The sequence below is a fragment of the Protobothrops mucrosquamatus genome, unplaced genomic scaffold, assembly GCF_001527695.2.
Source record: "Protobothrops mucrosquamatus isolate PMUCROS unplaced genomic scaffold, P.Mucros_1.0 scaffold2074, whole genome shotgun sequence".
NCBI lineage: Eukaryota > Metazoa > Chordata > Lepidosauria > Squamata > Viperidae > Protobothrops > Protobothrops mucrosquamatus.
In genome coordinates this window covers 265,425-328,479 of record NW_015388178.1, presented here as the reverse complement: position 1 = coordinate 328,479, position 63,055 = coordinate 265,425, and the positions used below count along the sequence as shown (strand labels likewise).

The following is a 63,055-nucleotide window of genomic DNA, read 5'->3' as shown; positions in this document are numbered from 1 at the left end:
AAGAAATATAAACCCTTTGCTTCAGGGTACCAGACAGCATTTTTAAATTACTGATTAATATTTCCTTTTATCTCTTACTTCTTCATCAGATCAACTCCAGACTTTGCCTTATTGAATAACCATAGATTTTCTTATCTGCTGCCTAGAGATAATTAGCCCCCTAAGGCTTTTTTTCCCCTCTATTTTTGCTGAGATTTTTTTTTCCCCATTAAAACCAGGAGAATAGTTGAGAATCAAATGAATTGATTTTTCTCTACAAAGATTTTTTTTCTCAACAAATGTTATGTCAGGAATCCTAAGAGTCTGGTATATTATATCTAAAAGCGAAGACACAAATCCATCAAACCTCTAGGGGAAAGTTTCAAAGACAAAAACTGGGTTGGGCTGACTTGCTCCAGTGCTGTCAATGGGTGGCTTGATATTATTTAATATCTTGGGGAGCAATCAATGTGAATCAAATGTCCCATCGTATTGAGCTACATTCCCTTCCTTATAATAAAATACTAAGATAAATGTTGTAAATCACGAGGCATATTCAGAATGAAAAATCCATTAATTTAATTATTAATAATATAACACCATTTTTTAAACTTTTGAGTCATATCCATTTCTTCTCAGATATAATATCCAGATGTATCCAAAATCACACCTGGAGCATCTCACAACAGAAGGGCTGGAGTACAGCACCCTTGAACTCTGATAACACAACCACTAGGATAAGCCTCATTTTTGTGAATATATCGGCACTGCTCACTGCTATGTGTGAATCGATGGCCTTTTAATATGAGTTATTGCCCTCAACCATTTGCTGCCATGCTTGATATACCATCTCCACTCACTGGAGATGGGAAAAATCTGTTTATGTAAACACTGACAATAAGCTAGTCCTATAGAGAAGAAGGCTTTGATGAACTATGCATGCTAAACTGTAATGCTCAAGACCACCATTCTCCCTCCTGATCCCTTCGGTTTCTGGCTCCAAACCCTTTACTTGGTAAAGGTGAAGGACATAAATCCATTTATCTGGAGCATATCAGGTAAAACTTTCCTTGAATTCCTCCACAGGAGCATTCAGAGGAATGTAAGCAATGTGACATGGAGGCATTGGTGTGTTTTGTGTGTGTGTGTAAAACAAAATGGTGAGAATAGCAATAACACTTAACATATATACCACTGCACATTGCTTTACAGCCCTCTCTGAGTAGTTTACAGAGTCAGCCTATTGCCCCCAATAATCTGGGTCCTCATTTTACTGACCTCTGAAGGATGGAAGGCTGAATCAACCTTGAGCCAGTCAGGATCGAACTCTTGTCTGTGAGCTGAATTAGCCTGCAATACTGCCTCTTAACCACTGCGCCACCACGGCTCTAACCAGTCATAGAATCCCAGTTTACTCAATCCAGTGCCCCTGCAAAACTGTTCTCTCAAAATTCACATAGTCATCTTTCTCTAGATAAGTGGACAGTTCTGAATGCAAATCATTGGACTGTAACTATTCATTCATCCATCCATCCATCCATTCATCCATCCATCCATTCATTCATTCAAAACTCCATATACCACCCAGAGCTAGTCCGTTTGCAAAGGACAGAAAGAAACCCCCAAGGAAAAACAAACCAAACACTCCTGAAACCAAAACACACACCATAATAGCAGTAAAGTACCATCCACTGTTTCCTGTTTCTAAGAATGCCTACAGAGCCTAGAGGATGGTGCTTTGCATTGCAGAATGCTATTCGTTTTGTTCTTGTCACTGAAATAATCTTTAAAGGAAAAAAAACTTTGGACATCTGACAGGCAAGAAGCACAGTAGCACACCAAGAGAAGGGTCTACTGACCCTTTAGTGCTCAGTGGTACCATGTTGGAGAACCCAGCACTACGATAACTAATGACCAAGAGGACTGGGCTTTGTAATGTTTCCAAATCTACCTAAACATCCAAAGAAAAAAGCTGGATATTTCATTAATTTGCAAGTCAAAGGGGAGGGGGGGGCATCTTGCTAATATGAATCCTGACAAGTGAAACAAAGCTCTCTTTTCACAGAAGGATCAGCTGAGGCATGCTTCTGCTTCCTTTTGAAAGGAGCATCAAAGAGCAAAATGCCTGACAGATTAAAGGCAAGTGCTTGCCTGTTGATGACAAAGAGAGACTGAATGTTAATAAGCGGTTTAAAGAAAGAATGTTCATACACATGTATGCACAGCTATAGATACGCGTACATGCACATCTTCTTTTTGAACTCAGCAGTGCAAATCTTCCCCTCTCTTCCCAGTTTTCACAAGCATTTGTGCAAAAAAGCTGCATCTGCCTCAGAATAACAGAATAACAGAGTTGGAAGGGACTGTGGAGATCTTCTAGTCCAACCCCTTGCTCAAGCAGGAGACTATATACCATTCCAGACAAGTGGTTGACCAATCTCTTCTTTAAAAACTCCAGTGATGGAGCATCCGTAACTTCTGGAGACAAGCTATTCCACCGATTGATTGTTCTTACTGACAGGAAATTTCTGCTTAATTTTTCAGGAGCTGTGTTGAAGCCCCAAAGTCTTTCCCACAAGTATCCTGGCCAGGGTCAATGTTTTACCGGGGTTCAAAAAGAAAGCTGTGCCAGAAGTGCTGAACTTTTGGCAGCTGCTATGAACAAGAGAACTTGAGGTCACTGTAAACCTGTTAGAAAGTGAAAATGTTGAAGACTCCAGGTTTTGCCAGGCAATATTCTTTGTCTAACTAAATAGCAGCCCCAACCTTTTTTTAAAGCAAACCGGTTAGGACAAAGTGTCAAGGGAATTCATTGGGGTAGGTTGAAAAAAATCAGACTGTGAATCCAAATCATGTGATTGAAATCCTGTCCCTTTCTACATCTTTCATAGGCATCTTTTAGATATGGGATTGCCCCATCACTTCTTAAGAGGCAATAATCCATCCCCTCCTCAAGAAGCCAACATCGGTTCCACAAGAGCTGGACAATTTTCATCCCACTTTCATCCCATCACCACTCTTTTGTAAGGAAGGTTGTGAAGAAAGTGGTTGACTTGTAATTCCAAAAGGCCCTGGAAGAATTGGATTATGTGGATCCCTTTCAAACTGTGATATACTTTCTAAGATTTTATTGGTCACACTACAATATCACTTCTTCAGGATTGGGATGGAAGAAGTGCACCCATTCTGACACATCTTGATCTCTCAGCAGCATTTGATACCATTGACTTTGGGATCCCTCTGGACCAGCCAAGATTTGAGAATGGTGTTGCAATTGCTTTCCTCCTTCCTTCTGGTTAGTTTTAGTCAGTATTGATGGTGGGAGAAAGATTTAGCTCTAAATGCCTTCTTTGCAAGATGCCCCAGAATTCAACTCCTTCCCTCACTTAACATCTACATAAAGATTCTGGATATTCATTCAGACATTCATCAGCACACGGTGAAGGATCAGCCATATGTGATGATACCCAATTGTACATCTCTGTTCTTGTCCAGCTGAGTGATGCTGTCAAGGTCATTTGCCAATGTCTGGAGACTATAGGGGACTGGATGGGGAAGAACAATCATCAGCTTAACCCTAGAAGACCAAGTGGCTGTGGAATATGTATCTCTCTGAATCTTGTATCCAGGATTCTCCACAATTGGTTCTGGAGGGGATTGTTCTGGAGGGGATTTGTTTTCAACTTGGATGTCCTCCTGGGATTACTCAAGGATTAGATAGCAGCCATAACCAGGAGGATCTTTGCACTGCTCAATTCTATGCACCATAAATGAACCAATTTTTGAGAGATAAGAGTGGCACATCTGATTGACTCCTACTGCACTGTATGTTCTTTGATAATCTGACAATGGATTAGGTGTCTTTAGAATTTTTTTTTAGCCATAATCATATTTTTATCCCCTTTGGTTGTTATTTGATGGACATCACCAGAGTTGTGATTACCGGTATATAAATTGGGTGGTTATATACATTTTCTAAAAAAAAAAAAATACAAGTTATTCTGGACCCAATTCCTTTCAATAAAAATTCCAGATTGCTTTCATTTTAGTTCATATTTCCTGTTTGTCTTCCCCTGTGCCTTGTTTGTGAGATTGTACACCTTTCTCCAGTTACTGAAATCCCATCCCAATGCCAAATAGAATTTTATCAAATCCACTCCTTGTTTTTTTTTAATCCAAAATCAATGTTTTATAAAAGAATCTGTTGCTATGTAGAGATTTATCATCTGTCCTTTCCACAAATATACAAAGTAGGTAACTTTATAAAGAACTTTTTTTTTTCAAGCCGTTTATCTCTTTGGCTCAAGGCAGCCTGTGACATGCTTATTATCTCTTGTTTTACTTGGTTAGAAGAGGGGGAAAATTACATTATGCCATGATTATAGTGCAAAGACAAGGACCAGACAGATTAAGGAGATTAAAGTTCAGATCTCAGTGTAGCTACCTAATTCACTGAGTCACTGGACTATCCACACTTTCTTACCTCAACCAATCAATCAGGCTGTGGTGAGGAGGAAAGCAGAGAGGACAAACATAATCTCTCCCTCATCTTTAATTTCTTGCAGAGCATGAAAAAAAAGGTAAGTAGCTTTCCTTTCACGGGCATACTTCTCACATACTATCTTTCTCAACAAACAAATAAACAAAATAATTTCCAATAGCCCAATCTTGCTCAGAAAGCTGATGGTAAACAAAATCTAATTTAACATTTAACATCAGATATGTTGTTGTTCTTAAACCCTCCCCCCCCCCGATTTACTATCCAGCACTGGTACAGTGTATACATGTGTGCTTGCCCACTGTACACACATGCTTTCAATATTTAGCAAAGAGGAACGATAAATATATGCATGAGCTTTACCTTGTGGACCTTGTCACATTTTCTTGGTTTAGGAGCCTGCAAATACCATAATTAAAGCTTTGTGATGGAAGCTACAAAAGTTCCAACCTTGGTTACTATACATGTAGAAACAAATTGTCTTTTCTAGGAGAATCCAAGGCAAAACTCATCAGCAATGCAAGGATGAGAACAGTGGCAATCCATGCAGAACTTGGGCCAGCTGCTTGTGAATAGGACACATTATATAGTGTCAAATAAAGATATTATTTTTACAATATGGTTGCAATACAGTGCTGCTGTTGCTATGATCTGTGGTTGCAATGAAGTCAACACATGACAACTATCATTTGTCATTAGCTGCCCCTTGAGACTCTAGAACAGGGGTGTCAAACTGCCTGGTCTCATCATACTGAAACTGCGTTCACCCCATTGCCGGCAATGCAAAAAAAGTTGTGATACGTCGCGACATGTCACGTGACATGACGAGTTTGACACCCATGCTCTAGAAAGAGTACAGAGAAGAGCAACAAAGATGATTAGGGGACTGGAGGCTAAGACATATAAGGAACGGTTGCTGGAATTGCGTATGTCTAGTTTAATGAAAAGAAGGACTTGGGGTGACATGGTAGCAGTGTTTCAATATCTCAGGGGTTGCCACAAAAAAGAGGGAATCAAGCTATTCTCCAAAGCACCCAAAGGCAGGACAAGAAGCAACGGATGGAAACTAATCAAAGAGAGAAGCAACCTAGAAGAAAGGAGAAATTTCCTGAGAGTTAGAACAATTAATCAGTGGAACAACCTGCCTCTAGAAGTTGTGAATGCTCTAACACTGGAAGTTTTTAAGAAGAGACTGGACAGCCATTTGTCTGAAATGGTATAGGGTTTCCTGCCTGAGCAAGGGGTTGGACTAGAAGACCTCAAAGGTCCCTTCCAACTCTAATATTGTTATTGTTTTGTAGATGCATACCCAGGAACTAGAAATAAGGCATCCTTTCTTCTCGGATGGTTTGGTATTTTTCTTTTTTTGACATGTCAACTGCAGGGATCCCAAGGAGCCATTTGCTAGGGCAAATACACACACTTATTGTCGCTATTCTGTTTCATGTGGTTAGGCACATCTGAAAAAAAAATATTACCATATCAGGTGAGGAACAAGCTATGTGTTAATGTTTAGCTTCCTGGCTCTCTCCACATGAGAATAATAGACACAGTAGGTGAACATACTTTTGTTCTCAAAATAGTCCTGTCCAGCATTTCTCTAGATTTATTCTGTAAACCCAGTTTTACAGCATAATTCATCATTAAGAAATGTTAAAGAAAAAAATGCCAAACTCAGGTATTATGATGTCCAAATGTTTTGGACTATGACTTGCACAGATCTGATAAGAAGTGGTGTCCAAAACAACTGGAGGGCATTCCTATTTCCATTCTGGAAATCAGTAAACATCTCAGATATTTACACATTAGCAAGTTTTAGCCTTTGGCTGGGAATGGTTGCTATAGCAAACAGACCATGACAGCAAAGGTGTGTATAAGTGTAAAAGAATGAAAAAAAAAATACTAATTCAGAAAACTACTTCTTAAGTTGATGAAGTTCAACACTGTAGCTTGGCACAGTTTTCCCCTACTCTTGTTTTCACAGCTGCAGTTAACATGCGCCAGACTAATGCTTACATGGGAAAAAACCACAACTGCTCCTTAAATCGTGAAACTTATTAAACCAATAAGATGAGTGTGAAGATATAATAAAAAGAATAGATGGATTTTGCAACTTCGGAGTAACTAAATCTTATGTCCCCAATTATTGGCTTTATCTGTGTACATTTTACTATGAATTGTGACAGCTGGCTATGAGCACAAAAATAAATAAATAAAAATATCACAGTAGCAGAGCAAGGGGAGGACTAACATAAAGGCAAATGCTATCAAATGTTAATGCCAGTAATCAAGCCAGCTTTCTCCTGAACGTAATGTTCTTTGAAGTCATAACCTCTGATATGGTAGGTTGACCACCCAAATATAGCCATTTTGCTCCTTGTCTTAGAGCAATGACTGGGGCAGGGGCAGACTTTTAGCAATCTTTGGCAATAGGCTTCACAAAGTCACTACAAGATGGAAAGCTAAATTCTGTGTATAAGCAAACAAAACAGAAAATTTCAACTTTAGAAAAGCTACTCTTAACATCTATCTTTGTTGCACACAGAAATCCTATCCAATCACTATCCATGTGCATAGCCCCTCTATGGGTCTGAATGAGTGAGTGAATGAAAGTTGGATAAGAATTGAAGGAAAAAATGTTATGAAATCACCATGAAAAGGCATAGTAAAACATCTGGAATAGCCTGTAGTTATTTCATAACTTTTGAAATAACTACAGAAAAGTTCAGTAATTGAGGTGGGAAGATTGCATACAAGCACATACACAAAATAAAATCCTCATGTGGAAGGACCCCAGGTCTTATTTTTCCCAAAAAAAAGTCTTGCCCCATATAGGTGAGTTATATCACCTCAATTGCTCCTCAAGTACTTAAAGATCATTCCAGATTAGAAATGGACAATTAGACCACCTCTCCAGAAGAATGCTACCAGGCTAGTCCTACTACACAGCAATAAAGAATTTTGTTTATTACTCGCCCACACAAGCCATCTAGAAAGTTAGTAATTACAAATCTCCTAGAGCAAAGTTTTCCCAGGGCAGAGGACTAGCTGTTTTTGCACCAGACTTCATTCCTATTGAAGAGTTCATACCATCCCTTAGAAATATTAGAACTGACCAGTAAGTCTCCCTTATACTGTAGTAGATCTTCACATCTTCCCTCACACTAGAAATAAGTCTCTGCAAATTGTCTGTTTTTAATAGGTAGCTGATTTCAGAGTATAACTAAGATAGGATAAATACTATATGTACTCATTTTGAGCATTCACAATATTCTATATATCTATGGAGATTCTCAATCATCCAGGTCATGGTGGTCCCAAAGGTGCTTTTCCAAAAGGCAACTGGACTTTTTTGGTTTATTTTTTTCTCGTTTGAAAACATTTCACTTCTCACCCAAGCAGCTTTTTCAGTAAAGCCTTTTGGAAAAGCACATTTGGGACAATATTCTATATTTTTTTAATACTCGGATTGCATATTTTCCAACTTTCTTAAACAATCCATCTTGAGACAGCCCAGCATGAAGCCATTGCTTGCTCTCTCTCTACTAAATGGAAGCATGCACATTTTTAGATGCATTTCAGTAAACCAAGCTAATCAGGCAAGGGTCCTTGTATTCTAACCCCCCCCCTCTCCCAAATAACCTTGCAATTCAAAACATGTAAAAAAAATTTCAAATAGAAAATGAGTAGAAAAGCATTTTTCAGGTAAATGACATGAGACAAGTTATTTTGACCGACTGCCTTTTTATTGCATGTGTATGGTTGTGAAATACAAAAAAAAAACAAAAAACCCAAACAAAACAGCAACTGATTTTACTATTTAGTTTCCAGATTCTATTTTCAAGTTTGACCATTCAAAAAAAAACCATGAGTTTTATTCTTTGCTTGAAAAAGAGAAGTGTTTCCTATGTCTGAGAAAGTCAATGATCATATTTTCCATACATAAAAAGGACACATCACTTAAAACTTCACTATATAGTTTCTTGGTACTGTAAGAAGCTGACAGCCTGTTTTCACTCACTGAAATTTGTAACCCATCAAGGGTATTTTCAGCAGGAAGAGATAAGAAAGGCACCAAATGTGCAGTGGGCAGCAGCTCACAATTATGCCCTTTCTGAAATATTTACTCCAGTTTAGCATTCCATATTTCCTCACAGTGCACTAGTGTAGCCCACCCTTTTATCTAAACTTTGCTAGAAGCAGAAAATATATTGCAAACCAACAGTTGTAAATGATGAAACAAAGAGCCTAAATTGGATGCAAGTGTTTTCTTATAAACCCAGAACCTCTACAAAACATTGCGGTATAGATTATTCACATCCATATAATCCTCCTGTGCATTACGGAAATAATACATCTATGCTTCTTTATTCTAAACAGAAATCTGCCTGCTTAGGAGAGATCATCGTCTTTTCCAAACACGGTGAACACGTTTAAATACTGGTTCAGAAGTGCCAACATTCTTTGATTAGATCCTAGTGATACAAAACTGAGCAATTTGGGCTACACAAAAGTGATGAAGGCACACAATCCATTCTTACCTCCCTCTTCTACACAGAATAATTTCTGAATATATTTGAACTTCAAAATCTCTTATTAATGTTCTCGGTTGGACCGAGATAAAAGTCATCACCCATGTACATATTCCCCTAGGCCCTGCATGCCAAAAGGTGTGCTCCCTGAATTCCTACTGCAAACCCCAATCTAATACGATTCAAATCCTTGAGATTTGGCAGAAACAGGAATCCTCATTAGCCTTGGCATGCTTTGTCCTGTATGTTGCAGGCTGCACCTGGCATTCTAAGTACTATGTGAGAGAAGATTCAAGGCGGCAGTGGAGAAGCCATTACCAACAACTCAGTGCAGAAGAGGTAAAGAAAAAAGTACTGGTCCCGATACTAGGACTGACGTGGGGGTTTTGTGCAGCGAGCAGCAGAGATATTGCAGTAAGATCAAAAGAAGAGGAAAAGTGTGAATGTCTTAAATATCTACTTCCCAATGTGTTTGCTTCAGAATTTGAAGCATCGGTGTTACACCATTTCTCCCACTGAGCTCTAGTGGAATCATACTCCTATTAAAGAACTCCACCCCTTTGGTCAGATCTGTAATTTTTCAAGCGGGCTTCCCGCGCTATTTGCTTATTCAGGGACCTAGCATTAATGGCTGAAATGGGGAAAATAACTGCCAAAAGCCACACCGTTGTCTTTAAAAAGATTATTTTCTAAAATGTGGCTAGCCAATTTTGCTGGGGACGAGGGGGGGGGGAGTATCTTTGACAACACACATATTGTACCATACGAATTCCTTGGTGCGTTCATAAGACATCAAGATTATATACAGTTGATTCCTTATCTTCCCCTAGGAGTCTTTAGACAAGATAGGAAGTCCCACTTTACAGGTAATCTTTGTGCAAGAAAGCAGGTAAGGTTTTTATTAATCCCGATTGACTTTGGAGAAATTATGGTTCCCAATGACAAGGAGGCAGAGCCTTAGATTCAGTCTTATGGCTTTTAGTTTTCCCCCCTTTAAAAATGCGAGAACTCATGATGTCCAGGAATAAGAAAACGGTCTTTAGTTTTTGTTCAATTTGTTCATGCATAGAATTCTTCTTGCTTATGTGGTTTTTGATAGCCTCCATTCGATTGCTTTGGCTCATCCAATGAATAACTTCCTTCATCTTTTTTCTTCATTCTATATAGCATGAATGCAACTAGGAATCCAGCAAATAGTAAGCCAACGAGTCCACCAGCGATGACTCCTGTGAAAAAGAAAAGGATAACATGTACATTTTCAAGCTAGAACCAAAGTGGAAAGAAATTTTGTCCTAATCTCTGAGGGAGATGATTGTTTCCTAAATCCCAAAGGATATCATCAAGAAAATTGTGTATACTGCATTCAAACAGATAAAGCAATCTAAACAGCCACCTTTTTTTTCATATCCTCAAAACCAGCCTCTGTTTATGGTAAAAGTATTTTCAACTGACTTAAGTCTTTGTACACATCTTTAGGATCCTTAAAATAATGATGGGGTCATTAACATAGTATCTATGAACATTTCCTTCAGCAACCACTAGTTTCTGTGCCTCAACTGACTTCTGGTTCATGATTTGCCATGCTCCAGATATTAGGGAAGGTATAAACATATTGTTATGAGAAAGTTCACATTGGACCCACAATAATCTTTTGAAGTATCAAGAGTGCTAACCACTTAAAAACATTGGAAAAGCCTAATGGAAAATATCATGATTTCAAAATGCTTGACACGTTCTTAGAAGTAATCTCTAAAAGAAATTTTGAGACCTTAGTGCACAATGGAACAAAATTAACGGTATGAAGGAAATAAAGTTCTCTGAGGAAAGGTGCACTATAAATGTACTAAAATAAAGAATTATGGATGGGCAGCAGAAAGAAATGATTATTGGGTCCCTCTTCATTGCAAAAAAAGAGAGGAGAGGAGAGGAGAGGTGAGGAGAAAAAAAAAGAAAAGAGAAAAGAGACACTCATAACATCAGAATTATATTTTAATTGGCTCTACAAATAACTTAGTTCCATAAAGTGTAGGATTTCCTTTTACACACACATTTATCTGACCTACTCAGCTATTTGACTCTAGATTCTGGCTTTAAGATCCATGACCAAGACCAACTAGCTATGAGCATCTTTAGCTCTGTTTAATGCCCTGCAGTAACTATCACATTCTGTCAGAAATAATGTCCATTATAGACATTAATATAAAACAAATAATATTACACAGAAAACAGTGTTGGCAGTTCAGCCATGAATGTAAACCAATGTATTGAACATACATACATTTATACAGAGGGTTGGTGCATTGCAATATACAGAAATACATACATCCCATTCAGATACATACATACATTCATATATGCATACACACATACATACCAGAGCTATGGAACATTTGAGTTTCAGTTCCCAAAAGGTGCTTCAGGACTTGCAGGAGCATGAATATACCCGTGTTTCCCTGAAAATAAGACCGGGTCCTTTTTTTTTTTTTTTTGCCTCCAAAAGAGGCATCAGGTCTTATTTTCAGAGGGAGGTGTGTCTTTTATACTTTTATACTCACTGACAGCACCGCCCAGCAGATCCATTTCTTCTGCAGCTTCATTCTGACCAGCATTTGGCAGTCAGGACTTTTCGGAAGACCTCTGCAGCCGAGTACCATAGCTCGGTCCTCGGCTGCAGAGGTCTTGCAGAACCAAGGTAAGAATTGAATCCATAGCTCGGTTCTCGGCTGCAGTGGATTTCCAGAGAGTCCTGTGAAATGCAGGCTTGGCTGCAGAAGACACCTCAGAAGTGGGCTGGTGAGGAGAGGCCTGGCTGCAAGGTCAGTGGGTGTGGGACGTGTGGGGCAGCTCCCCATCCCACCCTGCCCTAGCTTCATTTTTAAGTGTGTGCCTCGCCCTAAAACTAGGGCTTATTTTGGTGGTAGGGCTTATATTAGGCCCGATCCCAAAAATCAAGCTAGGGCTTATTTTCGGGGTAGGCCTTACTTTCGGGGAAACAGGGTAGTAGATCTACAGCTCTTTAAAACAATGGTGTCTTCTCTCAGAGTTATGTAACAGGTTTGAGGGGGAAGGGACAACTACTCGACCTTGGAAAAACAACTGCTTTAAAGAATTGTAGATAGATGGCGCGTTTGTGTCTCCGTGCACTGCTCCAAATATAGTTTTGGAACTAAATCTGAAGTGCTGCACAATCCTAATACACCCCAAAACAAACACAGGCATACCTCCTAGTACTTCTTTCCTGTCCATTAATCCTTCAGATTTTGCATTCTTTGTTTCTGAATCAATCATTCTATTTTCTGCTTCAAGGTCCTTTACATTTATTTGATTTTCCTCGTGTGTTGAAAATATAAAATCTTCCTGTTTGAAAGAAGGAGGCATAAATTATGGTATGTTTCAAAGCACCCATATTTTAATTACACCCATGTATCTCAAGGAACCCAGCACTGAGTCACACGTTTCAAAGTCGACATCTGAAACAGTTAAACATATCAGGACTAACTGATAACTAAGAAGCAACAAAAGTACTAGTAAAAATATTCCAAAGTGCTTGTATTCCAACATACTTCAGCCAATAATTTATTTAATTCTTACCTGACCACCAGAACCATATTCCTGGAAGATATCATTTTCAGGCAGAGGAGAGCTTTCCATTAGAGCAGTAGAAGACACCATAGTGGGTAGGACACTATTCAAATTTCTCTCATTTTCTGGCACAATGCCAAATGAGCGTGTTTCATCAATATTAGACATGTCATGAATATCAATGAATTTGACTGTGCTAGCAGCACGAGAAGTCGTAATTCTGGCTGTGGAAACATGATGCGCTATTGGGATGCTTGTCGTCAATACAGTAGGTTTTGTTGTGTCTGGCTCCGTAGTTGAGTCTAACTCTTCAAGAGTTACTGGTGGCTCCTTGGATGCGACAGCAGTATCTGGAAACCCAGGTATACTTGCTATAGAGACAGGTGCACTTGAATAATCTTCCACAGGACTATCTGTAACTTGAACCTTTGTCTGGATATCTCTCAAGCTGGTAGAAACCTCAGGCATCAGAGAGGTATTTGTGCTTTCTTGTAATGGAAGATTGGAGACAATCACTTCATCCTCTATCGAAGAACCTAATATCAAGATTAATTTTAATCAGGATTCAAAAGTAAAGTATAATGCTACAGTAAGAGAAACCTTGGCCAAATAGTCTGAAGAATTTCACCCCATGTTTTTAATAATCCCACTTGACGTCATCATAATGTTCCTTACCAATGCTGCAAAAACATTTCTGTTCCCCTGTATTGTAAGACATCACAAGTCTTTGCAATAGAAACAACTATTTGCTAAAATGAGACTTGCCAGATTAAGCAAAGCCTACCTAGCCCACTTTTCTGCATTACAGTGGCCGCCCAGATGCCTCCAAAAGGCTTACAAAAAGAATATGAGGGTGGTAGTCCTTTGTCACTACTCTTTCCTAGCAGTTCCATTTTAAGGAATACCACCTTTGATTTATGGACTCTGCAAGGTAGACCAGACTAAGAAACAAATGCCATGTAGCTCAGCACTACTTTTATTTTAACAGTTATAGTAGCAGAATCTTGCAAGTCTGAATGTTCTCCTCCCCTTCGCTCATTTTAACTTTGTGTGAACTAGGGATGGGCTTGTCTTGGCTCAGGCTGAAGTCCCTCTTATCTGACCATTGCCTTGGAAGAGCTCTTTCTCCTCTTGTTTAATGCAATTCCCTTTGCCCTCTAAAAGGACAGAGGTGTATCGCCTTTTCTGGGCCGTGGGCAGTACTAAACCTCAATCTGATTTCATATAACAATTAAATTATAGTTTATATACTTTTTTTCCCTTCAACCTTCTACTTTATATAACATTTAAAAAGTGCAGCTAGAGAGAGCCTTTGTGGATTTCTAGACAATGCATACTTTATTATGAGTCAGGAGCAAATGTGGCCTTAAGTTTTACAACTCTGATTTATATAAGGTAGCATACAACTATAGAGAAATTCAGCTACTGGGAGACTTATCCCGTATGAATTTATTTAATCCTCTTTCCAAATTTTCTGAAGCGGTAATCATTATTGCTCTACCGACAACAAATAATTCCCTAGGTTAATACTTGAGCAAAATTTTTATTTATAATAGAAGAACAGAGAACTTAAACATACCTATACCAGATGATAAACCAGAAAATGAATCATCATCATCTCCAGATGAATCCTGGTCTTCAGGGGGTAGACTGGTGTCCATTGATTGCTTTAGAATAGAAAATCAATATATCTATATTAGGATATATTTAGCTAACTGAACAGACAACATGACTAAATATTAATTAAAAGCTTATCTTTATGCCAGCTAGGATGCAAGATTTTATATTGCCCCTCTCATGGTCCTTGCATGGACACATAGCACATCTGTATTTTTTCTGGAAAGAGAGCCTATTGTTCTTTACTGTATTGTGGATGCACATAATATAAATGCTTGGAGAAGAAAATAAGTCAAAAAAAATAAGTCAAAAATAAGTCAAAAATAAGTCAAAAAAAATCAATTCTACTCTTGGCTCAAGCCATTCAAACTTTACTTTGCATGCTATAGGCTATAGAGTGAAGGTTCATCCATGGCCACAGTGAAGAATAATTAAAATTATTTTAATTGCAGAAATTCTATAGCACAGACATTTTTTGTATTTGATTTTTGATGATATATCTACAGGTAGTCCTTGACTTACAACCATTTGTTTAGTTACCATTTGAAGTTACAACAGCACTGAAAAAAGTGACTTATGACTGGTTTTCACACTTATAGCCGTTGCAGCATCCCCATGGTCATGTGAACAAATTTTGAGTGCTTGGCAACTGGCATGTATTTACGACAGTTTCAGTGTCCCAGGGTCATGTGATCACCATTTGCAACCTTCCCAGCTGACTTCCAACAAGCAAAGTCAATGGGGGAAGCCAGACTCACTTAACAGTCACACAATTCATTTAAACACTGCAGTGATTCGTTTAACAACTGTGGCCAAAAATATATATAAAAAAAATGGGGGGCAAAACTCACTTAACAACTGCCTTGCTTAGCAACAGAATTTTTGTTAGCAACTGAAATACACAGAAGTCAGGAACTATCTGGAACTATATATATATTTGTGTGTGTGTGTGTGTGTGTGTGTGTGTGTGTGTGCCTGTGTCTGTACACATGTGGGTATTCTGTCATGGTTTTCCTTTCATTCTCTTTAGCCAGAGATGTTTTTAGACATTAGAGAAGCCCAAAAACAATCGATTTTCATGGGTTTGTTTCTGGAGCAGGGTTCTAAGCAATTAGCCCTTCTACATGTTGATAGGTCTTAAATGATGATGAAGATAGGCTCTTTCAACAGGGTCCTGGGATAACCCACAGAAAGCAGTTCCTATACTGCTACCATTAAACAGCACACAAACTTTTCCCAACATTTAATCTATTTCCTAAAACAATTTTGTGGTGAACCTCTTTAACAGCATTAGCCCAGCCGTAGATGAAACATAAAGCCATGGAGCCTTAAAAACCATATAGTCCAGTTCTTCCACACTGGAACAGCGCCATTACAATAAAGTTTTCATAAAATGACCATCCTATGTCTTAAAATCCCTACTGAGGTTGACCACCTTCTAATATAGATCCCAGAAAGAGTGCAGAGAAGAGCAACAAAGATTACAAGGGGTCTGGAGGCTAAACCATATGTTGACCGATTGAGGGAATTAGGCATGTCTGGTCTAACAAAGAAAAGGTTTCCAGTACTTGAGGGGCTGTAGTAGTCTGCTCACTATTTAGTAAAGAGTAAAGTAAAATAAGCAAAAATAAATGCGACAATAACCATAATATTGACCCTGTCAGAGGCATACATTCTTGGCTATGAACGCTAAGACCTGAATGGAAGATTGAAAGCTTAATCTTTGGCACAGAAAGTGGAGGATACTGGTATTAGCCTGGCCTAAATGGTTGACTGGGGAATCATGGGAGTTGAAATCCACACATCTTCAAGTTGCCACGGTTGAAAAACCCTGCCATAAATCATAGCACTGCCGGAAAATTAAGAGGCCAACAAGCTTGGCGGCACTACCTCCTGCCAGTGTTTTTACTCAATAATAGACTTTCCCCACCTGATGTGGTCATTAATCAGGTTTACATCTTTTAAATGAAGCCAGTAGATTAATTTTCAGACAATGTATCACACATGGACATGATTTTTTTTCTTTCATCCGAGAAACAAACCTACAGAATGAAGCTTGGGGGAAAAAAAAGAAGAAAGCAGATTTGAACGAATTATTTGGAGAGCTACCAATTCCAATCCCAGCACAAAATGTACAGGAAACCATTTACTTTTGAATGACCCCATCCTAATTAAAAGTAAGAACCTGAAAACACTATTTGACTTTAATTTTACTATCCACATAATGTGAAATATATTCAGAATCTTTTCTTGTACAAGCTTGTCCTACACAGGTGTGCAGTTAGTTAAAAGTAGCACCCACCTGAAGTATGAAAAACAGCTAGAGGGGAGACCTCTGGTAGAAAAGGTAAGCATACCCATTTTCTCATAAGTAGCCAGGCGTGCTTGTAACTATATTTTGCCAAGCAATTTGAATGTAGATATACTGTATGTCTTAAAAGGCAACACTATAGATTTTAAAAAAGTCCTACACCTCTGCAAACTGACAAGTTATTTTCTAATCTTTGGCTCTTAAAGACTGGGTTTTATTGTGTGCCAAGACATTTTAGTGTCAGTTGTTCATACATATTACCTATTAGATTTCAAAGTGCAAATTCCCATATTTAGCTTCAAACTTTGTTATAAGACATATTGATAGAAGGCCTAATTGTAAGGATGTCTCCATGAAAATGTTAGCTTAGCTGCATCTGTCCTGTTAATTGGATCCCAACTTTAGGGTAAAACTCACAAAACTTCTAGAGAAGCAATTAATAAAAAAAGGTGACTCCCGCACCTTTCTTCTCAGGTTGCATTCAAATGAGGAAAAAACACAGTAAAATTCTATTCTTCCTTTCCAGTTCACAATTACTTATGTGGGAAGGGCAACTTCCCTGGAATATCTGAGACAGAAATATAATAGGCTGCTATTTTGCCAACTATGTTAAACAGAATAGACCAAAAGCCACAGATATCTATCTTCAATTTCTCAGGCAGGAAATCAGATACTCAATAAATATTTGGGCCATTCATTCCACCAAAGACTATGGTAGAGAAGAACCCAAAATGTCTGATCTGCTCCATTTTAGGAAACAAACGACACACATGCACCTCAAGAGGAATGGCACACCTACAGTTGGCAGAGACAACCAGTACTCAGTTCAGGGCTCACCCATCCCTGCACCACGGCGAAGGAGGAATCGGCAAAGAAGGAACCAGCGCCTGAGAGGTGGAGGCAAGACTCAGCTTTAGCCTGTGGGGCAGGGGGAAGGGTGGGAAGGTCTGAGCTTTGCTTCACATTGCAAGATGTCTTAGGCTGGCACAGATTCCACTATTGCAAGAGAAGAATATGTTCTGCTCAATTCAAGTATAGACCTGTCACCTGGCAGCAACTATTGTAGGCAAGAATAACAAGGAGGTCAGTTTTTTTTTCTTCTGAGCTCCAATTAAGATGGCTGGATGTACATCATCAGCTCCTATGTGTTCCCTATAGTTTCGTTTGTCTTAATTGTGAAATCCAAAGAAAGAAAAGGATATTTAAAAGCCTGCAAAGTTTTATTACTTCAGCTCAATGTGGCAGGAAGTTGTGCATTCTAATTGCCTGAATGCAAAATCTTAATGAGCTGCACTAATAATTCATTCAACCACTGTTAATTGTATTTCAAACATTCTTCCCAACTGAATAGTTAAAAAAAAAATCCACCGTTCTTTAATTGGATTATATATACAATCAAGTAGTGGCTTGCCTATAAGTAAAGAGGCATGAACTCTTGCCTGTTAGGGTTCTAACCTGAATGTCTAAACCAGGATAACAGCGTACTGTCTGTGGGACCCAGTGTGCCCACAGACACCTCCCTGGGCAATTGCCAGGCTCCCTACCCCATCTGACTTTCAAAATATTCTTTCAATTAAAACAAAATTCTGTGGGAAACTCCCATGCTGCTAAGTAGATTTCATGTAGCACTGTCATTGTTTCCATGAATTGCTCTGGCTCCAATAGCCATGCTTCAAAAATCAAAATGCCAGGTGACCACACCATGCTTTGTTTGGGAAATTGTCTACCTGCCCATCCCTCTCCAAGACAAATACAGCATTGGGTAGGAAGCCACCTGGTAAGTGAGTATTTTGAGAGTGGCTATATTAACTGTGTTAATTTACAAAACACATAGTCTTAAATCAGCTGGCTGCCCCCTGTCTCCCAGCAGCTGTTTTTTGAGAGCACACATGGCATGTTCTTGTAATTCCATATGTCTCCATGTCAAAGGGTGAAGTGTTACACTCCACTCACCCAACAGGTTGACTTCTTCTTAGTCTAGATAGTCTAATCTTGTCTAGTCTTGTCTAGTCCAGACATACTGTGATCCCCATTAAGAATATGGCTAACATTTTAAATAGTTAATGGACAAGTGTTTGAAAGGAACATGTATGGATGAGGAACAGGCCTAGTCAAGGCAGCACTGCCTAGTATGGTAGAAAACTTCAGAGCTGAATGCAGCATCTCAATCAATGAGCTTTTCAATTCCAGCTGTGTTTCTTTTATATACCTTTATCTACCACACTCCTTGTGGTAACTTTCCTTATTCTGTTCCCAATACCCACATCTTTTGGCATGTGTCTGGTCAGACAGAAAGCTGTCCTTGGAAGAGACAGACAAGGTAGAATTTCCATGTTGAATCAGGTAGGATTTCCCTCTTTCAGACATATCAAAGTGAGGCTGGATCCTTGATGGAAGAATGTCTGCTTGTAAATGGGAGATACTGTGATAAATGTCTTATTAAGGAGACTGATTATATTGATCAGATAACACCAACTATTGTGGTCAAGGCCTTTCCATGATTTTAAACATTTTTAGCTATTTCGTACAGGAAGGCTCAACCTCACCAATTAGCCAGAAGCAATACAAAGTCCCCAATCCACGAGAAAGGAATTCTGCCTTAGGAAAAAAGGAAAGTACATTTTAAAAGAATATTGAATTGTCACAGGTTGTTAAAAACATGGTTTAATGCAAACTGTTAAGATAAAATGAATGATAAACACATAGGTTGCATGAATTATGCTAGTAAGCAGAACTATTGAGTAATACTGATCACCACTGAGCTAACAAGACTGGCTGCATCAATACAGCATAAAACTAGAACATGTGATGTGAAATGTAAGCTTTTTCCTTCATATATATCAGGGGTCTTCAAACTTGGCCCTTTTATGACTTGTGGACTTCAACTCCCAGAATTCCTCAGCCAGGAATTATATAACAAAGCCAATATAACAAAGCCAATAGTTGTTCTGAAACTTATGTAGTCATGACCTACAGAAATGTGTCTAAGAGCTGCTGAGTTCAGAGATGCTAAGCAAGTATTAGGGTATTTCACTTCCAAAAACCAAATAAGTACATGACAAACAGTTGCAATGGTGCCATTGGTCTTTATTTTCCAAACTCTACCAAACTATTCCAAAATATTTTTGTTATTTCAGTAACAAATCTGGACCAGGAGTAAGCTATCTGCTTATCAGAAAGGTTTTAGCAAGGCAAAAGTGTCAAGAAGACAATGCTTTAAGAAGAACAGTTATCCCTCACATCAAAAAGTCAAAGGTGGTATTTCAGAGATGCCACAGAGAACTTACTATAACAAAGTTAACAGTTTCAAGAGTTTGCTTCACAAAGTCTCAGGCTGAATAGCCATATGCATACATCCTTCATATCTGAAGACTTCCCACCTTCTCTTAAACACAAGTTGTAGCCTATTTGATAACACAGCACATGTTGTCTCACCTGAAGTACAAATTGAGCAAAACTGCAAATTCCCTTCTTTTCCTTGGAGCTTACCAAATAAGTGTAAACATGGCTATAAAATTGCAGTAAAGCATTTCAAGAGAGAATACAGTATGAGGAACATCTCCTTCAAAACAGTGTGGAAGAACCTACTTAGCCATATCTGATCGCAGATGAAGTCAGTTTACTTCAAAAACTCCCCCCTGGACAACATTCTGATAGCAAAAGACTTGGACAGTATGGGTAGGCTCTGAAAATGTTTCACTTTCTCTATGCTGTTGCTAACATTTTTTTTTACACCGTACAGTATTTAAAAATCTATTTTTGTACAGTCTGACACAAAATACATAGAACATTCTACCAACTCCTGTTTCATGCCAAGACTACTACTTGGATTACCACTATACTTAACAAAAAAAAAAGTACCGAATCATATGACGAGAAATAATTCACCATTATTTCCTCTCACTTGTCCCCTAACTCCCTATCCAAGTGCCAATAGGATTTCTCTTCTTCCTGATACTTGACAGATTGCAAACTTTAACTCCCATTCTCCATTGTTTAATTCTGTAATCTCCACATTTTGATACCAAGCTACAGAGCATTAGTAATCCACCCCATCAAATTATCCTCCATTATCTATCAGTTGAAGCAGAGGGCTAGCATAAACCCAATAATAATTACATTAAGACATTCAGGCCTCCATTATGTTTCCTTATATAAATGTTCTGCAATCCTCCAATAAGCATGTTTTGTCTATCCTGGAAGGTAGGCCATTATTGTCCCTATATTTAATAAAGCAAAAGGAGAGAATGTGACTACCACTACTGCATACACTTAGGGGATTGGCCCTCAGCTACAAAGAGTCCTGATGAAGTGGATTATCTGGACCCTTTTCAGTCTGGGTTTAGACTGGGACACTGCCCTGAAATGGCATTGGTTTCACTTGTCAATGACCTTTGGAGGGTTTGGTATGGAAGTGGGGACGTCATCCGTCAGCATGGGATCTGATATGTTGATAATAGCCAGTTATACTTCTCCAGTGGACAGGTGATGCTGTGGCATTGCCAGTCAGGTGCCTGGAGACTATAAGGATGAGGAGGAAATGGCTTTGACATAACCCTGGCAAGGTGAAGTGGCTATGGGCTTTTGATCTTCAGGCCCAGAAATTTTATTTGTGACTCTGAACAGGATCATACTTCCCTAGACTGATCTGGTGCACAATCTGGGGCTCACAGCTGCTGCTCAAGGAGGTGTCGGTTGTGGCTGGAGTACAGGGGGCTTGCACCAATTTGAGAGATCCTTGATGTCTCTGAGCTTGATTATTTTCTTGCAAAGGTTTCATTACCCAAACTAGAAAACATCATCAGTGCTAGTAAGGAGGGAGGGTTTGCTCTCAGTTTATATTGTAGTGGCTTCCCTGTCAATGTTGGTGGGAATGTTCTTGGAGGTTCTTTGGTTTGGCTGCTTGCTGTTAACTTGTTTTATAGTTTCTTGATTGGAGTATTGTTTACTTCTTGATTGTTGGTTTATCTGGTGTACCAACTGAGCTCTTTCCTGGAGTACAGGTGTTTCCTTTTAATCCTAGCAACTTTCAGTTGGTTGGCCAAAACTCAGCGGGCAAAAAGCAGGGCACGGAGTCAAAACCGGGATTCTGTAGCCAATAGTTTGGAAAAGAAAGACGGAAGGGATTGTTTGTCATTTCTTCCAGGATCTCCTTTCCAGGCTTGCACCAGAAGCAGCTGCGAGGGCAGAGCTGGGGAAATTATGCATGTGATCTACTGCTTGAGCAGGAGGTTGAACTAGATGACCTCCAAGGTCTCTTCCAACTCTGTTATTCTAGACTTATCTGTAAGACTGCCTTCCCCAAGGGCATTTACCCATCGGCCAGGTTAGATAAGATGGGCATAGTCCTAGTCCCTTCCCTTAAACATTACCAGCTTATGGGAGCCCTTTTCTGGGGCAGCTGCCTCCCCTATGGAACATTCTTCCCCCTGATGTTTGGCAGGTGTTTACCCTCCTAGCCTTCTGAAAAGCACAGAACGGATTTTTTTTCCTCCAAGAGCTGAGGTAGGATGAGGTGGCTGCATATTGGAAGCTTGACTTGGAGCCAGGTTTTTGTTTTTAATTTTAATTTGTAATTTTAATATGGTTTTTATGTTATTTCAATGTTTGATTGGGAGCTGCCCAGAGTTGGGCATAAGATGGGCAGCTATATAAATGTTTTAAATAAATGAATGAATAAATAAATAAGCATAACCAAAGGTTTGTTTTAGCTATCCAAGTCTAGGAAAGAATCGTAAGCATTATGCCGAAAGGTCATATCCATTTTCTGTCAAGGACCCTACAGACAGAATTGGCAGCTGATCATGAGCTTCATTTGAATCCAGAGAGCACACAGATGTCTTCTGTACTGGTCTCACAAAAGGGGATGCCAATATGCCTTGGGTATCACACCAAATTAGGGATCTTCCAGCTCTGCAAGTGTACTGAACTATGAAGGTGATCTTCTGATGCCGTTGATCCGAGCTCAGTGCGGCTGAGCTGTAAGATCTTGAACAGTCTAATCAGCTTCTTGCTTTGGCACAGACACCGGTTCCTAGAAGACTTCCTGCTGTTTCCATGAGCCACTGTCAAGGTTTGCAATTAAAGGTAGTCATTTTCACAAGGATTATTGATAAATCCTATGGGGCTGTCATCTGCAAAAAACAATTCTGATCTCATCCATGTCTTCTATTTCTTTTGAGAATATAAGCCAAGAATAAATAGAGGAATAAACCTCATTCTGTATTAAAATTATGATGTGCCTTTCTCAAAATCTGCCCTACCCTGAGATGTAAAGTCGATGATGAGAAATATCTACCAAGTTGGGCAGGTAAATGAGATCCATTAGAGCCACATAACACAAGTTGTGAGTACTGCATCGACAGCCAAGAGGCTTCCAAGTGCAATTCAAAACGCTCTCATCTTAAAGCTCTCCTGGGCTTAGCAGGGTACTTTTTCAGGAGTGTCTCCTTCAGGTGGAACACAAGTCTTCTGAGCATTCATACCACCTGGGGAAACTTGAGGTACTCGTCATAAGATGAGAGGTGTGCCTCCCCGCCCCCAACATTACAAGACAAGACCTGGAGGTTTGAGTTGCATGCACACAGACATTGTTCAGGAAGAGTTTGGAAACAGACCTCTTTTACAGGGATTTGGAGTCTGACAGTTTAGGCAGTTGTATCATACCATGATTTTTTTATATACTGCATATCATACAGGTAGCCACTGACTCATGATCATAATTGGTCAATGGAAAATTTGTCATTTAGCGTTGTGATTAAGTAAGTCATCATATGTTTGCATCTGATTTTATGAACTTTTTTTGGCCACTGTCGTTCAATCCCCTTTTTTCTCCCCACTGTGTCTTACTATTTGCTTTTGTATTTTATTCTATAATCTAATAAAATGTTACAAACTATAAAAAGGGGGGGGGGAGAAAATACTGGCTATAATTTCTTTGGTGGCGGTTCCTTTGCTAAATCACTTTCGCTTTACACTGACAAATGTATGACTTTCTCAATATTTATTAATATGCACCACAACCTTGATGGTCAGGTGGCTGGTCGGCCCTGCTTCCTTTCTCCCTCTCTTCATCCTTTGCTCGGGTGCTCTCTCACTCTTTGCTGTAACCAAAAATGGATGCAGCATTTTTCATCAAGTACCCTTCACTCTCGGATTACATGATTAGAAATATTAGTGTATGGTCTCATCTCAAATCCAGTACAGAGCAAGTGATCAAATCCAGTGAAAACCTTATGAAATTAAATCATAAAATCACTGCACCATTCAAGTGTAATGAATGTTATTTTTACGAACAAAGAAAAAAAACTCTTTGAATTCATTATTCTGCATGGAGATTTTACCTACTTACTGGTAGTATCCTCAAAGTGAATAAAATATTCAGGTAGTCCTCAACTTATGACCACAATTGAGTCCAAACTTTCCATTGCTAAACAAGACAATTGTTAAGTGAGTTTTGCCCCCTTTTACAACTTTTCTTGCCACATTTGTTAAGTGAATCACTGCAATTGTTAAGTTAGTTACATGGTTGTTAAGTGACACTGTCTTCTCCATTGACTTTGTTTGTTAGAAGGTCGCAAAAAGTGATTACATGGGACACATAATAGCCAGTTCCTGTCAGAATTTATATTATAGGACCATGGGGATGCTGCAATGGTTGTATGAAAAATAGTCATAAGTCACTTTTTTCAGTGCTGTTGTAACTTTGAATGGTCACTAAGCAAATGATTGTAAGTTGAGGATTGCCTGTATTGTTTAGGATTCATTTGGAAATTTACTAACTAAAGTTTAGCAGCACATTTAAAATATTTTATTTACTTCCCATTTTTTTCTTCCATTATTACGGCACTATCTGCGGCTTCAATTGCCTCAATGTTGAGTTTATTAGCCTTTTGTTGTGGTTGTGTCTGAAATTCCTAATTCCTCTTGTTTTAACCACCTCCAACATTACAAAAAAATAAAAGCTTTAATATTTAAGTGCATATTGTATGTTTTGTACTAATTAGAAAACATAAAGTGAAGAGTAATGAACAGAGAACAAACTTACTCTCTTTCTCTAAAGTAAAGCTCACATCTTGAAAAACCTATAATTTTTATTTCAATAGTTACTGTATAGGCTATCTTTAAACAAAAAACTCTTTAGGATTCTTACTATTAATTCAACAGAAAACCATACTGAATGCTTGACTAGCATTGTTTCAATTAAATTGGAGACTGGTTAGAACAGAAGCTCTTTCACACAGCAAATCTGCAACTGCCCACAAAATAATACATTATCATGTGCCTTGTCAATTATATACTAGTGGCTTCTTGGTAGAAGTATTATACAGAGGTCTCAAAGTTAAATTGTGAGCAACATATAAGATTCGTTTTGTTGATAGAAATGCTCCAAGGCATCTTCTGAAGCCCACAACACTCTCAGCAATTGTGTTCCACTATTTGAACTGGGCAAGGAGTAATGGAGTAATTGGAGGATCTCCCTCTCCAGTCCTCTCGCTAATTATCATACCCCACGCCACGTTAGACATTGTTCTTTAAAGACTAGCATTCATGTTAGCAAAGAAATCTATACAAGCAGTGTATTTGCAATACTGAAATTTAAGACTGATTTATAGCATTCCCCTAAACTATAGTCAGCGCTACAGTTATGAACCCTAACTGGATGCCAATCACACATAATCTAAACTTGGTAAATATTGTCAAAGGATAATAAGAACACAACGTTTATTGATTAAGATATATTGAGCAATATATACAGTACATTTATTGTGAAGAAAGAAGAAATGGTATTAGTGATCAAGAGTTGTACAATAATAAACACACTTTTTCATCTAGTAAATAAAGGCCTTTCGGGATGAAAAGGAGAAGGCTAGGAAGAGAGTTTTTAAAGAATATAACTGTCACTTCAAAGCTTCACCCTAATAAGAAGCTTTGTAAGTTTTATAAGCGGCTGCTGATAAAAACAGGATCGCCAACATCCGATAATGGATATGGCACAAGAAGAAGAAGAAGAAAATATCAGTTAAATATGGCTTTCAAACAGAGTCATTTTCATTCCTTAAGACACCTCTCTCCTATATTTTTATGAAACACTGCAAATTATTCTCAAAAGCTAGTTCCACTGATTTCAACTGCATTTATTCCCAGATAAATAAATATGCACAGGGTAAGCAGCATGCGCTTTTTATGAGTAGGAGAACATGACAGCTTGCGAATAGTTTGCTGCAACAGACCATAGGATTAAACTGTATTCATTATTTAGCATACAGTAGATGCTACAGGTAGTCCTTGACTTACAGCCAAATTTATAAGAGTGCTGAAAAAGGAGACTTATGACTACTGGTTGTACTTACAACTGTTGCAGCATCCCTAAGGTCACCTGATCATGATTCAGGTGTCTGGCAACAGGCATGTATTTACAATGATTGCAGCATCCTGAGGTCACATAATCATCATTTGTGGCCTTCCCAACTGGCTTCTGATAAGCAAAGTCAATGGGAGAAAGGATTTGCTTAACGATTGCATGATTCACTTAATAACCATGGCAAAAAAGGTGGTGAAATCGGTTGCAGTCACATCAGCCTCTTAACAACTGCATTACTCAGCAATGGAAATTTCACCAATTAAGTCGAGAACTACCTGTAGTATAATTAGTTTGCGCCTTAAATCAAGTGCCAGAATACAACAAGGAAATCAGCAGAAACATATTCCTTTGTGGCTTACACAGTGCCAGTAGTGCCAATTTCTCATGTAGCACCTGAATAAAACACCCTATTTTTCACAACTTGTTTAATCAGGCACACATAAATTATAGTTGTTAGTGTATGGCATCACCCACACATAAATAGTCACTTTGTAATATTGTTTGCTCAAAGGCTCAATATTATTTGACTCTTCTAAGTTAACCATCTTTCTTGCTTCAGTTACAGTACATGCCAATAGTCTTCCTCTTGGAATAATTATAAAGCTGCCTTTTAAAAACTGAACAGGTAACCCTTGAATACCAGGTGGTTATTTCCAATAAGTATTTTTTTTCCCTTCCAATCATTTATTTCCTTCACAAGCTGAGATTTCCACATGTCTACATTTTAATCAAAATTCCCATTTAGCATTTGATACTGAAAGAGCACATGGGAAGGGGGAAAGCAAGAGAGAAATTCATTTACTTCATGAAATGAGTTTTCACTCTTTGAACTGGCTGGAAATGTAAGGAACCTATCCTTGACTTTGGCTTGTAGCAATGTACAGCCCAGTGTATCCACTGTCACGTAAAGACCTCAATCATATAAAGACCTCAATATTAATACTTCATTCTCCACAGAGAAGGAAGCCAACTCCAAACATAAATGTAAGAATCTGCCTATATCGTTTAATAAGTAAGGAACACAGGTGAAGCTAGCCGAACTTCAATCTGCCTACACAATCCAATTTTTATGGCAGTATAATTAAAATGACCTTCAGGACAGCTGATCAAACAGTTTTGTCCATCTCAAAGTGCCTGGAATAGGTACAAGATTACAAAGATACAAAGCATCTATGTGAAGTCTATTTAAACAGAGAATTTCCCTATGCCATAAAGCAGCTTTTCCCCAAAATAACTAGAAGACCCTGACAGTGCATCGGAAAATGTGCATTTACAGATGGAAAAGATGATTATCGTGACCAGTAGTTGAATCCCAGATAGCAGACAAGAAATAATGTGGTTTTTCTTCTTCAATAATATTCTCAAATAAAACAAATAAGCACAGGTTACCATTTACCTCCTTCTCCAGAAAAAGATACTGTTAATTAGCATATGACCTGAAAGATTACAGATATGCATGAAGAACCACACATCAAGGACCTGCAACAAACAGGTCTTCATAGTCATTTCTGTCTACTAGTAAATAAATTTATTATACATGTCTTTCATCAGCTTGTCATCTCCTACTGAATTGTTAAAAGCCTCAATATACATTAACTCAGATTTCTTAGATAAGCATGGAAGACACTTAGGTTTCAAATTTCAGTAGGCCACAAAAGTAGTACCGTAGTACTGCCTGCCTGCCAGCCAATGCTTAAATCACCCAGTACCAACTTAGGCTGATATTGTGCCAAAGTAGATCAGGCGAGGCCAGAATGCCAAGCAATCCCAACAGCCTGAATCATGGCACTGACTCTTAAGGGAAACTGGTATTATCAAACTATTTAATTTGTTAACATTAGTCACTGGCCAATTTTTAGACACATATAAAGTTAAAATTCCGTCTATTACAGCTTCTTGGGACTGTATCCCCCCCTTTCATTACTCTAAAAATCTAAAAGTATCCATTATATTGATTCTGTAAACAGCTTAGAGAGGGCTGTAAAGCACTATGAAGTGGTATATACTGTAAGTCTGTTATTGCTATTAGATGAAGAAACTACACTTTTAGAAACTCCAAATAAACATCTGATACAAATAAGAACATCTTGATATTATAAAGTTCTATAATGATACTCTCTTTGCTCCAACTGTTAACATTCCCCCTTTAAAACTACTGATAGTAATGTTTGCTTCCATATGCGTCAAGCAATGCTAACATTGCCAGCTCTGGTATAAGACTGAATAATAACAAAGGATTTCCTCAGTATCTGAAAATACTGAATTTATTAGACCCGAACACCCTAAAAAACTACCCTGCTTGGAATTGACTATATTTTTAGATACTACCTTAATGATACTTAGATCCTTGGATAGGATTTGAATTATTAAGTTTCCATCAGTCTTAGACTGTGAAACTAACTGTAGATTACTCATGCATAATAATGAAGTTATAAGAGTATTGCTAACACTACCATTCCTTGCATCTCAGGATTTGTATCCAGATGTAGGAATATCTGACTTNGTTTTTAATATAGATATTATTGTATTATTGTATTGTGGTTTTTATGAGGCTGTTAGCCGCCCTGAGTCCTATGAGGAGAAGGGCGGGGTACAAATTAAATTATTATTATTATTATTATTATTATTATTATTATTATTATTATTATTATTATTATTATTATTATTATTATTATTATTATTATTATTATTATTATTATATTTCAAAGTATACTTTACATTTTTCAACAATCATATAACACTGAATGTGATGTATGTTCTACTTCAATTTCTATTATGTTATCACTGAAAATTACATGATTATGGCAAAATAGAGAAGAATTTCTCCATAAATATAAGTTTCTAGTCCACAGGTTTTGAGCAGGCAGCATTTATACTAGCCCATGTACGTGTGTGCCCTCAAACCAGTTTTTGAAACTTGGCAATTGTCTGGACTAGCCCTAGAGTTTTCGTGGTAAGATTTGGAAGTGCTTTGCCCTTGCCAACTTCCTAGGGCTCAAAAAGATTCCAATATAAGTAGTACTGATTATTCATACTTTATTCTCCCAGTTGCCCCTCCTTTGCCTTTCTTTTTTTAAAATATTTTATTAATTTTCCAATTTTACATTTAAGTATTTAAAAAGCAATGTGGTAGCTGGGTTAATCAATAGTTCGATAACAAAATCTTTAGTACAATCTCAAGTTACAACCTCAAATATTTCCTCTCTTTTTCCCTTAACATTTACTGTCTCGTATTTAAGCTAATACAGTTCTTATTATATCAACTCAGTAAAAACATCGTTATTACATTTATCAATAAATTTTAGCTTATACGTATCTTAATTATTTTTACATTCAATCTTCATAAACAATCCATATCCTGTTATTAATTTTTCCCAATTTTTAAGTTCCCATTAATATTCCAATTTAACCTTTGATATTTATAATTTTCAGGCTTTAGGTAACCAAGATTTCCCTTACTTCAATTCATAACAGAATCTAATATCCAAAATACACATTTTATCTATTTAAATATAATCTTGTTCTATTTCCTAAAAGTTATCTATTTCCCACCATATTAAATCTTCTACTTAATAATACAATATCCCCTTTAATAAATCAAAACCATTATATATATTACCTGGGTCATTCAATAAATCAAACATATTCATAATTTTGTTAGGTCTAATTTTAAATATTAAATAGATAAAATCCTTATTTTCAACTAATTTCCAAATATTTTAAATCTAATGACCAAAATTCCCCTTATCTCAACTTCTCCCTTTAACTCTGAAATTAATAATATGAAATCCCCTTTAATAAATCAAAACCCCAATTTTCTTCAGCCTTATTCTGGCTTTCTTCCTTTGCCAACTAGGCTTCCATATCAGTGCGTTTAGATCGTCAGATAGATCTCCCTCTATTATTATATATGTTATTTGAAATAAAGGAGACCATTTAATTGCCGTTTTTTTTAGAAGGACTAGCCCATGCTGGCTCAGGAATTCTGGGAGTTGAAGTCCATGAGTTATAAAAAAGCCAAGGTTGCCTACCCCTGGACTAGCCCATTTGTATTCATTAGGTTGTCTCCCTATTATTCCAATTCCCCATGATATGTTTATCTTCCATTCAATCTGTTCTTCTTCTTTCTCAAATTTCTTCCGATTTATATAGAAAGTCTTTTCCATTTTCAGTGTTGTCACTCCCTTTTCCGGATTTTTCATTAACTGTATTTGTTGGTCAATTGAGTTCTCTGTCTTAATATTTGATTGTTCCATTTCTTCTGTTATCTTCTGCGTTGTTAGTTCTTTGGTTGTAGTTAGTTCTTTGGGTTTGTGAATCTAAGCTGGCGTCTTGATCTTTTATGTTAGGTCTTATTTTATCACAAGCTGAAAGAATGATTTCATGTATTGCTTTCAGCATGGAAAGGATCTTTTCCTGATCTTCATGCATCTTTTTCACGTGTTTATAGTAGAAATTGTTTGTCAAGCAAGATTTTATAGTCCAAGGTATTTCATCATCTCATATAGTAACCAATATGCCTCAAATAAAGAGATAGGAAGGCAATTCCCCACATAAACTCTGAAAGTCAGTAAAGATTTACATTCACAATTCAAGTAGGCCAGTTATGCCATCCAGCTGTTCTCTTACAGCTGAGTTTCTCACAGGTGGTGCCAAGGTCAGAACAGTCTTATCTAAGGTCTGGGCTTCGAGCCAAGTCTCTTTTAGGAAATAACAAGTTGTAATACCAAACTTCGCCACAAGATGTCACTGATGCCATTTAAGGTTTTTTAAGTCCAAAATTTTTATAATCCTTTTTCCAATTTTATTTCTTTTTTGTAGATAAAAGCAAAAGTCTCCAATAAAAATAGGAAAATTTTTGGTCCCCAAGTTTCAGGAACATATAAATCCAATTAGATTAAAGTTGTTCTTTTAGTGCTTTAATTCCCCTGGGTAGTCAGTTGCCGCTATTCTTAGAGGGTGGGATAGAAATTCCCTTCCCTCTCTCCTCACAAGGGGAAAAATACTTCAGGCAGCTTTTACAGGAAAAGAAAGTACTTAGGGTAAAGAGAAGTTCAGATCTCACTCAGTTTCATCCGCATTGCTTTCAAAGTGCTTGGTGGTAAGTTTGACTTCGGCTGTCTGCAGCCTAGTGACGGGCCAAATTACTATGGCCAGTCTTTCCTCCGCCGATTTGGAGAGCTGTCCCGGATCAAGTGGAAGGGCTACCGCCCTCCCATGATCAAGCAGGGGTCCCCTCATTGCTTGTTGTCCCTACAGGGCGACTTTTGTCCCTTTCCAGGGTCCCCTAGCGGAGCGAAACTGACTGCAGAAGACGGAGCTCGCCTTCCAGTGGCTGCAGCGGCCGTGACAGCAAACCGGAAGTCCCTCCTTTGCTTTTCTTATAGTTATAGAAAATGGTGGGATTCACACCAGTTCGGCAGAACCGTTACCTAATTTTTTGTTGAGTTCAATGAACCAGTTGGAAAGGACTGACTGGTTTGTAAGTCTTTCCCCTTTTCTTGGAAATGACTTCATTTCCCCCCCCAACCCCAAGTTCTTAGCCTCTCTTTCAAGAACCATGATGTTCGTGTTGGCGTGACCAGTTCCTCTTTCAGTATGCAGCCACTGCATCCCAGTTGCAGGAGCGCCCTCTGTAGCCAGATGTCGCTCGGCCTTTGTTTTGCCTTCTTCCCGAGTCACCAGAGCATCTCTTGCCTAAACTTGGAGGGGGAGGACAGGGGGAAGGCCTCACTCGGGCTGCAGCGGCCCTAAGGTAAGTGGGTGCAGGGCGCCTGTGGCAGCTCCACCTCTCCACCCCCGCCCTAGTTTGATTTTTACATGTGTATTAGATATTATTTAATATTTTTTCATTAACATTTTAAAACTCTTTCTTATAACATAACCTAGTTTTGTATACCTCTTTTATTGTTCTTATTTAAGTATTAAATGCACGAAATAATAAACTACCTTTCGGTATATCATTTTTTTATACTTAAAACGGTCATTAGGGCAGATAACTGGTTGTTAAATTATTTGAATCCCACCACTGGTTATAGATAATGGGAATTGCAATGTCAAACTGGGAAATGCAACTCATAATTCTATAGTCTTCCTTGCTTTGCTATATATTTCTTCCAGAAGTTCATTAAAATATTTCCTAAGAGTTATAGATGAAGTTTTACCTATGTGAACAGCTATTTGTTTATCAATCAAATTTGTAAGGCTGTCTGACTCTATAATGACAACAATTGGTGCAGAACATGAGAAACAGATTAAGCAACACCCATTAAAGGAAACAAATGTGGACTTGGAAAGAATTAAATAATGCAGCATGTTAGAAAAGGTGCTTCTCGTAAGGGTCCAATACCCAATCCACTTCAAGGCCCGGGGGCAAGACCAAGTTAGTAGGAGTAATATGAATCTGTTAATTTAAGCTAACTGATTTGAAAACTTAACACTTAAAAATGACTCTGGACAACAAGATTCAGAACTGATAAAGAAAATAAAGCAGCAATTAATAAACAAGTATAAGTTATCCAGAAGAATCAGTATACCCTCAACAATGGCAAAGACCACTCCTAAGGACTCATATTAGCTCAAGAGCTGGGAGATGAATCCGGATTTGGTCCTTTTTAAATGAGGCTAGGTGAAGACCATGCANAATTGACTATATTTTTAGATACTACCTTAATGATACTTAGATCCTTGGATAGGATTTGAATTATTAAGTTTCCATCAGTCTTAGACTGTGAAACTAACTGTAGATTACTCATGCATAATAATGAAGTTATAAGAGTATTGCTAACACTACCATTCCTTGCATCTCAGGATTTGTATCCAGATGTAGGAATATCTGACTTCATATGCATCTATTCCCAACTAAAATGGGAATACTTTTGCTTCCTGCCCTCATCTATATTTGGCATCATTTTTAATTCTTTAATCTTTCCATCCTCATAGTCAACTCTGTTCCTGTTCCTGCTCAGATTTCCCCTTTGTCATTTACTGTAAGCAAAGCCAATACACTTCTACAATTTATATCTACTTCATGGGGGTTTTTTTTTCCTCAAAAATTTTTCCTATGCTTTTTTTCCCTGTCCCTGTATTGACCTTTGCCAGCTAAGATATCAACTATTAAACAGTCATCATTCTTAGAGTCTATAAAGATGGAAACATCACTCTGATGACTGAAGCTAGTATGCTTTTTTTCTTTTTAAAATTATATTTCAAAGTATACTTTACATTTTTCAACAATCATATAACACTGAATGTGATGTATGTTCTACTTCAATTTCTATTATGTTATCACTGAAAATTACATGATTATGGCAAAATAGAAAAGAATTTCTCCATAAATATAAGTTTCTAGTCCACAGGTTTTGAGCAGGCAGCATTTATACTAGCCCGTGTACGTGTGTGTGCCCTCAAACCAGTTTTTGAAACTTGGCAATTGTCTGGACTAGCCCTAGAGTTTTTGTGGTAAGATTTGGAAGTGCTTTGCCCTTGCCAACTTCCTACGGCTCAAAAAGATTCCAATATAAGTAGTACTGATTATTCATACTTTATTCTCCCAGTTGCCCCTCCTTTGCCTTTCTTTTTTTATAATATTTTATTAATTTTCCAATTTTACATTTAAGTATTTAAAAAGCAACGTGGTGGCTGGGTTAATCAATAGTTCGGTAACAAAATCTTTAGTACAATCTCAAGTTACAACCTCAAATATTTCCTCTCTTTTTCCCTTAACATTTACTGTCTCGTATTTAAGCTAATACAGTTCTTATTATATCAACTCAGTAAAAACATCGTTATTACATTTATCAATAAATTTTAGCTTATACGTATCTTAATTATTTTTACATTCAATCTTCATAAACAACCCATATCCTGTTATTAATTTTTCCCAATTTTTAAGTTCCCATTAATATTCCAATTTAACCTTTGATATTTATAATTTTCAGGCTTTAGGTAACCAAGATTTCCCTTACTTCAATTCATAACAGAATCTAATATCCAAAATACACATTTTATCTATTTAAATATAATCTTGTACTATTTCCTAAAAGTTATCTATTTCCCACCATATTAAATCTTCTACTTAATAATACAATATCCCCTTTAATAAATCAAAACCATTATATATATATTACCTGGGTCATTTCAATAAATCAAACATAATTCATAATTTTGTTAGGTCTAATTTTTAAATATTAAACAGATAAAATCCTTATTTTCAACTAATTTCCAAATATTTTAAATCTAATGACCAAAATTCCCCTTATCTCAACTTCTCCCTTTAACCCTGAAATTAATAATATGAAATCCCCTCTAATAAATCAAAACCCCAATTTTCTTCAGCCTTATTCTGGCTTTCTTCCTTTGCCAACTAGGCTTCCATATCAGTGCGTTTAGATCGTCAGATAGATCTCCCTCTATTATTATATATGTTATTTGAAATAAAGGAGACCATTTAATTGCCTTTTTTTTAGAAGGACTAGCCCATGCTGGCTCAGGAATTCTGGGAGTTGAAGTCCATGAGTTATAAAAAAGCCAAGGTTGCCTACCCCTGGACTAGCCCATTTGTATTCATTAGGTTGTCTCCCTATTATTCCAATTCCCCATGATTCCCTTGATATGTTTATCTTCCATTCAATCTGTTCTTCTTCTTTCTCAAATTTCTTCCGATTTATATAGAAAGTCTTTTCCATTTTCAGTGTTGTCACTCCCTTTTCTGGATTTTTCATTAACTGTATTTGTTGGTCAATTGAGTCCTCTGTCTTAATATTTGATTGTTCCACTTCTTCTGTTATCTTCTGCGTTGTTAGTTCTTTGGTTGTAGTTAGTTCTTTGGGTTTGTGAATCTAAGCTGGCGTCTTGATCTTTTATGCTAGGTCTTATTTTATCACAAGCTGAAAGAATGGTTTCATGTATTGCTTTCAACATGGAAAGGATCTTTTCCTGGTCTTCATGCATCTTTTTCACGTGTTTATAGTAGAAATTGTTTGTCAAGCAAGATTTTATAGTCCAAGGTATTTCATAATCTCATATAGTAACCAATATGCCTCAAATAGAGATAGGAAGGCAATTCCCCACATAAACTCTGAAAGTCAGTAAAGATTTACATTCACAGTTCAAGTAGGCCAGTTATGTCATCCAGCTGTTCTCTTACAGCTGAGTTTCTCACAGGTGGTGCCAAGGTCAGAAGAGTCTTATCTAAGGTCTGGGCTTCGAGCCAAGTCTCTTTTAGGAAATAACAAGTTGTAATACCACGCTTCGCCACAAGATGTCACTGATGCCATTTAAGGTTTTTTAAGTCCAAAATTTTTATAATCCTTTTTCCAATTTTATTTCTTTTTTGTAGATAAAAGCAAAAGTCTCCAATAAAAATAGGAAAATTTTTGGTCCCCAAGTTTCAGGAACATATAAATCCAATTAGATTAAAGTTGTTCTTTTAGTGCTTTAATTCCCCTGCGTAGTCAGTTGCCGCTATTCTTAGAGGGTGGGATAGAAATTCCCTTCCCTCTCTCCTCACAGGGGGAAAAATACTTCAGGCAGCTTTTACAGGAAAAGAAAGTACTTAGGGTAAAGAGAAGATCAGATCTCACCCAGTTTCATCCGCGTTGCTTTCAAAATGCTTGGTGGTAAGTTTGACTTCAGCTGTCTGCAGCCTAGTGACAGGCCATATTACTATGGCCAGTCTTTCCTCCGCCGATTTGGAGGGCTGCCCCGGATCAAGTGGAAGGGCTACCGCCCTCCTACGATCAAGCAGGGGTCCCCTCATTGCTTGTCGCCCCTACAGGGCGACTTTTGTCCCTTTCCACGGTCCCCTAGCGGTGCGAAACTGACTGCAGAAGACGGAGCTCGCCTTCCAGTGGCTGCGGCGGCCGCGGCAGCAAATCGGAAGTTCCTCCTTTGCTTTTTTTATAGTTATAGAAAATGATGGGATTCACACCAGTTCACACCAGTTCGGCAGAACCGTTACCTAATTTTTTGTTGAGTTCAATGAACCGGTTGGAAAGGACTGACTGGTTTATAAGTCTTTCCCCTTTTCTTGGAAACGACTTCATTTTCCCCTCCCACCCCAAGTTCTTAGCCTCTCTTTCAAGAACCATGATGTTCGTGTTGGCGTGACCAGTTCCTCTTTCAGTATGCAGCCACTGCATCCCAGTTCCAGGAGCGCCCTCTGTAGCCAGATGTCGCTAGGCCTTTGTTTTGCCTTCTTCCCAAGTCACCAGAGCGTCTCTTGCCTAAACTTGGAGGGGGAGGACAGGGGGAAGGCCTCACTCGGGCTGCAGCGGCCCTAAGGTAAGTGGGTGCAGGGCGCCTGTGGCAGCTCCACCTCTCCACCCCCGCCCTAGCTTGATTTTTACATGTGTATTAGATATTATTTAATATTTTTTCATTAACATTTTAAAACTCTTTCTTATAACATAATCTAGTTTTGTATACCTCTTTTATTGTTCTTATTTAAGTATTAAATGCATGAAATAATAAACTACCTTTTGGTATATCATTTTTTTATACTTAAAACGGTCATTAGGGCAGAGAACTGGTTGTTAAATTATTTGAATCCCACCACTGGTTATAGATAATGGGGATTGCAATGTCAAACTGGGAAATGCAACTCATAATTCTATAGTCTTCCTTGCTTTGCTATATATTTCTTCCAGAAGTTCATTAAAATATTTCCTAAGAGTTATAGATGAAGTTTTACCTATGTGAACAGCTATTTGTTTATCAATCAAATTTGTAAGGCTGTCTGACTCTATAATGACAACAATTGGTGCAGAACATGAGAAACAGATTAAGCAACACCCATTAAAGGAAACAAATGTGGACTTGGAAAGAATTAAATAATGCAGCATGTTAGAAAAGGTGCTTCTCGTAAGGGTCCAATACCCAATCCACTTCAAGGCCCAGGGGCAAGACCAGGTTAGTAGGAGTAATATGAATCTGTTAATTTAAGCTAATTGATTTGAAAACCTAATGCTTAAAATGACTCTGGACAACAAGATTCAGAACTGATAAAGAAAATAAAGCAGCAATTAATAAACAAGTATAAGTTATCCAGAAGAATCAGTATACCCTCAACAATGGCAAAGACCACTCCTAAGGACTCATATTAGCTCAAGAGCTGGGAGATGAATCCGGATTTGGTCCTTTTTAAATGAGGCTAGGTGAAGACCATGCAAATCTCAGGGTTCCACGTAGTAAGAATAGAGACAGAAAAGATGAGCTTCCTGGGACCCAACAAATGACAATTCTGTCAGATTGCATGGGACAGGCAGATGTTATGGGACACAGTCCTTCAATTAACTGCATACTATGACACGCTTGTAACTTCCCATGCCATTTTATTCTGGAGGAGCTCTAGCTTCCTAATGGTCTTCAAGGACATTTCAACAGTTTGCACCTGTAGTGACTAATCTAGTATGAATGACAGCCCAAATGGCCTTCTTGCCTAGAAAAGCATGTAATTAGTATACAAAATGAATCTGTATGAAGGACCTCCTGCTTAACAGAGTTGAGATTTGTAACTTCATAACATGCAAGTCATTACCATTCCTGGCAATGCTTTTCTACTGGAATTTTCTAGTAATACTTGACTGATCAGGTACTGCACTTAACACTACCCAGAAACCACTAGAAATCTCTAGTTTTTCTTCCTAGCTGAACCTCTACATTGCAAGTTGCCATAGATTCCTGCTGTGCAGTACAATCACAAAAATAACATTGTCATTCTCAGAAAATCTTAATTTTCTGTGAAATCAAACAATTTCAACTAAGTAAGCATGATAATAATTATTAATGAAAATTTGAAGAGTACAGGCTGTACCACTGAGTTGTATTCCATTCAATACCTTATTTGAGTTTAGTTTTCAGGTGAGTTGTACATCCACTTAGTTATCATGCCCATACATAAGCAGCTTTCCAGTTAGAATATTATGGAATACTTTCTCAATTGTTTTCCGAAAATCAAGACATACTACATTTACAGCATTCCTACAATCTGCTAAATAACTTTTCTTATCATGGATGAATTCTCAATCATCCAGGCAGAGTTATCTGAAGTTGTCTGAAAGTTGAATCATTGCAACTGGACTAATTTTTAGTTTGAGAGACATTTCACTGCCCATCCAGGCAGCTTCCTCAGTCAGAGCAAGGCAATTAAGCAGAGAGTCATTGGGATGTACCAACTCTTGCCACACCAACCTCCTCCCCAAAGTGTTCAGTTGCAATGATTCAACTGTATGTGGCAGGAGTTGGTATGTTCCAACAAGTCTCTGCGTAACTGCCTTGCTTTGACTGAGGAAGCTGCCTGGATGCGCAGTGAAACGTCTCTCAAACTAAAAATTAGTCCAGCTGTAATGATTCAACTTCAGACAACTTTTCTTATCCAAAGTAAGAAATACTTTTTCAATGCTTTAAATGAAGAGCCTCATATAGAAAGATCTGAAACACAGACCAACAGCTTTTAAAGTAATATACTGCATCGCTTAAATGGCCTAATAGAGGAAATTATACAAAGTTCAAATTCATAGGTCAGATCAAAGTCCAGAATTCTATTCTATTTAATTCTGTTTGAAGACAAGTCATGAATTTGATTACACAGAACACTCTTCCTTGATAAAAGGTTTCACAGTCTTATCACAGATGAAACTGGACAGCTTATTAAGGAGAGACTTTAAAAGCAAGTCAAGTGTAGCTGTAAGCTTTTAAGTAACTAACAGATGAAATTATTTTGAAATGTGTATTTAAAAAAAAACACTTATCCCATACTTACTAGTGTATTAGAAATCCAACATGAGTTGAATTACTAATACCTTTCTCTTAAGTTATATTTATAATTACACTGAGAATTCAATCAGTTTCTCTAATCACAGTATCTTGGAAAAAACCTGAGATAATCTTTAGTTTAGCCATTTACATATCTCTCAGCTGTCTACTACCCATGCTTAGAAGTTGTAAGAAATATTGTAGTTGTTCTTTCTATCTTAATAGGTTTAAGGTATATATAAGATATCTAAGAGCGGTGGTGGCATAGTGGTTAGAATGCAGTATTGCAGGCTAATTCTGCCCACAGCCAGGAGTTTGATTCTGACTAGCTCAAGGTTGACTCAGCCTTCCATCCTTCCAAGGTCAGTAAAATGAGGACCCAGATTGTTGGGGGCAATAGGCTGACTCTGTAAAGCGCTTAGAGAGGGCTGTAAAGCACTGTGAAGCGGTATATAAGTCTAAGTGCTATAGCATGGGTGTCAAACTCGCAACGTCACGTGACGTGTCACGATATATCGTGACTTTTTTCCCATTGCCTGCAATGGGTGGGCGCGGTTTTGGCATGACGCATCCAGCTGGCAGTTTGACACCCCTGTGCCATAGCTATTATCTTTTACATAAATGAGCGAACAATCTTTTCTACTACTCCAAACTCTCTACCTGGAAGAATCCGCTCCAACGATCTGTTCACAAAGGACCACCATTATTTCTTGCCTCCACCCTTTTCCTTTACCCACCCCTTTCCTGCCTGTAAATGTTGAGAAGCAAAACAAGCTAAAGGCACATTTATGTACCTCAAAAGTTTCCACATCAGTTGTGACTACTCAACTTCCTCCCATACATGTTCCATCTGAAGCCCATTTTACTTTTAAAAATAGTCTGTACTACTTGCTTTACCTCTACTTGATAATGGAAGTGCAGAGCTGCAGTCCGAATAACAGCCAGCAATCAATAACAAGATAGGTAGAGCTGCACACAGAACTAGATAGGTTTGGCTACTGAGTTAAAGCGCCAATACTAAATAGATTGGGTGGTCTTTCCATAGACTTAGCAAGAGGAGTCAGTTGCAGGCTGTAGTATTGTTTGTAGCTGATTAATCCTTCAACAAGAAAGATTCATATTATAATGGGAGTTATGATGAGCTATTAGACGCAAATAAGAGCAATTATTTATTTATTTAAGCAATTTATTAAGGCTGAGTCCCTGGGAGTAGGAATTAGATAAGCTATACATAGTTTATTCAGTGATGACATCTGGTGGTTCAGAAAAAAAAAAGAATTCAGATTATAGCTTTAAAATCCTGAATGCACTCTAGCACAGAGTAGACCAATATTAGCTTTTAAAGTTGCAACTACATGAAGTGGTTTAATAATTTTAATAAATATATTTACTTACTTTTGTTAAAATAATAAATTATATTAATGTTATAGTTTTAGTTTTATTAAATTAAATTTATATTAGTTTTAACTAACATAGCACATTCCATTTGCTAGGGAACTTTACACATCCAGCTTTATTGAATTCAACAGCCAAGAAATTCTAGCTAAAGTATCCCTTTTTTTATTTTAAACTGGTGCAATTTTGTAGTCTCTTGCTAGCAATAGGGAGGCATTACAGCAAAAGAAAAAATTGTCCCAGCCCTGAAGAACAAACAAAGCAGAATGAGGTCAGCTTGAGTACAGGTATCCAGATACAGTCCTATTTCCTATTAATCACATAAAAAAACAAAATTACATAATATAGTATTTCATACATTGAATCACACCAATATAGAAATGTCCTCCTTGTAATAAGACTGTTTGGAGGTCAAGTTAATCATTACACTGAATTATGAGGTCAGTGGGAGGAAAGGTAATCTTCAGAAACTTCAGTGCCACATTTTCGTTTTTTTCACTGTCATTTTAACAGCTGTAGTTAAACTCCATTAAACAGCCTTGGAGAAGAAAGGAAACTCTACTTCTGCTTAAGAGACAAAAGATTCTTGCTATGCAAGCAAAAAAGCAGGCTAAAAAAATGTATCAGAAGATTTATGCGTTTTCTGCCTTCAAGGCTGGGTGTTGAACAGTTTCGCTGTTTCAGGCAATTATAAATGCTAGTTATTTGGACCTGATAAACCACAATGTGTTTTATTCAAATTTTAAGATCCATATATTTGGTAGTCTCTTTCCACCCCTACCCTCATGATCCAAAAGCTTTACCTGCGAAAGATTTATATGATCTGAAGAGTAGTTCAGATACTCAGTATTTCAGGGTATTTTTTATTATTATTTTTTACTATTATTATTGTTTTAATGCTTTCATTTGCTGGTCTGCAACCGTAATAAAGATTGATCAATGGCTTTACCTGCCCAGAGATAATCTCAGAGGCAACTCAACTCATTATCTAGCCCTCCTAATCTGCTGTGGTTAGTTCTCATGACTGCTCCATTTTCAGCTCATTACACCCACATGATATATGGCCAAGCTACAATCTCATAAAATGACGTATCTCAGGGAAGGTCCTGTAGTGTAAGAGGGAATAGCAAACTAGCGCCTCTCCTGATATTAAACCGATTTCTAGAAATCACTTTTCTCACCACCACCACCCCAACATCCAACTGAAACCAGTACTTTGCAGGCATGTACGATGCCCCCATGTCTTTACGGGGAAATCCCTCCTCTCACATCAAAATTTCCTAACGTGTGAAACAGAAGTCATCCTACCCCTGTCCTACCCAAACCGGCAGCTTTCAGGTTAGCCTCCCACAAGAGGGTTGGGTGTTTTGATATTTTTTTTTTTGTTTTAAATTGCGAATGTTTTTTTTTTTTTAGCAGAGAGCACCATAGCAGAGATTAGCGAAGGAGAGGGCAGGGGCCACCGAGGCAACGGGACCGGGCGCGCCGCATCCTTAAACTCGAGTTCAAACTTCCCACGAAGAGTTAAAAAAANGGGGGGGGGGGGGGGGGGGTCAAAAAAGAAGAAGAAGAAAAAAAAGAACGAGAAGGGGGCAAGAAATCGCTTCCCCGGCGCTGCGTCCCCAAAACGCCCACGGGGACCTTGCGTTGCCAGCAAGGGCGAGGAGGAGGAGGAGGAGGAGGAGAAGAAGAAGAAAGAAGACGCGGGAGGGGCTGGAAGGGTCCTCTCTTCTCCCTCGCCCCCCCCTCCCGGCCCGCTTCTACTGGAAGGCATTAGCGCCCCAAAGCTCAACCTGGCTTTTTCCCCGCCCGCTTCAAAAGAGAGAGAAAAAGAAAGAAGCGGCTTTCTTCCTTTTCTCCAGAGCTGACCACGTGCAGCCCGGCACCCTCCTGGACTCGAGCGCGGCGCCGAGATCCGCCGCGGAGTAAGCTTCCCCCCCCCCCCCACCACCACCACCACCCCACCCCGGCGGCTGGTTCGCTACTCACCGCTAAGACCGCTTGGAAGCAAAAGACCAAGGCGCTCAGCCCCGCGATCGCGCTGACCCTCATCCTCTCGCCGTCCGTGAAGCAAGCCGCGTTTTTTTTCAAAGGAACCCGACGAAAGCCGACCTGGGCTTCCTCTTCTCCGCCGCCTTCGCTTCGCTGCCCAAAAAAAAAAAAAGGCGCTCTTGGGGAGGAAGCGAGGCTCGACTCTGCCTTTTGCTAATAGAAATCAAAGGGTCCCGCCCACCAGAAGGCAGCCCCGCCCAGACCTGCCACGCCCCCTCCTCCTCGCACCATAAGCGGCGTTTCCTGCTTTCGGCCGCTTGTATTTATTCCCCGGCCCGCGTAATTCTCCCTCTAGTGAGGGATAGGGCTCCGCTTGTTTTTTCTCTCAGCCTGGGTTTCTTGAAATCGCCACCATCACCGCCGGTGGTTGGTTGATTGATTGATTGATTGATTGGTCGACCCCTCTGGGTACCCTCGGCCTTGCCTAAAAGCCGTTAAAGCTGCACGCCTCCTGGTTTCCAACTCCCTCCTCCGAGGTGCTATATGCTACCGCAGTACTTCAGACGATGTGGGAAGAAAAACGTAGAGGGAGGAACGGGGAGGGGGGGGGAGAGAAGAGCCGTTAATCCGTACGTCTCCTCCGAATAAACGAGAGAAAGCCCCTAGCCGTGACCCGCGATACTATTCAGACGACCCTGTGTGTAACCTGAAAGTCCATCTTAAGAAAAAGGAAAATGCAGAACCTGCGAATAAGGCAGAGGAAGGCTCCGGGCTTCAAACGCTGGATCAGAATCGGCACTCTTGTCTTCTTCGATTCGCTTCAGTTCCTGAGCCTCCGAAGAAATCCAGTAGAAATGCTGATAATCGAAGATTTGTCATTCTGCTTTTTTAACAGCTCTTGATCTACAAGCTCCTGAAATCCTACGTGTTAGGTTTTTAACTCATGGAGTTATATAATTTTTACACACACATACAGAGAGAGAGAGAGAGAGAGAGAGAGATGCCGTAGCTATGCCTCAAAACTTGCTTGGTTTTCTGAAATTTGAAAATTAGCAATTATACTTAATAATTCACTTTTTTCCCCAGCTTCATCCTAAAGACGCTTCTTTCTGTGTGTTTACTGGAAAAACTTGTATCCTTTCATTTTTCTGTCAACAAAAGCCAAGCACATTTTCAGAGCAAGGCAAGGTTATTTGACAACATAAATAAACATATAGTTTCTCTTCAAGTCAATATTGGCTACTGGAGACTTCATCCCAGGTAGTTTTCCTGATGACAATACAGAAATGACCTGCCACTACCTCTTCTAGGATAGTATTTTATCTTTCAAGTCTATCCTTTAGAATTTAGATTGATAGTTGACACTCACCTAAATACTACCCAGATCCAAGTTTGCTAACTTTGTCAAATCAGCCAAAATTCACCCTAGTTTGGTGATTATAGAAAGCTACCATAATAAATTCACTTTATTTTACTCTGGAAAGAGTGCAGATAAGGGACTCTGAAGAGAGTTTCCAGAGATGCTGGAAAGACTGTAGAGAAGAGCAACAAAGATGATTAGGGGGCTGGAGGGTAAGATGTATGAAGAATGGTTGCAGGAATTGGGTATGTCTAGTCTACGAAAAGGACTAGGGAACAGTGTTCCAGTATTTGAGGGGCTGCCACAAAGAAGAGGGGGTCAATCTATTTTCCAAAGCACCCGAAGACATGACAAGAAGCAATGGATGGAAACTAATCAAGGAGAGAAGCAACCTAGAACTAAGGAGAAATTTCCTGACAACAATAAACTAGTGGAATGGCTTACCTTCAGAAGTTGTGGGTGCTCCAACACTGGAGGCTTTTAAAAAGAGACTGGATAGCCATTTGTCTGAAATGGTATAAGGTCTCTTGCTTGAGCAGGGGGTTCGACTAAAAGACCTCCAAGATCCCCCCACAACTCTTACTCTATATTCTGTATTTCTTCTACAGAAGTATGAATCCTTGTGTCTTTAAACGTTAGGCATTTGACCTTTCAACTTGCAGCAATATTTGATATCCAAAGCAATCCATAGATCCAGAGGTTGGAAAAGGAGAAGGACCATGAACCAGCAGTTACTCTAACCTAAATTATTCTCTTGCAAGAATAGTAATGCTTTCCTTGTTTTCAGCTGGCGATGGCAGGACACTCTACTCAGCCTCTTCCTTTCTTTCCAAACTGACCATTTTATTTTGTGGATGGAGAACATGTATCAGTTGTTTATGTGGACCTTATCCACAATTACACAGAAGTAAATTTGACTGGTTTCCATAGGTAGGACTTACTTCTAAGTAACCATGCATAGATTTTCTATATTAGATTCACACGTATAATTCTTACTGATAGGAACTTATCTTTCCTGAATATTTTAGACTAAAACAAAGACCTACAACCCTGAAAAACTCTTTTCCCCCCCCCTTAAAAGAAGCTTTTTATTTTATTGGAATGTGTTCATAGCCAAATTCCTGAGTAAACAGAACTAGTTATAGTGTGGGAATTACTCATAATTTCTATGATTACTCATAGAAATTAGAAAAAGGGTACCCATCATAAATTTACCTGGAAGGAAACCACAGGGTAACCTTGCGTCAAAAAGTATGCATAAGAGGGCAAATATTTACTACAGTGAACATGCATGTATGCATGCAAAAACCAGGTTCTGTGGGAAGATTTTCACACTTGTGGTCTAACTAGTAGACAATTACCTGCAAATAAGTGGTCTGTGGTTGGAAACAACCCCTTCAACAACACCAGTCATGTCTTTGAGATGTGAGAAAACGGAGATCCTCTCACCTTCTAACATATGAATACATTCCTTGTGGGAGATCTGACTTGAGGACATTTTACAAGACAATTGCACTAATTAACAGTTTTGGGTGAATGGTCTGAGGAAATATAACGCAGTTCATGCAGAAATGAAAATCTGCAACTTTAGCGGAAAGAATTTCCAGGAAACAATTAGACTTTAAATCTGATTCTGAATATAAATGTATTACTTTGGAATAAATGCAACCATCTTCATTTTGTTGATATGACTGAAGAGATTTTAGATGCCACATTATTGGATGAATGCCATTAAATTGGATAATTGTTAACTAAAGCAGTTTATTAAGAGCATAAAGAGAAAAGGCTGCTGGATCTAGATGAGAAGACAATACCTCAGTATTCTCTTACCAGTCAGACATTCTTTCTAATAAGCTGATAAAAGAGAGAATATTTCCCTTTGTCAAACACAAGAGTAATATGACAATTTGATGATGCCTGGCATACATACTGTGAAACAGTTAAATGTTCCTTTCATGTTTACGTTGTTAGCTTTTTTGCTCATAATCTGAAACTGAAAATAAGTTGTACTTGCCATGTATGTCAGTGGGCAATGTATTTTTTTGCAATGGATTTCAAAGTTAACTATATTATTTTAGGTCCAGTTTCTTTATTTGATGTGCCTTTTTTCCCTTTCAGATCCTGATTCCCAAGTTTTTATTGGCTTGTAGATAAATGGAAGTTTCTGTTCAGTGACGCACTAGTAGTTGGGAAATTATGGGTTTACGCTTGCAATCCTAACTCTTTCCCAGAAGTTTTTTTTTTTTTTTGTCTTTTCTCTCTTACATGAAACTCTTGCAAAAGTAAACCTACTTTTCCATTCTAAAGGACTTTTTGAAACAATCAATGTACCCTAAAGATATTTCTTGTTCAATGGCAAAAAATACAGGTAATCATCGGCTTGTGACCACAATTGAGCCCAAAATTTCTGTTGCTAAGCAAAATAGTTGTTAAGTGAATCTTGCTCCATTTTACAACCTTTCTTGCCACAACTGTTAAGTGAATCACTGCAGCTGTTAAATTAGTAATACGGTTGTTAAGTGAATCTGGCTTCCCCATTAACTTTGCTTGTCACAAGGTCACAAAAGGTGATCACATGACCCTGGGACACTGCACCCGTCATAAATATGAGTCAGTTGCCAAGCGTCTGAATTTTGATTACATGACCATGCTGCAATGGTCATAAGTATGAAAAATGGTCATGTCACTTTTTCGGTGCCACTGTAACTTTGAACAGTCACTAAATGAATGGTTGTAAGTCAAGGACTATTTGTATGAAAAAGTAATATATTTAATTGTGAGCTCTTCCATTTTTCATTTTTCCTAAAATCCCATATTTCTGCTTTGGAATTGCAAACTCATCATAAAACTGCTTCTAACATTTTGGATATTATTATTATTAAATAAAAAATAGAGTTTCTATGTCTGAAGAAAGCTGTACACAGATTTATTTCTTCTTGCAACAACAGATAAGTTCAGTTTCATTAAAAAAAAACCAACAAGTAGTACTTTGCTTCACTCTGCATTAATTTATAGACAAATCCTCACTCCTTTAATAACATTCTTTGGTATGGTTTGCTTTCACAAACTGGTTATTCTAATTATATTTAGTCAGAACAGAAGAAAAAAAATCTTTTTGTCTTTCTAGTGAGAGAATACAATTTTTCATCTGCCATCTGTTCAAGTATGGACTTTTATTTATAGGGCTGCGTAAAGACATTCTGATTCTAAAGGATAGTCCAGTCCAGTCTAATTTGAATAGAAAGGACCATCAAGGAAAATAAAAAACAAAAAAGAGCAGGGTCCTTGAAGGGCCTCATCGATGGTTACCACCTGGACAGCAGATGGGATAAAGTGCAAGTCATCTGCTTACAAGTCTCCCCAGAGCAGATGTATGTTATATTTCTGTTTAAATTTACCATATTTTTGTTTCTACATTTGTACCTGTGCCTGTAAATTAGTCTATGCAGATTTTAGACAAATCTGGACTCTCTATTTATTCTTTCCATCCCAATAGAACTATGGAGAGAAATTACATGGAATTTCAGCTGTCTGTCAGCAAAGTAACTTTCCAAAGCTGAAGAGAGCTGCACCAAATTTGGCAAGGTGGGCGAAGTCTACAAAAAAAAGATTGGGTTTGAAAAATGGACCAAATCCAGTGATGTGGTGTCAAAGCAACAAGAAACAGTTTGGTCTAGCAGTTAAGACACCAGGCTAGAAACCAGGAGACTGTGAGTTCTAGTCCCACCTTAGGCAGGAAAGTGGGCTGGGTGACCTTGAGCCAGCCACACACACTCTCGGCCCAATCCACTTCACAGGGTTGTTGTTGTAGGAAAATGTAGATAGAAGAAAAGAATTAGGTATGTTCACCACCCTAAGTTATTTATAAAACTAATAATCGTGAGATATACTGTAAATCAGACATGTCAAACTCGCGACGCCATGTAACGTCGCGCAACATATCAGGACAGTTTTGCCATTGCCAGCAATGGGGTGGGCGCGGCTTCCGGATGTCACGTCCGGCCCATGGGCCGGCAGTTTGACACCCCTGCTGTAAATAAATGATTTAAAAACACTATGGGAGAGAGACTTGGCCAGTGGCTTAGAATGCAGCCAATGCCTTCATGCGAAGCCCCTCCCTCTTCTTTGAACGTAATATACTGTATAGCAGAGCTACTTCAATCCAAAAGCCACACTGTTCATACTTTCCCCTTTGGAGGATAATATGCTTTTCTTTTTAGCAATCCTAAGTTCCTAGCCTGATAGCTGACAAATGCATTTTCATTTTGCCTCTTTCTTATCAGTCCCCATGTCCAGCAGACTTTCTGAACACTCCCAAAGCCTTAGTTCAGTAATCTGTTTCTAGCAGTGGTAAACCAGTCACTTCCAAGAAAACTACATGAAAAGTAGTATCAGGCTTTGGAGGATTTGTTAATAGATGAGCTATGCCTACAATATATAAAGTACCAAGGACCTGCCCCATTTGTTGTTGTTCTTTCCTTTACGGTATTGAAACTTCTGAGGATCTCCCATTTTTAATTCTCTCTCTGTTATAAGTCTATTTCTGTTTAAACAGAATATATCTTAATTATCCAGGGAGTCTGTCTGGAGTCCTGATCTTCATGAGTCATTTCTTGGTGTAGAGGCATGCTGTTTCTTGTACACAGAGAATGGGTGGTGAGAGAAGAAAGATGATGGAAAAGAACTTGGAGGTTTTGACAAAGCCTACATGGTCAGCATTTCTAAGTGGACTTCCTCAGCATGGGCCCGGAGAAAAATGGATGCACACATGTGCCAAGGCATGCTTTGGTTAACCATGAATTGGCTAGGTTAATAAACATGCTGAGCCAGGAGTCTGGATCAAAGAGCATATTTGAAATTTAGAAAACATAACTACCATGGGGGACACAGCATTGCTGAAATTGCTTCTCAAAACCTGTTGTTGCCTTCCAGAATGCTCTCAAAAATTTTATTTTTTCTGGATTTCCAAAGCACTTGACTGTAATCCCTCATCATCTTGATTTTCTAAGAATGACTCTGGGTACTTACAAATCCCAGAAGTTCAGAAGCAAATCTTGTTTTTCTATTTTTACTTATTTCTCAAATTTATAGGCTGCCCATCTCGCTATCTCGCAGGTAACTTATAAAATAAAAACAACATAAAACATTAAAACAATAAATATAACATGGTGAGAACCTTGTCATCATATAGTGCATAATGGCTAAATATAGGATGAGAAATGGAAGGATAAAGGGAGGTCCATATGTGCACAACCTACTAAGAAAACTTAGATTGGGAGAGATTTCCAATCTTTTGTAGTCCGCGTTTCAGATTGGCCTGTCATTCAAACTCGGAACAGTTATCATCTTAGAACACTTTAAACTTGGATGTTATGCCTTTGGTTTGTTTGTTGTTGATTACAGTCCCTGAGTTAAGAGTATCCAAGATGACACCCATTTTTAATCTGAACAACATGAATAGGACACCTTAAGTAAAATACAGCACCTCATATCTAATGTTTCTTCTTTAGCATGCCGTCTAAACACAGAAATTGCAAGGAGAAAAGGAGGCAGAGATAATGTGTGGGATAAAGGAATGAAGAATTCCAAACCAGAGGTCAGATATATTAATTCTTCTGCTACTAAAAATTAAACAATACATGTTGATGTTTCTTGCCCTTCCCAGGGATACCACTTAGGAATCCTGACAAGAACCAGTCAGTCTTCTTGTCCTTAAGGTATTGCAGATGGAAGGCTAATCACCTGAAGACCATCTGGTGAATTATGGTTGTCAGTTTGTCAAGGAAGACATCTTGGCAAACATTTCAGCCACTATGCTACAATTCAGCATTTCTTGGTTTAACCAAGGAACAGGGTAAAGAAACACACTGGTAAGATATCACTTACTCTCAGGACGTAAGAATGGTTGATATATGCCATCATATAGCTGGTTTCTTGCCTTCTGGCTTAAAAACATGGTTTATAGCTTTATATACTATATGAAGCCAGGCAGCTATGGTTTAGACAGATCAGTATAATAGACTAATATCTTATCAATATGTACTACCATCCTATGCAGGCAACCTACAGGATCCTCAAGGTGACGAAAAAGCTTCCTACGCAAGGGGAAGAGATGCTATGCAAGCTATCAAGCAGTGTTTTTTTTCCTATTTCTTTTTTAAACAAAGCCATTTAGATTAAGGACGGAAGAGCCAATCTGGTATAGTGCACTAGGCTAGAAACCAGGAGCCTTTGTGTTCTAGTTCAGTTGTAAACATAAAGCCAACCAGGTGACTGGGCCAGTCCCTTTCTCTCAACCCTAGGAAGGAGGTCAGGACAACTACTTCTGAAAAACCTTGCCAAAGCTACCTTGGAATAGAACCATACCTTACATCAGGGATGTCCAAACTTGTCAACTTTAAGACTTGTGAACTTCAATTCCCAGAATTCCTCAGTCAGGGAATTTTGGGAGTTGAGGTCCACAAGTCTTCACGTTGCCCAGGTTGGACACCCCTGCCTTAGATTTTTGCACAGCACCTTCTGTGTCATTTGGGATGCTAACTGAGACTATTTCTGCTACATTCCTTAACTACCCTTATAAAAAAATGATTTTGGCAGGGACTCTAGCATCTCTTCCCCTTCTGACATAGTATTCCACTGAATTAGGGTTCCTTCCCTACTGCAGGACCATTGCAGTTTTAGTTTTCCAGGCAGCATTATTAGAGGAGGAGGAGAAGGAGGAGGAGGAGATAGGACGTGTCTGCAAACAGGTGCCTAACTGCCTCAATTAAGGCTTTCCTTGAATCTTCTCTGTGTGCTGGGGGTGGGGTGAACTGCTGATTTCATATCACTATACTGTAGCATAAACACTTTTTGCCTTCTACGCTTTTCCTACAGTGACTTTTCTGGCTGTACAGGTTGAGTTAGAAAAATGTATGTCACCTTGGAGGTGTTGGAGAGATCCTGCACTGTAGCAAAAGAAAAAGTACATATTGACATTGGTGTCTGCTGCTAGTTTACAATCTGGAACTGACATTTCCTGCAATTTAATGTTGATCAGGATGTAGTCCAGATGTTTTGGACTACGTATCCACAGCCAACAATATCAATAGGCCAACTGTCTGAGGGTGATAGAAAATGTATTGCAAACATTTAGGGAGAGCTCCAGATTGGGGTGAGCATAAATGAGGATTATGAGCCAGAAGCTTAGTACTGTTTCAAACTGAATCATCTTCCTAGATTTTTTTTTATTGCCATACCAGGAGAAAAAAAATGAGAAAACGTTGTTCATTATTTCTTCTACCAGCTCTTGAGAAAACTTAGATGCGATTGGTACTTCCTATATCCTCTGAGGATAATAATCATTTCTTCCCCTGGAGTGAAGGTTACTCAAGTCTATGATCTACTGAACAGCAAGCAGAAATTATGACTCTTGAATAGGCACCTGGTTTGTTGTTGTTGTTTTCCCTCACTTCATGGCTCTTTGCATATCTACACGGGGGATCTGGCTCTTATCAATTCCAGACTTAATACCCCTGGTGGGAGCTTAGAATCTAATTGAATCTCCCTGAGATGAAACATTTTTAACCTCGCTGCACTTTCGTAGGCTTGTGCACTATGATTAATCTTATATCCATCATGTGACCATTTTCTAGTCCTTAAATATTTACACTGTACATCTTTTCCTGTGGTGACAGTGTAGCTTTAAGGAGTTGCTGACAAGGGCCACATGTCATTGCAATCAGAACCAAGACTATCTGTATATGTGTTTGTGTGTGTGTGTGTGTGTGTGTGTGTGTGTGTGTGTGTGTGTGTGTGTGTGTGTGTATTCTGGACATGTCCTTGATTGCCAGATTTCTTTGTTTGATTTGATTTGTATTGCTTTTTGTATTTGTAATATTACAAATACTATTTGTATTATTTTTTTAGTTGTTTGTAAGCTGCCCAGAGTCATGAGTTGGGTGGCCATAAAAAGGGAAGACAGGAAGACAGAGAAACTCTGTTAGCCAAGCAGTCAAGACAGAGGAGGATCCTTACTTGTATCAAAGTCATTGTTGCAGCTTAGGGAAAACTTTGAGGGAGAGGAAGCTACACGTGTCAAAATTGGAGGACTAAAAATTGGAGAACTTTAAACATATTTATTCAGATCTGAAACATGGAGCTCCATTTCCATCTGTCCTGTTTGCCATCGTTCGCTCCCTAGAAACTAAAATGGACGTTCTGAAACTTGAGCTGGCCACGAACAAGAAGTGTACATCGGAGGTGGTGATCTTTTGAGAGCTGTATGCAACGAATTTTGATGTATGCCGATTGGTGTACATTCAAAGTGACAATAAAGTTGTTACTGTTATTATTACTACTATTATCAAACATCCTTATCCTTATAGTTTAGCTCACAAGTACCCAGTTTGGTCAGAAATGATGGGAAATGTAGGCTAAAGTTCTGGAAGATACCACTTTGAGAAAAGGTACTTTACCACAAATGGGTCAATATATTACTATCTTTCCCCCACTTGCTCTGTTTCAATAAGTTGGCCCTGGGCCCCCTCTCACCTCAAAGAGACCATTAGAATCAACTGCCATGTAAGTTGTATGGGAATAAGTTGTAAACTGTAAACATTTTAGTAGGAGATGGTTGTTCTCATTACTAGAAGCTGTTTTGGGGAGTCTTGCTTATGAAGAATAATCATGCTTTTAAAAATGCCTTGCAAGTATGCTGAAATATATGACACGTATTCTCAGCTGCACAGCATTCATCTTCAGATGGATTCCTAAGTATAAATCCCATAGACTCATTTGAAGTGATGACTGAGTATGTGTGGCCAACAAATTGCATTTGAAGAATCATGCAAACATTTCTTCATGTTCTCAGAATGTTGGACCAAACTATGAATTGATCTCCTGCACAAAACTTAATACTTGGCAACAGCAAATTGGGCCAGGAAGTTAACATTGACTTCTCCAAGCTACACATGACCTGTTTCTCAAGGTTTTGTGGGGAGCATCAGGCGATTTGTTTAATTATACTTTATGTTTTGTCCTTCAGAACTGGTTTCCCAGGACATTTTTTTCTGAATCAGGTAGAATAGCTACCAGAGTTTCGAAGTGCCATGTAGGGTATCTATCCAGTGAATTTGAATGTTGTTGAGAACATAATTGGGCAAGATATACAGTATAATGTATAGTTATTTTGGGGTGGCCATATCAATATCACTTTCATAAAGAATTTTGACTAAAGACTTAAAATAGAGGTATTAGAGATAGCCTGCTGTATGTATACCTGAACTGGGTTCCTTTACCCTCAGTCTTCTCTGCTTTTACAATGTAAATCTATAGGTAGCTTTGTGAAAAGGACACACTTGCCTCCAGAAAAATTCCACCGGCTTATGACATGTAGCCTCAGTTTAGCATATGGTCTTAGAACTGAAGCTAGACCAGCGATAGATAACCTGTCATGTATACAGCTGGACTACCATTCCTAGCATTCTCACTATTAGCCATGCAATCTGGGAATAACAGGAGTCGTGGGGGTTATAATTCACAATCTTTGAAATGTCACAATATTTATCTGCCCCTTTTGGGACCAAAAGAAGCTGGCACTAAGTGAGAACTTTATTTATTTAAATTTTTAATCCATCTTTATTATTTTTATAAATAACTCAAGCCAGCAAACATATCTTATACTACTTCCTCCTCCTATTTTCCTCATAACAACCATCCTGTGAGGTGATTTGGGCTGAGAGTGAATAACTGGTCCAAAGTTACCTAGCCAGACTAGAACTCACAGACTCCTGATTTCTAGCTTGGAATCTTAACCACTAGACCAAACTGGCTCTCAAACTGGATGGCCATGACTTGCATTTCCTGTTAGGTGCATCTCTGGCCTCCAAACTGGTCCTCCCCAACCCCAAGGCATACCCTGTTCTGATATCACCCCACTGTGATTGAGCCCAGGTATAAGCTACTTGATCAGTAGCTTCAAAGGGATTGTAACTGCTGCAGCAGTTTGTGTTCCAGTTCATTCATCCTTTTGCATAAGTGCTGATTCAGACACCAGGAAACCAGCAGAAGAGTTGTTAGGGCTTTTGTCTGGACCTGCCTCTCCTGGTCCTTCCTGCACAGCAACTCAGGTGGGAGGAAGCCTCTGTTATCAACAGCTGGTCTTTCCTTGTCACGGAAAGGCCTTGCAACTTGTTCCTTTTCCCACCCTTCCCATCTGCAGAGGAGGAGAAGGGAGTGGAAAAGGAGAAGCTCTTTGCTGAATAATGGTCTTGTCCCCAGAGCGGGAGGTGCCCTGTGAAGTTGGATGACAGCTCTTCTCTGTGCCTGGACAGGGTCTGAAGAAGCATGGCCTGGCGAAAGAGGCAGAAACGAAGGTCTCCGGATGGTCCCCAAGATGCAGACTTCCAAGTCCTGGCAAAAAGATGTATTGAGCTATGCCAGGGGTAGGCAACCGTGGCTCTTTTATGATTCATGGACTTCAACTCCCAGAATTCCTGAGCCAGCCAGGCTGAGGGGAAAGGGAGAGGTTTCCAGGCTGAGCCATGCTGGCTCAGGAATTCTGGGAATTGAAGTCCACGAGTCATAAAAGAGCCAAGGTTGCCTACCCCTGAGCTATGCAAACTCATTGGATAAGTAACCATATGGTTAATTTTTCATTTAAAACCACTATAACAACTTCTGGCTTGTTGCATCTCATTTTCAGAAAGACAAATCGAAATCAGAGTCCAACAGGCTAAAGCCACTCCTTTCCTTTTCCTCCAAGCCCTTCCACTATTCAGAAATGACCAACCTGTCACAAGATTAATGAGTGCCACAGTCAATAATACACTGAAAGTTTATGAGCACCACAATCAATCGTATCACTCTTCATTCAATTACAACTAGTGTTCCAAGTGTTTAGCCAGGATTCAGCCACACATCCATGTTTTGTTTCACGTGGCCAAAGGAGGAGATCTCATGAGAAATGCCACAAAACTGTCTTCCCAATTCCTTTTTGTTGTTGTTATTATTGTTTTGGTGCCTTCAACTTAGTCTCGCAAACCCGAAAAAACTTGCTACTACTTTAAAAATCCATTGATGTTATTAAAAGTACTGTTCAAGCAGCTATATTATTATTACTGTGGTTGGTCACATGATCAGCCAGATGTTTAGACTGGATTTGGCATTTTGGATTTTGTCCACCTATCAAGGATTTGGATTTCTGGATTTTGTCCACCCAACAAGCCTTCCCAAAGACTTGGAATAGGCAGATGTTGTTTAATAATATTATAGGTATAGTTACAGGATATAAGTTGTTCCAAGCTGCTTTTAAGTCTGGGGTGTTGTGTGGCTGGTACTTATTTATTTGAATTGTACTCTCAGAGCACTTTAGCTTTATTTTTTATTATTTTGTCTATTTTGTGCTCCCACCAGTTCTTGCAGGCACGTCGTATTTCTTGCAGATATTCCAATACACTATTGTTACCTTGTCATAGCTTTATTTGTAATCTGTCTGGGCGATCTTCTTGTAGCAGCTAACTAACTGATCCACCGTTTCTTCAGTTTCTTTGCAGAGGCGCACTTGCTGTCTCTTGCTGTCTTCCCAATGTAGGCTTTATATGCATTTGTTCTTAAGTCTTGGTCTTGTGCAACCAGAATTACCCGCTCTGTTTCTTTCATCAAGTTTCCTGCTCTTAGCCACTTCTTGGTCTTCTTATCTGCTTTTCCTGCTATTTTCTTTATATACTGGACATATAGTATTTGCTTTCCATTTATGTTTTCTGTTCTTCGTTTGCTCTTTTGTGTAGGCCAGTTGGTCTCTCCAGTACTCAGTAAGCCTTCATGGTACACTTGTTTCTGTGCGTCTTCTTCACTGTCTTTCAGATATTTTTCCAATGCCATGTTCTTCTTCTTCAAATCTCTGGTGTACTTGCCACATTCCATACATACCCATTTTCCTTGGTAAATAGAGTCTGTGACATCACTGCGTGGATTGGCTTTTGGTTCTGTTTGCATCCAGTCCGTTCTTCTACTGGATGACTGGAATTGCTCAGGTGTTCATTGCCTTGATAGTATTTCATTAATTGACTTTGGACTTTAAGATCTTCATTCCCATGATATATTCATTTCTGACCTTTTTCTTCGCTTCAGTATGTTTGATGGTATCAGCTTGAAGAAGGATGCCCAGTTATATGTAGCAATTGTCTTCATCCAGACTCTTGATGTTATTTCCATAGGGCAGGGGTCCCCAACCCCCGATCCGTGGACCAGTATCAGGCTGTGGCATGCCAACAACTGGTCCACACAAACAAGGAAAACCCCATCCACAGGATGCAGGCAGCACACAAAACCATGCCCCCTGTGGTCCACAGAAAAACCTCTCTCCACATAACCAGTCCCTGGTACCCAAAAGGTTAGGGTCCTCTGCCATAGGGCATCTTGATTCCTTCAGCCTCCATTATTTCCCTCCTGTTGTTAATAAGGGTGGTACATTTATCCAATCCATTGCAGTATCTTGGCTGTACATCCAGTGTTGAGCAGCAGAAATTCCATTTCAACTGGTGTTTTTCCACTCAGCTTCAGATCATCCACGTTGGGTTTTCCTGAGGTCAGATGAATTTCTGAATCATTTTAAGGCCTGTGCAGGGCCCTGTGGATCACGTTGGGCCTTGCTTAGCATTTCAAAATCAAGCAAGTACAGCTAGGTGCTGCCATCTGCTGACTGCTGCTTTCCCTACTGAATGCAGGACACCTAGTAATTTGCAAGGATAGAGAAACTGCTTTTAGAGGGAAAGATCCTATAAATCTAATTCTCCCCCCCCCCACACCATATAACCCAATCAAAGATCTTGTTAACAGAAGCAATACAGAGAATAGCTTTAAACTACCCCGAGCCAAAAAAAAAACCCTGAAACAAAACAAAAATGTAGTGGTATAAAATAATCCAGGATGTAGTTAATAAATAATGGACTGATGGAAGAGTTGGGAAAACAAAATCTGGGGCAAGTGTAAGTAAGAAAATATTAAATGTTCATTACTGAAACGATAAGGTTAATCATTGTTCTATCATCCATATAACTGCATCCACCGGGGAAATTTTTTTTCTGTTTGTCATCACAGTTTCCAATCATCCCAGGGGGGGGTGGGGAAGTGGGTTTTCTGATTCATATGACAGCTGAATGACATTCAGTTCCCCTAGTCAACTTTATGGGTAAACTTTTCATCATACAGTAGAGCTGATTCTTATGTATCCGGAGGTACAACCTGAGGTTGTGGGGTTGTTTGTAGCTCCTACCCCACCCCACTCATCGAGATCTGGGCTATAGTCACAGCCAAGTTATCTTTAGCCATTGAAAACTCTTTTAATTGCTTCTCTGAGATGTTGATCTTCTCCACCCCATGAAACAGCCTCTCTGTGTGATCCAGAGGCCTGTGTGAAGACCTGGCTTTATCCCCAGATGTTAGAGGTGTTCATTGTATGCATGTTTATCTTCTATTTTTCTTTTCTAAACGATGGTAATTGGGACCAGCAACTAACCCGTCACTAAAGTCGTAAAGCTCGATGTCATGTGGCTGTGCCCACTTACAGCAGTGGCCACAGTCCCAGTTGCCATTGTTAGGTGAATCCTGCACAATCAACGTGCCCCATAGTCCCATGATTGCCTTCTGCAATCTCTTGCTGGGTTCTTGACTTTGCTCATTGGATGCTGGCAGGGAAGGTCACAAATGGTGGGATATGTGAACATGGGATGCTGCCACCATCGTAATTATGAACCAGTTACTAAGTACCCAAATCATGATCATGTGATTGCAGGGACACTGTGACAGCCAAAACTATGAGGAAGAGTTAGAAGTATCCTTATTCAATGCCATTATATCTTTGAGCAGTCACTAAATGAGTACTTGCTGAATGAGGACCACCTGTATTCTGGTTATATGCCTCTCAAAGATGGGTGACATAGAAGATTAAAAACAAACAAACCAGCAAACAAGCATGCAAGCAAGTAAACAAACAAACAAACAAACAAACAAACACTTCTCAATCCAGGAGGGCTCTGGATTGGTGTGAGTGAATGATTGATTTAGAAGACTTGTATGGCCACCTGTCTCAGACAATGATTCCAGGCCATTCAGAACAATCCATAAAAAGATGGGTAAAACCAAAAGTACCCCCAGGCACCAGAGTAAATAGCTTCCTACTCAACTCTGATCCAAGCCCATCACTTGCAGGAAGAGCCAGCTTTTCATGTGATATGCAAAGCAGCCCATTAAGACTTCCACCACTATGAAGCTGAGGTCCCTTTATGAATTTTTTGGTGACATTGGAACTGAAATGTTAATGATTTACGGAATTGTGGATGGATAAGGGATGGGTTATGTGAAGAAGAGATACTTCAATGTACTGTTACAGGGCAGATCGGATATACAACCTTGGCAACTTTAACACTTGTGAACTTCAATTCCCATCCTTTTACAGTACACTGGAGAAATATTTACATATCATTTAGTATTTATACCAGAGAAATGTTATTACTTTTAGGGTAAGATTTTTTAAAATTTATTTGGTGACCAGTGGTACAGAATAGAGAGCATGTATTTTTCTTTTGGAGACATTTGTTAATCATGCAAGTATGCAAAACAAGCTCATTCTGACAATCAAAACCGAAATGGATATTGAGATATTCAGTTTAATCCAGGTCAGCAAGTAAACCAACAATTGGAAGTGCAGTTTTCTAGATAAATAATGGCTGAAACCTAAGAGTGTTCCTCAAAAAGGAGAAAAGGGCTTCCACATTCTGATAATCCCTTAGAGAAGTCTTCTGAAAGGAGATAATCTCCTGCAGGCTCATTGAAAGCAATTAGTAGGGGGTGATCTCCTTTATCATCCTTGTTTTTTTTCCCATTTATATTCAATCTACCCTCCAAGAACTCAAGGCAGAGCACATACCATTCACCCTTCAATTTTATCTGTGCAATGAACCTCTGAAGAAGACTAAGCCGAGATGTAACAGCTGGACAAACCACAATTGAATCAGGGGATCATTATTAAGACTTTTTCTTGACCACATCCAACATTTTAAGCAGAGTATCAGACTGATGACTTAATCCGGTATGACTTTTCTTGCATTCCTTAAAGAACTCTATTAATTAAATTGATAAGACCATCTTACTCTATAACAACTCTGGGAGGCATATGATAAAAGCAAGTAAAACCCTAAATATCTGGGAAAGGATCAAATATTTGAAAGCAGTGAAATACCGAGGACCTGGCACTTGTGCTTACATGGGGCCTGGGGGAAGAGCCAAGTTTTCAGAATTCTTGTAACTGTGGCCAGAGTGGAGACCAAATATTCTCCAAAGATGGGGTGTTCCAGAAGGCAGAGACTGAGAAAGCAAAACACAAAGGGTTGGGCTCTCTCTCTCTCTCTGTGTGTGTTTAAGACTTTTAGAGTCAAGAAGGGGTGTTAATTCTTGAGCAAAATATAAATAATATTTACAGGCATAATGAGGAAGCGTATAGGCAGCTTATCATTACTGAGGTTGATTAATAATAATGAAATCAGAAGGAAATCAGGGAGCACATCCCCTTATTTCTTATTCATACTTCAGTTTTGTTTTCTAGCTAATAAGAAGGATGCGTTGGGAAGCAGCCAGCCTGGAGGGAGGAAGGCTTAGGCGCGGAATTAGCCTGGAGTCACTGCCCAAGTGCAAAAGAGCTGACGGACTGACCCCCATATCTATTTCTCGATATTTCATATCTATTTGTTCCCAAGAGAAGGCTACTACTCTTGGGAGATTCCTGTATTGTAGACGGAACATAATAGTTAGCCTGAACTGTGCATGTGTGCATCTGGTTGTTCCCGCCTGACAGGGTGAACGAATCCCTCATTTATGTTAATTTTCTCTTGTCCTGGAATTGGATTCAAAGAACTTTGATCCTAACTTCACTTATATAAATGAGCTTTGGAATTGTATTATGGCACTTTTTTTCCCCAACGTTTGCAATCTGGTACACATTACTGCTGCCTAGAAGTGAAAACTTTTCAGCATGAGCTAAAACAAGTCAAAGGGAAATTTGATCATTCAGATTAAGTAACTGGGAAAACTGTTAATATGTATTCAATGGTGATAATTGAAAGCTAACTGAACCATTATCTAAAGGTAACTATTGTGCAGCCAGGAACATGGCAAGATTACCTGAGGCAAATTCAGGCTTCCTGTTTCTACTACCATGAGTTTTGTAAAATATTAACTAGCTGGAATTCAAGAACTGGAGAGAAGTATTTCTGGGTTCATTTATTAAAAGGTGGCCACCTTTAAGTCAAGTTCAGTCTGTGGTAACAGTACAGGAATCTATGCAGTTTGTCTGCTGATAGTAAAATAATAGTTGGCCATTGCTACCTAATGTGGCTCTTTTAAAATAAATAAAATCCAAATCCAGTTGATAGTCCTGCTTATTACATAGTGGTTTCACATGCAAATAATAGACAAGACGGCCTCTATTAGAGTTCTGCAATTATCATTTCCATTTGTAACAGTCAATCAAATAAATTATGACTGCTTATGAATCTATGGTAGAAATATTTTTTAAAAAAGTAAAATGAGAATTGTTGTATAAACATCTAGCTGACAAACCTTTTGATTTTAGAGTACTTTTAACATGGTGAAGAAAGGAACTTATAGGAAAGAGCATCACTTAACTCAACCTGGACTGCTTGCTCCTGCCTTGGTCCATTTTCACTTCCCAAGTGGTCTTTTGGGGACCCCAGAGCCCCAAAAGATTGGGGATTTTACTCCAATGTCCATTTTTTAAAGTAGGCCTCTGCAGTCATTATGTTTTCTCAATCAGCAGTGCACAATGGTAAATGTATCCACATTTTAGAAATATTTTGTCTCACAAACCTATATTGTAAGATCCCAAAGGCTGTAGCTTATCTGATAGTAGAAAAAAGATCAGGATAAGTCCCTGTAACACAGAGGGTGCAGTGAAACTAAAGAGCTACCATCACCATCAATTACAACACAGCTGGAAACACAGACTGAAATATCAACCCTGGTTCAAGCTTTACATTCTCAATGTTTTTTTTATCACATATTATATACCAATATAATGGTTGGCCAACGTTCCACATTTTGCTAGTGCAGAAGAAAATTTTGACACATGACTATTAGTGTGCTGGATAAGAATACTGGCCTAATTAAGTGAAATTCAATGCTGTGTAATAAATTATACATTCCAGATATATACAAAGTGCTAAGCCTCAGGCTGGAGAACTTTTTTACATTAAACAAAGCCAAAAAATATATAATGGTTATGGACTAGAGCAGCCATATGGGACTGATATCTTGCCATTTCATTTGGAAGACATTAAATACTTTTTCAAGTTCTTCCATTCGTTTATTTTGACAGTATCAATTTGCAAGGGAGGCCTTAATGTGCTGGCTTAGAACAACAAAATGAATTTATTACAAAATAAGTTAAACCAAAATAGAGGTTATTGATGATATTCAAGAATGTGACCTAACTTAAGAATTATTAGGTCCTTGAGAAAAGGCAAAGCAGAAACAATAACCACTTGGCTGAAATAAAACAATTAGAAGTCTAAACAGTTCCTTTCTCTGATAATAAAATGGGGATCAATCTGCAGATAACATATAACTTCTGACAAAATGAAGCCAACTTGAAGTTATAAGACGAAGCTATATATAGAAATACATATGGAAATCAGAAAAATGGAGGGCTGAGGAAAGACTAAGTATACCTGGAATTTACTGATACTGATAAAGAAAGCTAAGTTATTTTCCCTGTCTCATTCTGAGAAGTTGCCAAGAATAATGCATTCCAGTTAAAACTTAACTAATGGCTATTTTCATTTTCTCATTCAGTTCATTAGGAGTATACTGGAAACCTAACTAATAATTTTGAAAAATTAGGAAGATGATGAAAATCCACAGCTCAACTGACTTGTGAAGAATAAAAACAGGAGAAGTCTGTTTATTCAATATGTTTTTCTGACTTCTTGTTTACTGCTCCATAGGCCTTCCAAAGCTACTTCTAAGGATTAAGGGGCTCTGTGATTGGTGTAAAACATAGTTTCTCAAATTTTCCAAAGATAACTTCTCTTGAATAGATTCACTCAGAAATATTTCTTCATCAATTTTATAGAGGAAAAGATGTTTCATGCATCCAAGTCAGATTTCAAAGAACAGATATCCTTCAAGTAAATTCTAATTTATAAAAAAGCACATTAATTTAAAAAGTAAAGTCTTTTCTTATACATAGGTAAATAACTAGTTTAGATATAGTATCTAATTATCATTAAGAATGTTTTCATTTATACAATAGTAATTAGACAATGGGTGTTACAATATATTTTATCCAGTATATACATATGTGTGACAGATATACAAATTCGGATATACAAACATTGGGATCTCAGGTTTCCTGTACTTTCCAGTTGAAACTTTATAAAAAGAATACATAGAAGCTTCTATAGAAAACACATGAATCAAATATTACTACAAAGGTTCATTTTAAACAATTCCCGTTACCTTCAGCTACCAAGGTCAATTGCAAGGAATTGTTTTATAAGCGGCTTAACAAGTGGGAAACTAACAGATAACTGAAGCATAACTGGCACTTTATTTGATAGGTGGCATGTTTATACTAAATAATAATAATATTAATTTCAAGGTCTGAAAATTGAAATTGAAGTGACATAAATCGACAATGGTGGTCCTAGTGGTTATCGGCACACAGGGTGCCATAACAAAAAAATCTTGGACAGCATTAAGAAAATCAGTGCATTGACAAAATTTCCATTTATCAATTGCAAAAGGCCACACTACTTGGATTCCCAGATATACTATGCTAATACATTATGACATCCTAGGTTCTTGGGAAGAACTCTATGTGTATGAAGGCCAACATCAGCTAAAGAACAGCTGTGACTTCACATTGCTGAGAACTGAGAATAAAAACTTGATAAGGGGATTAACAATGTAATGTCCAGTCTAACCATCTGGCTGACTTTGTGACCAACCATAATAATGCAACAATACCTTTAATATTATTAAATAGCAACATCTGCTTATTCCAGTTCCTTGGGAAGGACTCAACACGTGGACAAAAATGCCAAATCCAGTCTAAGCATATGGTTGATTGTGCAACCAACCATAATAATAATATAAAAAATCCACAAAGAAAAAAAATTGATGCACCTTATTCCGGCCTAATATAGTTAAGTTTCCAAAGAAAGAGTAGTAAATATAATCCGTGGACCTTTTGGAAAGAAGAACATAAGACCAACATACTGCATAAACTTACACATTTTCATTTTTCTTTACAGCATATTACAAGTGAACATTACATCATTCAATATGAACTAATAGCGGCCTAGATGCTGAGCAGACCTAAACATCTACATCAAAGGACATATCAAAGAAGGGTGTGGGGGGGAGGGGGAATAGAGAATTTTTCAACATATGTAAGATTGTTTCCAGCTACTAGCTGAGGAAAATCATTCCTGTTATTCCATACTTCTGTGTAAATATATTTCAGTCAGCTAGCAGAACTGTTTACTGTATTATAAATATATCACTTCATTGAGCCAATAGGTTATAGGATAGACTTGCAATATATTGAGGAGCAGTAAATTATATCTGAATTAAGTTTTATACACATTTAGGCTATCTAACATATAGCAGA

General features: G+C 38.5%; 2 protein-coding genes across 3 annotated transcripts in view; both read right to left on the bottom strand.

The window, feature by feature from the left end:
* Positions 1-8,201: 8,201 nt before the first annotated feature.
* Positions 8,202-42,240, bottom strand: SDC1 (syndecan 1). 2 transcript variants are annotated; one of them, XM_015824002.1, is made up of 5 exons: positions 42,024-42,240; positions 14,171-14,258; positions 12,601-13,127; positions 12,231-12,366; positions 8,202-10,235 (listed from the first exon to the last, which is right to left on the bottom strand). In XM_015824002.1, the coding sequence occupies exons 1-5, from the start codon at positions 42,084-42,086 to the stop codon at positions 10,069-10,071; spliced, it is 981 nt and encodes a 326-aa protein (XP_015679488.1). In that variant the 5' UTR covers positions 42,087-42,240; the 3' UTR covers positions 8,202-10,068. The 2 variants fall into 2 exon arrangements, with proteins under 2 accessions (XP_015679488.1, XP_015679490.1); XM_015824004.1 differs by lacking the exon at positions 42,024-42,240 and adding an exon at positions 16,139-16,156.
* Positions 42,241-61,706: 19,466 nt separating this feature from the next.
* Positions 61,707-63,055, bottom strand: part of PUM2 (pumilio RNA binding family member 2) — a 73,461-nt gene continuing 72,112 nt past the window's right edge. Inside the window, exon 21 of the mRNA XM_015824001.1 lies at positions 61,707-63,055. This exon is cut by the window's right edge and continues 2,300 nt beyond it. The gene's annotated coding sequence lies outside the window, so the exon portion shown is untranslated.

What these genes read in the sequence shown, in the direction of transcription:
- SDC1 (XM_015824002.1), bottom strand. Translation starts at nt 42,086, where the DNA reads ATGAGGGTCAGCGCGATCGCGGGGCTGAGCGCCTTGGTCTTTTGCTTC. An exon ending in GCTTCCAAGCGGTCTTAGCG is followed by an intron (nt 14,259 to 42,023) that starts GTGAGTAGCGAA and finishes TCTATTCTAAAG; the next exon opens with CAATCAATGGACACCAGTCT. An exon ending in TGGTTTATCATCTGGTATAG is followed by an intron (nt 13,128 to 14,170) that starts GTATGTTTAAGT and finishes TCTTGATATTAG; the next exon opens with GTTCTTCGATAGAGGATGAA.